Source organism: Rattus norvegicus, chromosome 8, assembly GCF_021556685.1.
Source record: "Rattus norvegicus strain SHRSP/BbbUtx chromosome 8, alternate assembly SHRSP_T2T, whole genome shotgun sequence".
NCBI lineage: Eukaryota > Metazoa > Chordata > Mammalia > Rodentia > Muridae > Rattus > Rattus norvegicus.
In genome coordinates, this window is record NC_141541.1 from 17404523 (window position 1) to 17454999 (window position 50477).

At 48.2% G+C, this 50477-nt stretch overlaps 1 protein-coding gene across 1 annotated transcript; it reads right to left on the bottom strand.

Moving 5' to 3' along the window:
- Positions 1-15549: 15549 nt before the first annotated feature.
- On the bottom strand, positions 15550-45101 carry Endod1 (endonuclease domain containing 1). Its single transcript, NM_001398869.1, is given in 2 exon segments — positions 15550-19359; positions 44612-45101. Coding segments are annotated over 2 exon segments (1503 nt in total). The 5' UTR covers positions 44912-45101; the 3' UTR covers positions 15550-18156.
- Positions 45102-50477: the final 5376 nt, after the last annotated feature.

Below are 50477 nucleotides of genomic sequence, written 5' to 3' on the forward strand. Positions count from 1 at the left end.
GCTTTGAAGTGAGCCCAATCTTAGAACACAAAACACAAGATCGAGTGACCTGCGTGCGGGCACACAGCCCATCACTGGCCAAGCCAGGCCCTCTGACACCAAGCGAGTACTCTGGACCACTGTGCTGAGCTGCTAACTCCAGGGCCCATTACACTCAAGACTGTCCCATCCATTGCGGGGGGGGGGGGGGGGTGGGGGGGTGGGGTGGGGGTGGGGGTGGGGAGACAGCCAGGATCGTATTTTAGCCACTTCCACAGCTCCTAGCACCTGACTCATGAGTATATGCCAGGTCCTGCCTGCCAGACACTACAGCAGGAGGATTGAAAGAAAACTACTAGCCCAGGAGAACCCTTCTCTCACTACATGCTAGTCCCCTTTCTGCCCATGATTTCTAATCTCTTCACAGCAGGCCTGTCCACCGTGCCTGGTATTGCTCTTTGAAGGTAGGCTTTTAACAGAGCTACTTCTATTGTGTCCGTCTGGTTAAGAATCCCACTGCCAGGTTTATCCTGTACAGCTCTGAGCCCACTGCTACCACAAAGGCTACATTCCTGAGGAATGAGAACGACTTTGCAGAGAAAGAAAGGGGGCAGGATTTAGACAGCACCAGACTTGCAGAGGGACCCTGGCTGGCCATACAGTTCCCAGAGGCAGCTGGGATATCTGGAGGAGGAAGAAGCCTTGAAGAGGGAGATCTTTGAAGGCACAGCTGGCTGCACACCAGTCCTGGAGCTGGCAGTCTGCCTTGACCAGCTCAGACCAGCCAGAATGTCACTGGGAAGGTCAACAAATCAGAGGGTTTTGTTGTTTAAAGCTTTCAGAGTTGGGTTCTAATCAGTACATGAGACATCATTTAAGCCAACACTTAACCTGGTCTAAAAACACTGACTTGGAAGCTGCTTGAAAGGACAGTTGGGTGGGGGACAGCTGTGGCCGGGGAGTGTTGGGATGGAGACATCCCTGGTCTGATACTTTGCCATCTCTCTACGGCTGATGTGCTTGTGAGTTTTCCGATCTCTGGCAAATACACACTAAGCATGTATTGGCAACAACGTTTCAAGTGGCATTTAAAAGTGCACAGGATAGGGTCGGGTCTACATAACTCTGACACTAAGGAGATAAGAGACAGAGGGAGCGGGCATGGCCAAATCCCTTAGGACTGCTCTTCGGCCTGCTGGAGAGACAGAGTCAAGGACCATCGAAGCTGCCCCTAGACAGACAGGGCACTCTGATCCTAAAAAGGGAAAGCGCAGGGAGGGGTATGGATGTCCTGCATGGCAGGGGCTCTAGTGTGGGAGGAAGATGGCTGTGAGGAGTGGACATGGTCAGCTGGTAGAGAAAAGCTAGAGCAGGGTTCATGCTGGACAGTGGTGAGAGGAACAGAGCCAAGAGCCCAGACAAGTTTCCAAGCACAGTCCAAGCAACTTGTCTTAGTCCAGGCTTCCACTGGGAAAGTTGACACTCTGACGTGTGTGTGTGTGTGTGTGTGTGTGTGTGTGTGTGTGTGTGTGTGTGTGTAAGTATGTGGGGGTGGCAGTGTGTGTATGTATTTGCCTTAACTGAGATTCATTATATAGTCTTAAAATCTACATGTGAATGTCTGGGATAGGGAAATGTTTGTTCTGCGTCTATCATACCTTCAAACACACACCATTTCCCTCTCACCACATGCCTTTCGTTAACCACCTACATGATTCTGAGTTCCTGGCTCCAGCTACAGAGGCAATGCGGAACCACTGGAAGGATTCAGAATGAGAGAAATGGAGTTTTAGAACAGTCGTTCCCATAGGAGGTTCCCAGGTAGAATTACAGGAAGCCCAAGGACAGTTGAATTCCTTACGAGTGATTTTTTAAAAAATATAAGTAAGTATGGGTCATACAATACCCCCCTCAGAGTCTTAATTTAAAGGAGCATCTATTTTCTCCCTTTGCCAAATCTGGCAATCTTGCCCACATAGGATACGGCGAACAGGAATAAATGAAGGAAGAAGTCCAATGGAGAGGCGTTGAGAGAGCTGCAGAGCCATGAGGTGACTCTGTCCTCTGTGAAGCAGGTAGGCAGGATGCTGTGAGCAGTTCTGCAAGATGAACAGTTAGAGCAAGCAGATGACTAGGGTTCCATGGCACGGGCCAAGCAGTAGCCCTAGACACAGAGATGCAACTCTCGAATTAGACGGGGGACTTCTCTTCCCCCATGACTACCATTGTCAGGAAGAGTACAGAGCTTGTGCACACATCTTTCGCCTACTGTATGTGAGCATTTGACCACGAGCCCTGGCCACACTACCTGCCGTGTCTATGCTGGGAAGGTCATGTCTCTTCCTTCCTGCCTGCCTGGTTATTTTGAGCAAAGGATGATAGAATACCAACCCGCCCCTTGGCCTACATGGCTTGGACTTGTATAATCCCGGTTTCTCTACGTGCTAATGGCTGTGGGGCAGACTACCCAGCCTTTCTCCCCAGACAGAAGGCAGTTTATGATTTGCCCTTCTCTTTGCATTAATGTTTCTCTCCGTGTCAGTTTTAGGAGTAACACTTATGTTATATCTAAACAGCTCTGTACCACAAATAACGGGCGTGGAAACCAACTCCCTAGGACAGTGGTTCTCACCCTGCCTAATGCTGGACCCTTTAATACAGTTCCTCATGTTGTGGTGACCCCCCACCATGAAATTACTTCTTGCTACTTGTAATTTTGCTACTGTTATGAACTGTAATGTTCTGACAGGCAGGAGATCCAGTGCAACTCCCAAAGGGGTTGAGAGTCACAGACTGAGAACCACAGCGCTGGAGCTTGGGTTTCCTCAAGTTCCCCATCAATCACTGTGGTCTTAAAAGCCCTTCCAGCCCCACAGCTGTATCCCGACAAACTCTGCTTCCAGCCAGGCCCTCTGCAGACAGAGAATGGCTTTATCAAGTGTTTAGTGCTTTCCATAAATCTCCCAAATTAAACCCCTTTACTCTCTCTTTCAGAGTTTTTGAATCTTGGTCAGGGCCATTCCATCCTTCTCAAAATCATCCTCAATACACCTGTACGTCATGGGACAGGAGATCTTTTCTACCTAGCTTTGTTCTCATGGTTCAACACACATTCTCTGTCTCTGTCTCTCTGTCTCTGTCTCTCTGTCTCTCTGTCTCTCTGTCTCTGTCTCTCTGTCTCTCCGTCTCTCCGTGTCTCTGTCTCTGTCTCTGTCTCTCTCTCTCTCTCTCTCTCTCTCTCTCTCTCTCTCTCTCCTCTCTCTCTCTCCACTACTCTGGCCTTCATCTTTGGATACTGAAAATCAATTTCCATCTGCTCCTCAAATATCCAAGAAAGGCTCTCTGCTGCTCACACATTAAACCTACGGTCTACCGTGCCTGTGGAGCCCTATTCAACTGCTCCTTTCCGGGAGAGTTTGACAATGAGTGTCTGACAACAGGCCCGACAGGGCCTCCTTAACTGGAACATAGTAGGTATTCCGAAAGCGTGTGTTGAATGATGATATGATCATATAAACCTTTAATTGCCAAGGACCATTCTAAGAGGAGACTCAGAAGGACAGCCAGAGGCCAAGCTCCTACCTACAGCCCCTGCTCTTACCACAGCATGGAACAAAGGCACACAGGAAGTCACTCTCACATGCAACGCACACATGCACACACACGCATATGCATGCACACACAAATGCACACACTACATACAGCCTCTCTCTGTTCCTCTTGCCTTATGTTGGAGACTTTTCAGCTATTTAAAAAAATAAGTTCTTAAAGGTAAGAAGGGATTGAAGAATAGTTCCTTCCACACAGGCAGTTTACACCAGCTCTGCTAGTGACAACAAGGACAGAAACTTTCTTTTGGAGAGCATGACCTGTTAGGACCACTGAAGGATACCCCATGCTGCCCTGAGAAGGAGAGGAAAGAGAATCCACTCGGAAATGGCAGAGATGGAGATTAACCTGGAAGATGCTTACAGGTCCCACCTCACCAGTGGGTAAGGTGAGGCGAGATGCCCAGGTGCACACTTAGAAACCTGGGGCAAGCCTGCCCTCTGCAGGTTGCGATGGGAAATGCACTTACTGTGCAAGAGCTGAGCGCATAGCCCTGTGGTCTAGGGGGTTGGGATTGCTGAGACAATCCACAGTAAAGAGGACACTGTGGCATCCCAAGTGTTGTCTGGTCATCTTAAATTAGCAAGCTGTCAAACTGCTTGTTTGCTCCTCCTTTGCTGCAAAGATTGTAACTGCATATTTCTTACACCTAACTCCCGGACAGCTTCTCTTCTACCACTTGCCCCCAGGCAGACCCGCGGACCCCTCATGGCACTTTTCCGGTTGCAAACTGGCAAGAGGCCTTTGGCTTGGCTCCCACCACCAGCCTTCTCATCTCAATTAGGCTACAGAGGTGAGGACCCTCAAGGTGGGCAGACATACAGTGGGCTGAGCAGGAGGGCACCCTGGAACCCAGACTAGGGGCTCTCCCCAGGCTGGAATCTGAAAGCCCAGAGAATCCTGAAGAACTAGGGTTGCATTTTGTTTGTTTGTTTGTTTGTTTGTTTGTTTGTTTTCCTGGGAGATCTGGAAGTGCCCTCTACAAGGCTCTGACTCAAACAAAAGTAAAATCAATCCCACCTGCCTTGCTTGGCTTTTCAATCCCACACTCTTGCAGTGTGTTTCCAGAGCTGGAAAGGGGAGGGGAGGGCAGAAGAGGAGAAGGGACACTGGAATTCACATAGCTTTGCCCTCCCAGGACTTACGGAGCCAGGCCTGGCCGCTCCATCACAGCTGGGCACAAACACTTTGCCCTACATCCGAAATGCCCTGTGGGTATCCAGGGGACCCCAGCAGCAGGGAACAACCCAGAAAGTCTCCTGTCTAGTGTGCAGCTCCCAGCAGGGATGCTCTCTCCACCAAGGCCTTCTGGGAACCGAGATGTGTTATTCAAGTGTCTCCTGTGTGACTGCACATGCAGTCTGCATGTACATTCTGCAGCTGCAGACTTTGAGAACCAAACTCTGCTCACTCTCAGCTCCTGCTCGGGGTGCAGCGACACTCCCAGAAGTGTGCCCGTGTTTGCCAGCCTGTCGGAGGATTTCAATCCTTCTCATCTCTGGCCTCTGAATTTGCAGGAGTTCACATCTCCACTGTGTATAAAGGTCACCAAACAATTCGTCTCCTTCTCCCAGGAAAATAACTGTTGCTGGCATTTCTTTTTTTTAACTGCAGGCTCTAATTTGCCAAAGATATTGTTTGGGGGCAGCCATGAGTCAGGCATCCAGGCCCTGCAATCTGTCTTCAAGGAAAACAATGTCTCTTTGTGGCCACAGTCAGTTGGCTGATCCGGATCCTCCACACCCTGGGCTCCGACCTCTTCCAGGATGTCACAGAGTGCAAGCCCCTCTCTTTGGGGGAGGTTTTTGCCTGGAGGGAAAAGAGAGCTCCTTCTTTGTCAGTCCAGGGGAAGGTGGGTGGGGCAACACCATCACTGAGAGTAGAAGCCAGCCCTTGACTCTTTGCTGCCCCCAGGCAGGCTCTGAACTCTGCAAAATCTGCTGCCAGTAACATCAGAGGAGTCTCAGACACAGCACTGTCTGGCTTGGAGAAATTAACTAGGAACAACAACAAAAACAAAACCCCAAAGCATAGATAAATGCAGCGAATAGTGAGATAGATATGCAACCGTGTGGATGTAGGTGAGAGACATAGATATGTAGATAATCTACCCCTCTCCCTCCCGGCCCTCAGAGAGCCCTGGCAGGAGTCCCCTGACTGCAGCTCTATGTGCCCCAGTGAATGGCGTTGTCCCCCTCCCCATCGCTCCTACCGTACGTCTCGGTGTGTTTCATAATCATCTTGCTTTCCTAGCCAATCTGTGTGGTGACTTATCTTCCAACTCTTTGCATGAGAGACCAGGAACTGCATTACCAGGAACAGTGTGTCAGCCTTGGTATCTCAGGCTGTCAGAGAGGACAGGAAGGTAGAGTGGGGACCAGTGACAGAGGATTCAAGGGAGTTGGGTGCAGACCGAGGGATAGGTGTTCTGGGAACATTTTAGAACGTGTTGCCACCTTTCCTGATAAATGCACCCCCTCCTCTCCTCCCTTCCTTCTCTTTCCTGTTTCTTCTCACCCGTAAACTCACTCCCAGTTTCCTCCACTGAAACATTTGGGCATGGAGACTCACCAGGTCCCAGCCAGGACTAAGTGACCACCATGTGTTCTTCAAGTTAAGGCCATTTCTACAGGTTTGGTTTTCTTTTCGCCTCTTCTGCTTCCCCACTGACTCCGGAGTCTGTGTGCTCTGCAGCTTCTCTTCCCCGCAGTTTAAGAAGCTGAGGCTGGACCAGGAGGACTCGAGGATGGGGTCTGGGAAAGGCCTGCGTCCTCTGTTTTATTTCATCCACTTTACATGGCTACCCTTTGAAGATGACTCCATTGTGACTTGCTTGTCTGTCCACAGCCTCTCACCAACAGCCTCTGTTAGGCGCTTGTCCCTGAATTATTTACAGGGTAGAGCGCTGACTCACACCCTTCCTACTGCTGCGACCCTTTGACACAGTTCCTCATGTTGTAGGGATCCCCAACCATAAATTCAATACTGTAAGCAAATTCAGTTCAAGGTCATTAAAACGCCCCAGCCTGCCCTGGGAATCCATGAGCAGGTTGTAAGAGCCATTCACCCTGGTGGTCTGTTTGAGCCAGGAGACCCTGTGAATGCAGTCTAGAGTCAGGGGGTCCAAGGCTGTGACTGGCTGCCCAGACACATCAGCTACATCCCACCTGGACGGTGTGGCACCTTGACTCACTGCGTGGTTTATTCAGCAGCCATTTCCCTTGTACTCTGTACTGGAAAGAGGGTTGGGGTTAACAGTGCAGGCCCCTGATCCTGCTTAGACAAGTCAGGGCTGATCCAGCATCAGAGCCCCAGAGTCCGCTCAATTCTCTAAGGTCGTGGCACAGCCCGCCTTCACTTCTGCCCGTGACCTTTTCTTTCCAAGGCTTTGGCCCTGAGAACTATTTTGTTTTTCCAGTGTGGGGGTTGGCTGGTTCTGTTCCCTGGCCCTGAGCCCTCTGTAAACTCCTTCCCAGTATCTTCTGCTAATTCTTTTCCCACTTCTAAGTGACTCTCAGGAGTCCTACCTGCAAAGCCAGAAATGCTTACAGTCAACCCTGGCTTTGTGATTTAGGGCTTGTGGGATTCAGAACAAGTTTTTAACCTTTTCCAAACTTCATTTGCTACCAGGAGACAAAGGCCTCTGTGCAGATATGCCTCTGTGTCAAGCATCCACAGTACTGAGGGAGTGAAGTTCTCAGTGCCGCCCTCTGTGATGTGAACATACCACAAATTCCACTCCAGTTCTTACCTCTGCTTTTATTTATTTATTCATTTTTATTTCTTTGCATTATATTCATTGGTGTTCTGCCTTCCTATATGTGTGTGAGAGAGTGTCAGATCCCTTCGAAGTAAAATTACAGACAATTGTGTATAGTCAGTCTTTTTGCTGCTTTGTGGGTTTTTCTTTCTCCCACCCTTCTCTACCCATTTTCTTCCATTTCACTCCCTGAAAACAGAAAGGAGAGGAAAAGAATAAGGGAAAGGGGGTGATGTGGCTGTCAGACTGCTTCCAGCTAATTAGGGAAGTTAAATTCCTTGGGGCAAGTATGATCTCCACTGTCGTTATATCAATCTCTTCTTGTTTCTTCTTTGCACATGACTACTTGACAAACCACGACCAACAGCAGCCAAGCAACACTCCAATCCTCTCAGGCCCTAGCAGGTATAAACCTTCTCAAAAGTTCCTGAATCCCAAATATCACACAATCACAGAACCGACAGCTGGCAAGATCATGAGTCTGCTGTGGACAATCTGAAGCACCCTCATATCCCTCACCTAGGATTAAAACAAAATCATATTCTTCTTATATTCTGCGTTTTTAAAAAAAATTCCAAAATCGTCATCAAGTTGTAAACTGTCACGTGGGTGCTGGGAACGGAACCTGGGTCCTTTGGAAGAGCAGTCAGTATCTTAACCACTGAGCCATCTCTCCAGCCCATAACTCTACTTTATAAAGGTTTTTTATATATATTTTTTCCTGTGTTCATGAGCATACCGCATCCCTGAAGAGAATGGCTTCTAAGGTTTGAGAGCTCCCTCTTGCATAAAGTTGCAACAGTCAGAAGACCACAGGGAGTATAGATTTAGTTGACTTCAGACAAACAAGTCATCGAACCTGGATAACGCATCGTGAAGTTTCGTTACCTGCTAATGATGAATTCCTGTAGCCAGCTCACTTCTCCAGGACTCTGCTCCATATTGGCTCGTCAGAAAGGATGGTGCCATCCATCCATCCACTGATAGAGACTGCTGACAAGCTCAGAATGACTGCTACACTGAGCATAGTATTCTGGGATCTCAAATGAGGTAAGCCATGCTAGCTGGAGCTCTCTGGTAACCTAGATGTGAACCTGAGAAACTCATGCTCTGGGAGATGCTGTGTGGGGGTGAAAACAGTGCCAGTGGGCAGCTGGTGGCAGCTGCCAGCCAAGCGAGTGACCCCTACCACTCTGGCCTTAGATGAGTACAGCCCCGGCCATCATCTGATTGCAATTTCAAAAGACCCACCCACCCAACAGAATAGCCCGTTGACCCCAAAAACTGACAAAGCAAGACCTGAGAAATGTTATACTAAGGCATAAAGAGTTTGTTACACAATGCTGCCTCCTGGGGTGTTATAAAAATTAAATGAGAAACTTCATGCAAGTGGAATAACATCTTACAATGTTCTCTGTCAGGGAAAACTGACCTTTTGAAAAGCAATCTAGTTACCAGGCACAAGTCCCTCGACACTTATCGGGCACCTCCTAGTCCATATTTAGTGGGCACCTGTCCCAAACATGCTTTTTGTGTAGATATAGATTTTTCTAGACAGAAAAGAGTTTTGGAGAATCTTCCTGAAGTTGGTGATCTAATGCTGCCTTGAATATTTTCATAATATTAATATATATATACATACATACATACATACATACATACATACATACATATATTTATACCTCAGGAAGAGTGGCCAGTGGCAAGGTCAGGAATTAGAGTGCAAAAATGACCAAGATAAACCAGAGGCAAACCCGTGGGCAGTTTCCACACGGCTTCACATGTGCAGCAAGAAAGGAAGCGGAAGGGCACAGACAGTAGGCTCAGTGAGTCATTTCACTTTAAGATGGCGCCCACTGCACAGCTCACCTGCGCTCTGAAGCCTGCTGCTGGGCCGCCTGTGTACCAGATTGTGTTCTGAGTGCCTGCTTGACTTCTTGATGCAGTTCCCATGGATGGCTTCCTGCACACCCACATCGCTGTCCTCCTGATCTTGTCAAGGAAGGAAGGGAGGAAGAGGAAGAAAGAGAGGGGGCGAGAGAGGGAGGAGGGGCCTCCCTAACCCTGGAACACCAGCTAGAGCAGAGGTCTTTCAGGACATCGCTTGTGTCTTGTAAACTCCACATTGAGACCCAGATCCCAGAACAACCAAAACAAGAAAAAAGAAAATAATGCACACACACACACACACACACACACACACACACACACACACACACACACACCCTATTGTGTGGAGTTCAGAAAAAATGCCAGCAATTCCTTGGGAACAAGTCTGTTTCAAAACAACACCAGGGAAATCAACAGCAGCCTCCTTGGGTTTCCAGCCGGCACATGTTTTTAACAGGCTAGGGATCTCAGAAGCAGGTGAAACCAGTTATTACAAAACCCTCACAAGTTCATGCTGGGGTCACAGAAGCCATGTCCGCAACAGCTACTGAAGTTGCTGGGCTATCCGGGAGTTTTATAGCTTCTTAAAATTATCTTTAAAAACATCTCATAGATGGTATCAAACAAACACAAGGCCTAAAAACTTTTTGTATTGTTTTATGTGTGTGAGAGATTATTTTGTGGGCATGGATATGAGCACTACATGTGTGCAGTTCTTGTGAAGACCAAAAGAGGGCGCCATATCCCCAAAACTTATGTCACAAACAGGCTGAGCTGCCATTCGAGCTAACCCAGGTCTTCAGGAACAGTAACATAAAACGACTGAGACATCTCTATAGCCTAAAATCGAATTTTTAATTTTAAATGACAACCATAAATTTCTGTGCCATATTTGGGATGTGTTGCTTTGGTTTGCGTTGATTTTTATTTTGAGAAGCAGAGCTCACACCACATGAGTCTGGGCCCTTCACCCACTCCACTCCCAGAGTCACCTAGAACCATCCTCAGGGCTCTTGCTTCGTAGTGTCTCTCTGATCACAAAGCAGAGCCCTTCTCCTCTGCCTTCTCTGTTTGAAAGTGTTTTATTGCAGTTTTTAACTAACATTTCTAGGAAAGACTACAATTACAGTTTGCACAAAACAGAGCCTCTCTTTTAACGAGCTTGCTAAAATTTACACAATTAACAATGTGTGTGTATTATGAGGGGGACTCAGTCTGTGTAGTCACCTTCAAAGAGCACATTGCCCTATATATCACCAAACCTTTTACAGGCAGGAAGACAGGAAAGTAAGAGTTATAAAGAAGGTCTTATAGGGAAAGAGTAAAACACTTCTGGAATGTAGGGGAGAGTTCTAGGGATTTAGAGGTGAGTGGGTGCTTTAGAGAGGCCTGGAACTCTCTCTCGGAGAGATTGTAATCACTACGTGCTTGGGGGTGGATAGGATGGGACAAAGATGATTCCAGAAGCTGTAGGACAAGTCCTAGATGCTAGGGGCGTCCATGGCCTGGGGTGGGTGAATAGAGAGCCAGGCGTGAATACGAATGAAAGCTTACAGGAGATGCCTCAGAGGCTGGAAGCAGATCCCAGTCAGAGGTGGATTCTAGGAGCCAGGACATGAAGGACCTGTAGGAGCAACGGAGTTGACCAAGAGGCCCAGGAGGTAAGGGTTACCTGCCAAGGTGGTGGAAGGTTCGTGAAGGCCCTGGTGGAAGGGGAAAGCCGTGGAGCAGCGAAAGTGATATTTGGTGACTACAAGTGGTTCCTCCTTTTAAAGCAGAAGTGGGAGAACCCTTATGCTATGTGTAAAGCTCACCTTCCCAGTCTCTGCTCAGCCCCTTGAAGGCAGTGTTTGTGGGTTCCCTGGTCATCTGTGGCACTGACACAGCTGGCCAGGGGTTCGGTCCTCCCACCCTCCACACAGAAATAGCTTCCTATGGTAACCTCATCCACTTCTAATGGAACACTTAGGAGAGACAGGGGCTCCCCAGTGCGTCTCTACATTTCTATAGTTCATTGTTTTCTAGCCCGAGGGTTAGATTTTCAGTCTGTCCTTCTCCATCCCAGACCCAGGAACATCCTTGGAATGGTTTGGTTTGGGTTGTTTTTCCTCCTCACTTTTTATGAACTTGCGTGTGCTGTGAACCCAAGCTGTTATTTATCAAATGAATGTGGAATCTCTTCAGTGATGTAGCGGCTTTTGAGTCACTCCTGCTCCTGTGAGCAGTCTCCCCACGCCCCATCCACCTCCCTGGGAGTAACTCCAATGAAGCCATTGCTTCATTCAGGTGAACTTGGGTCCACCATGCTTCCTTATCTCAACTCCCACAGTGGTCTTAGAATCTCAAGAACGTTTGTTTGCAAACCCCATCATGATCTACTCTTCGAGTAAATCAGAAGAGAGACAGAGAGACAGAGACAGGCAGAGACAGAGACAGAGAGACAGAGAGACAGAGACAGAGAGACAGAGACAGGCAGAGACAGGCAGAGATAGGCAGAGACAGAGAGACAGAGTCAGAGATGGAGACAGACAGAGAGAGACAGAGAGAAGGGAGACAAAGAGACAGAGACAGAGAGACAGAGACAGAGACAGGCAGAAAGAGACAGAGAGACAGAGACAGAGACAGGCAGAGACAGAGAGACAGAGAGACAGAGACAGTGAGAGACAGAGACAGTGAGAGACAGAGACAGTGAGAGACAGAGACAGTGAGAGACAGAGACAGTGAGAGACAGAGACAGTGAGAGACAGAGACAGTGAGAGACAGAGACACAGAGACACAGAGAGAGGGCTGAGATCTGAGTCTCTGGATTCTTAGCAGCAGGGATTCTTAGGATCCCTGACTTTGGGACTGAGTACAAATATCTGCAGTTGGCATTGAATAATTTATTAAAATAATGAATGGGGAGACGTTCCCTGGTAAGAGAATGCTTGGGTGGCATTCAGTGTGAGTTCTGGTGGGGACTGGTGTGTCATCCGTCTCCTTCCTGTGTGGCCTTGGAGGAGGCATGAGACCTCACTAAAGACAGAAGCCCAGTGTCCTCCTTTGTAGAGGCCACGTACAGCGGGCACACACGTTACTGACATGGAGTGCTTTGTGCCTGTTGGCTGTTCTTCTCATCTTTAGCCTAATGGAGTCGCCTAAGTGTGGAGATAACCGCTCTCCAGAGACTGCATTTAGCTTTCTTCAGCAATCACAGCATAGTTTCACCCAACACGGAATCTCGTCCTAGACATTATTCACAACTGAGCCCTAACCCAGAGGAAGGTGTCTCAGAGAGAGAGAGAGAGAGAGAGGGGGGGGGGAGCATTGCTGTTTGCTGTGCAGGATTCTCCATGTTGATTTTGACAGTTTTCTCAAGATCTGAGAAACCAGATTTGGCTCTACTGAACTTCTGGAAGAAAAGCAGAGCTGACCACAGACTAGTACAGCCAGTAGCACCTAAGCACATTGTACCCTCTCACTGCTCACGAAGCTGAGGCACCACCCACACCCACGCCCTTCCACCATGCCACCGTAGTAAAGCATCCACAAGGAGGTGTGGCATCAGCTCAGTGTATTCGCTTCAGGGAGGTGGAGCAGCAAAGGAAGTCAGGTAGGGACAGGGAGATGAAACAGACTAGGAAAGAAGTGTTAGATAATTGGGTTTTGGTGGCACTGGGGGAAGGTAGCCGGCTGCAGATTTGTAAATATCCAAAGCAAACTGCAGACTTCCGCTGTCCCCGGTCCCGCAGCATCCACACTTGTACATCTCAGTGACTGTCTTGCCTCATAGCTTTTCAACTCCTTCTGCTGGGCTGTGTCTCTACAGCTCGGTGTGTACGTCTTATGCTCACACTTGGAATACAGCACAGCAATGTGGGGAGCCAGCTCCCAGAGCCCCATCAGGAGAAGCTGGGGGTGAGGGGGTACAGGGACACACCCTTGCCCGAGGCTGCTTTCGGAGAATCACACTAGCAGCAAAAAGCCTCTGCAGTCAGCAGACATCTCAAGTCAAGGGGCACCCTGTCCCCTCAGAAGGCCAGCTATGTGGCGTGCACCCACACAGCACTGGGTGTGGGTGCAGCAGATCTGCCAACCTGTGTCTGTCCGGTGCTCCCACCATGGAATGTTCTCATCTCATTTCCTCATATTTAAAGAGCAATGTCCTGCTTTTAGAAGGCCTCTCACTTCAGTCCCAGCACTCATAATCCAGGGTTTTCCTTGAGTCAGAAAGGTTCTGGGTTCGTGGGGTGGTGGCCTAAGGTAGTTATCTCCCGACTCTCAGGAAAGAATCCCAGAGCACCTCTTACCTACTGAGTATCTCCTGTCTGGGAAACAGTATCCCCTGTTTCCAGGTCAGGGGAAGATTTCATAAGACCATTCATGGTCTGGACATACTGTTTTAGCTCTCCTCAGACTGCTTGCTTTTGTAATCTACAAGAAGAGCCAAGTGGTGTGATTTCCTGTAATGCTACAGGCAGCTGGGGTATTATCTGGGAGCAAGGAGCAGGAGCAGTTTCTTAAACGCCTTCAGGTTAACTACACCAGTAACTCAGATTGCACAAGTCTGTGAAGAGAGAAATGATAAGTGTGGCTGAAGAGGCCTCCTGCTTAGACGTCTCTTCTTGTTCACAAATGCAGCGGTAGCTCTCTGGACATGACACAGTTACTCGAAAGAAGGAAAGTCTGGTGTCCCAGGAGCATCCGAGAACTTCCAGGATGCTCCCCATCCCACTTCACTCCTGATGCAGGGAACAGGAGACACCTGGGGATCCACAACCTGCAAATAAGTTGTGGGGACGCCAGCAGAGTCACCAGGAGCTCTTGCCTGGTGCTGGGAACTGGCCAGGCTGGTCCGGGGTTTGCCAGCTTGCCGACATTTGGTACTGTGGTGGTTTGAATATTCTTGGCCCAGTGAGTAGCACTATTAGGAGGTGTGGCCTTGTTGCAACCTACCAAGAGATTTATGAACACGGCCTGTTAATTTACAGTGAGGACCACCACTTTTTGGCAGCTAAGATGTTACATCTGCATGGTTCACCTAAGTGAAAGTCCAGAGAAGCCAAATCTGTCATAAAATTCTGGATTCCGTGAGACAAGAAGCCTGAAAGGAAACCTCCTGTCAAAGTCAGTGATCAGAAAGCCTTGTGTCTCCCTAAGCACTGCAGCGAACGGGGATCTCTGTTCTCTTATCTGTCTGTACAGACCCCAGCCTATTCTTTCACAGATGCCAAAGAGGCGTCTGGCCTCTTGCTTTTGATTTCATAATGACTCCTACTTCAACTTGGGCCCTTTCAGTTTTGATCTAGAAACATCGTGATCTTTACAGAAACTCAAAGTCGAAGTCAGACGTCTTTCTGCCTTTCAGATAAGGAAGCTGTGCATAAGCTGGTGAGCCAGGCCTGGCTGCCATCTGGACTACCAATAACGTTGGCCTCCAGGAGCGACCTCCTTCCTCACCTGCAGGGGAGCGTCTCACACTGAAACCCTGAACTGACACAGTTGTCACGAGCGTGTTGCTGGTTTGCACTGTACCCTTTAGAGATGAAATGATGGTCTTGGGGAGCCAGGTAGGCCACTGAGGATCACCACGCCCTCCACAGGCTGCCTTTTCTGAACCGTGTGAGTTTCCTGATGATGAAGAAACAGATGCAGTTCTATAATCTTCTATGTGATTCAGATTCTGGGAGGCGAACAAGCCTTTGTTCATATTTATGAAGAGTATGAGTGGTAGTTCTAAGCTCTGCTCACTGATCAGAGCTTCTGATTTCTCACACACAACTCGAGAAAGTTTAATAAACAATGGCAAATTGGAAATTGCATTGAATCAAGAGGAAAATAAATGAGCTGGGGAGATGGTGTAGTGGGTAAGGGCTTGCTGCATAAGCTTGAGGACCTGAGTTCAAATCCCCAGCAACCCCCCAGCACACTCGAGTGTACGCAAACACACACACACACACACACACACACACACACACACACACACACACACACCTGTAATGTCAGAACTAGGGAAGACAAGCAGATCCCCACAGCCCATTGGCAACACTAATCAGCTGGTGGACTCCAGGTTCAGTGACAGACCCTGTCTCAGAAAAACAGGGTGGAGTTCAACAGAGGACGACAGCTGGCTCAACCTCTGGCCTCCACGCATACACACCCACAAGCATAGAGAGAAGAAATGAGCACAGTACGTAACTCAGTAGGAGGGGCCTCTCCTAACATTAGCTAGGTTTACTCTCCAGTCTCACAAAGGAAAAGGAAGGAAACGGGAAAGTTGCAGACAGCCCCAAACCTCAGTCCAAGCACTCAGGCGCCTCTCCACACATCTCTCAGAAGCAGTGAGCTGTCAGCAGGGCTTTATTGAGCATCTGCAAGGTACACAGCACTGTACACAGTTATGGTCAACATGGTTTGCCTCGCCCTCTGTAAAGGTGTCCTTCGTCTTCCTGATCGTATATCCTCAGTGTGCTGCTTGCCATGATACACCACAGCAGGGATGGTATCGTACGTTTTCCCCGTCATACTGGAGACTCCTTATAGATGGAGGATTTTCCACCTCTGCAAGCTTGACACACGTCTGCCGGACAGATGGATGTATGAAGAACAGAGGATGCTTCCTTTGGGTTCCTTTCGTTCCCTAGTTTGCATTAGGAGGGAAAGGCACTAAGGGAGGGGCATGTGCCTGAGAAAATGGCTGACACAGGCTAGGAAAACAGCTCCATGAATGACAAAGTTGGCCAACTTCCCCAAGGGCCTGAGAACAGAATGAAGCCACAGCAAAATCTCCAAGCTAAAGACAGGGTTCAGCTTCCTAAACCCCCACGTCAGAGGTCTAAGTAGCCTTCTGAGAATAGGCCATCAGTACAGAGATCTGGTAGGACTTTAAAAATAAATACGGCTAGTTCCAGTAAACCAGAAACCTGCCAACAAGAAACTCCAGAATGAAGGGTCTTGGCCTCCAACCTGAAGGATATATTTTTGTTTTATTATTATTTCCCATATTCTAAAAAAAGCCACAGAAAAATAAATAACCAGACATTGGAATATGGCAGCAGGGGTGGTGGGTATTTCCAAGTGATTCCTTATAAGGGGATTGGGCACTATGGGTGCCCTCCTAGGGCCTCTCAGAATGCAAATATTCACTGAAAGGGAAAGAGGGCTTCATTGAGACGCAGTCAGCACAATGTCTTCTGTGAATACCTGGCCTTTTGTTAACCAGTTGATGGACAGAGCCTGGAGTCTTTGATAGGTGATCAAATCCTACTTACAGCAGGGAGGCCCACCCCTGTGTGATAGGGTGTTGTGGCCCACCATGACCTCCTTCCAGCCAGCCCTGCAAACAAGGTCAAATACAAACAAGGCCTTGTGACTCTGGGTCCTAAACAAATGAGGGTTTGGCCTCTGGAAACAGGCCTTCTGAGGGTGCCTGTTTGGACTCGCCAGTGCCAAGGTAAGCCTTCACCCTCCCATTGACATCGAAAACTCATGGCAAATACTGCTGTGCATCTTGATAAACCGTGTGTATCTACCTGAGCATGGGCCAGTCTGCTGTCCAGATTCCTAGTCACGGCTGCATGGAAGTTTACAGGCTGCTGGTCCCCTCTGGTGCTATTCAGAGCTTCTTCTGCAAAGTTTAATTCTGGCTACATTCACATTCTCCTGTGCCAGCTCCCTGGGAACAGCTGAGGTAAGGCCCCCTCTGTGTTTTCTTTCTAGACTCCAAATCTTTACAACTAATTTCCAGACAACCATGGGCCATGCCCCCCAAGTTAAGTGCACACTTGGCCCTTTTCTCCTTGAAACGCTAAGAGAAAAAAAAAAAAACTAGACAATTCATTCTCACTGTGGGAATGTTTGGTTCCCACAAAGCAAGTTTGGCTCCTTTTGTTACAATTTCTAGTGCAAAATTTAAAGTAGCAAGGGATTGATCAAAACTGGAAATAAGCTCTCAAATTTAACTTGCATTAATGAAGCACTGATTTTTTTTAGCCTCAAACACACTATAAAAATAATGTTCTAAAAGATAATAATTCTTAAATATGTACATACATATACGTCTACCCAAGAGGACCAATATATGTTTCGCTTTTTCTATTACCTAGAAAGTTATAACAAATAATTGTTTTCAGGAGAAAAGTCAGACCGATTTATGGTGTTGAATACTCGCTTGATGGATCAGGTGCTGTGAAATAGGAAGTTCTAGTAGATTAACATGCAGATCGTTGTTTTAATGTCGTCAGCCAGTGATGTAATAGAACCGGTGGACACGTAACACCTGCTTCATGCTGCCTCCTCTACACTGGAGGGACCAGGTCTGCTCCACCTGGGGCTGGATCCAAATTTTATTCCGTTTGGCATAAAATGCTTATCGGGACCCAGCAAAATTCGACTTTGGGAGAAAATGAAAGTCAAACAAGCCCTGGAGGCCTAGGTGAAGGTCTGAGCTACAGCAGATGCTACCCCCAGAAGGGGTGAGGGGATTTCAACAGAGCAGTCGCTGGCTCATTCCCGGGTGGGAGTGGAAGAGATAGAGGTGCAGAGACTAGACAACACTATTCAGATCTAGTTTGCCTTAAATCTCCAAGAGCAATGGGAGGCATAAAATACCATTTCTCACAGCATTTAATGTCATCCTCCTTATTATTAATCTACATAATAAGCCTGGGTCATGCCAGGTGAGTTGGAGCGCAGTGCTAAAGTCACCAGACTCGTGGACGTGGACCTGTGTCGTTGCAGGGTGTACACCGGAGCAGGACATCAAACCCATCCTGAACATTTCTCTTAGATCAAATCTAAAGTATGCCATACTCTTTTTGCAGAAAAACACCCGCCCACCAGGCAAACATAATACAGTAGCTGACAAGGAACAGAAACCTGCTGTTTAAAAAAAAATAAATCAAAATTCACCACAATGGATGTTACTAGGTTTTTGAGCTCTATAACTCCCCGGAACTGTCTAAAGTAACCCTGCAGCCAATCCGCTTGAAGACACTAAAAACAATCTGAAACAGGCCACCCATGGTGCCAAAAGCAGTGTCAAAGAGGAGCGAGAGGGTGCCACCCAGGCCCACAGCAATGTCCTTGCACACGATGGGAATGGCCCCCATGGTATACACAGGGAAAGTGGCTACATCCACAAGGACTCGGAGAGGGATGCTCAGAGCTCGACAGACAGCCTTCAGCACACAGCAGAGGATCCGGAGAAAGGCCCTGATGACCTTGGCCACGACCTTGAGCACTTTCCAGGGGATGCTCACCAACTCTTGTCCAATGGCCACGAGGTATGAGACGACAGCTTCCCCCAGTCCGTATAGGCTACTCGCAACACCGTTTATCACCTGCTTGGCAACAAACCAAAGAAGATGGACTACGTTCCTTAAGACTGCTGTAATGAGGTAATAAATTAACTGGAAAAGCTTAATGAATGGGGTAGTGAGGAATCCCAGGACTTTCCCCAGAAAACTGCCCCCTCCCTCCGGTGGTGCTTCTGGGGACAGCAGGGCAGACCTCTGGCTTCGGGTGCTGGCCAGGGGACTCATGTTCTCTTGAGACTGCAGAGACCGCTCCTCATCTTGGACTTGGTTGACCACTTCTAGAATCTTCTTCATCTTCTCTGTGTCTTGCTCTGTCTCGCCACAGTTGTCCTGGAACAGCTGAGGCTTATGCAGAAGTAGCTTCTCAAGGTCCCTCACCATCACATCTTCTATGACATCACTGTCCTGGGTGTGCTTGATGAAGCCCATGGCCCAGCCTCCTCCAGGGACAGCACAGCAGGCTGCCAGCCAGACGAATTCGGGGACAGTCACTTTGCCCTTAACTTTGTGGTCGGAGGGAACGGCGCCCGTGAGGAGGTACAGGTCTTTGCCGTCGCTGCACTGTGGGATCAAGGCTCGGTCCATAAGGCTGTTGAGATTCATGTGCCATCGTTCCCGGAAAGACCGGGTCATCGGAACTGAATTTGTGAGTGGGAATGCGGACATCTGGAGGTCACTGTTAAGGGGAAATGGGTACAGCTGTCCGATTTCATAGTCCGAGTCAAGGTAGTCTGCACTCAAGGCTTGCTTGCTTCCCAGGTTGTTCACGGAGACAGCGTCAGCCTCATCAATTACTTCCTCAAGGTTGCTGTCCGGGTCATCGATCTGAAAGACAAAAGCAGAGTTGAGAGCCATCCCAGCTCACGGCAATGGGAGGAGCACAGGAACCACCAGCCAAAGCTCCAGGGACATCCTACCCTTCCATCATGCCTCACCCTTCGGTTCTCACACACACACACACACACACACACACACACACACACGCACGCACGCACGCACGCACGCACGCACACGCACACACACACACACACGTCATTCTAGTATCATCAATGCTAGTATTTGAAGGTATCCTCAAATAGGATACATCCTGCTTCATGTTCTATGCCTGCCCCACCTCATACAGGCATGCTGACTCCTCTTAGTCTGTGTATGTATATACATGTAGGTACATGTGGAGGTATGTGCATACAGGCACATGCATACATGTGACATCCGAGGATAACCTGAGAGCCACTCACCTTTAAAAAAAAACCTATTAACTTACAAAGAATTAAGTTTCATTATGGCATTTTTCTCAAACAAAATTTGGTTTTGTCGTTCCTCTTTCAGGCCTTGGTTTTGTTTGTTTGTTTTAAATTTATTTTTTTTTTAAAGTAGACAAGGGTATGAGGGATTGAAGACACTGCAGGACTTTATTAGGGGAACAAATAGGCAGTCAGGACCTTTGTAAGAATCAGAGCCCGAGCTACCTCACTTTTTTTTTTCCCTCCGGAGCTGGGGACCGTTGTTTTAAATTTAAACAGAAATTTAATTACATGCTACGTATTTGTGAGGAGTTTTGTGCACTGTGTGTGAGGAATTTTGTGCACTGTGTGTGAGGAATTTTGTGCACTGTGCACAGATGTACACAAATGCCAACAGAGGGCACCAGCTCTCCTGGAGCTGTACTCACAGGAGGCCATGTGCCGGTTATGGGACTGGAAACAGAACTTGGCTCCTCTGGAAGAGCCATCCTCCAGCGTGCCAACCGTGTTTATTGAGATGGAGTTTCTCGCTTACCTGGGGTTCACTAACTAGGCTGACTGGCCATTGAACCTCGGGTACCTCCTTGCACTGGCATTACAAGACCAAGCCACCGCATCTGGCCTCTTTAATGTAGTTTTGGGGGATGGCAATTGTGACCTCAGGCTCACTCTAAGAATACTTCACTGGCTGACACATCCTCCAGGCCTAAGCTTTCTTCTTCTCAGTTGCTAAGACTGAGCCCAAAGGACCAAGCATGGGCCCTTCCAACTCTGATTCTGTGACAATCTTTTAAAATTTCTCTTTTAGATTAACTGATGTTTGAATTAATCTCTCCATGGTGCTTACTATAATTAACAAGCCACATGTAAATTATCATATATAGATGTATCTTTTTCTTCTTTCTATAAAGGTACTTTTGTAGTTCAACAGTATAATATATACATACATAGATGTGCACAACATATAGATATAGATAGATGATAGGTAGAGGTAGACAGACAAACAGACAGACAGATGTTAGTCACTTTGCTAATCCAAAGGCATAAGAACTCTGAGTTAAAGACTATGTTTTCCTTTCCCAAACTAGACAGTAAATTCCTTGGTCCCAGTGACTGTAGTTTTGCTGGAGGATCCAGCTTAAGGCCTGCGGGCTTTCTGTTCACTTTTAGGCCCAGAGAAGATCTAGTGACAGTGTTTGTAACAAGGGCTTGAACAAAAATCTAAACTGTGAAGTAAAAGATAAAGCCACTTGCAATTCTGCGGAGGGTATGATTTAGAAAAGCAAAGGCAAGATACAGAATTAAATGGTTGGGGCTAGAAAGATGGTTGAGTGGTTAGCGCCAGCTTCTTTTGCACAGACTCGGTTCCCAGCACCCACTTATTAGCTTGTGTCCATCTGTGACTCCATTTCCAGGGGGATCTGATGCCTTTTTCTGCTGTCTGATTGCAGCAGGCTCACACATGGTGCAAACAGAAGCATGCAGGCAAACACTAAGATGCACAAAATAAAATAAACAAAAAGTTTGAATGATCATAATTTGCTTAAAAGCCCCAAACTATCCCCTCTTTAAAACACCCAAAACATTTTAGAAGGATGCCTGTGCGATCAACACTGGTTGATTGATTCCTGGATTGCTGATATTTCCTTTTATTTTTGGTCCCTGTACTCACAAATCAATTCAAATCTCTTCTTGCTAACTGACTCCCTGATACTGGAGCTAACTCCCTATACCACCCTTCAAACCTCCAGTAAAGCCAAGGTCATAGGGCTTTGACCAGCCTAGGGCAGGCTGACTATGAGTTTGCCTGGTTCTGCTGCAGCCTTTCCTAGGGTAAATACAGAGCAAGTAAGGGTGGGGACCCAGCAGGCTGGCATGAAGCAGATGTCTGCTGGAGCCTCCCACAGTTCTCTCTGTAGGCTGACCCCGCCATGTCATTCCATCCTCCCTAGCCTAAGAAACAATGTGTCTAGCCATGTCACTCCATCCTCCCTAGCCTAAGAAACAATGTGTCTAGCCATGTCACTCCATCCTCCCTAGCCTAAGAAACAATGTGTCTAGCCATGTCACTCCATCCTCCCTAGCCTAAGAAACAATGTGGCTAGATGCTCCCCCCAACCCCATCGTAGGAAAAAGATAAGAAGCTCATTCATTTTGCAAGTCTTTTGTCTCCACTTTCTTACAACTGAAAGATATACCCCAGGAAACAGTAGCTTCGCTGCTGGAGGGGGAGATGAGGATACAGCAGAGTCAGGATCTCTGGGTCATCAATAACGCTTTAAGATGCTGCCTTTGTATTCATTCACTAGAGTAGTTCGTCTGCACTGAGGCAGCTTAGCTCTTCCAGGGGAAGACTGCAGATGACTTCTGGTCGCTCTGTTGGCAGAGCTCAGACACCATACTGAAGTGTCGTCAACGCCAAGGGCCACGGAGGGATAGACTGCAGGCCTAAGACATGACCAGAGAAACGGGGTTCTTAGATGATGAAGGAGATAAAGGGTAAGAGTGAGAGTCCGAGGACATAAACATCCTAGTACTGGGGAGCAACTAGGGCTGGACTGACACCCGGCAAACTGCAGGCTAGCCTTGCTGCCGCCAGCCACAGGGCTCCACGCAGGACACTGAATGGGGTGCCTCTGTATGTGTTCTGACCACATGGGACTCGCTGGGCCTCACAATTCTGGGATCTTTGCTGAGCCTGACAGTTTTGCTTTTCTTGGGGTTCCGTGTGTTTGATCCTTCCAAGGACTAAAACTTTATTTCAGGAAGAAGCATGAGGCTTTGCCAATGAAGGATACTAGAGCCTCAGAAAGGAATCCTGGTTGCACAGCTTATCTAAGGCTCCCTGGTTACGTGGGGGTCCCTTCCTGCTTCTTGCTTCTTCCCACTGAGTTCAGGACTAGGAGGGGACTGACTTGGTGGTTTTGAACTGAAGGTTTGCTATCTGTACTTCCTGGGTAGGTGGGGAGCAGACCATGTGGGATAGCCATGAGGGCTGCTGTGTCAGCACTTCATCTAGCTGTTTCTTTTTGTTCTGTACACCAGCGGAGGTGACACAGAACACCGAGCAGCCATGCGAAGCAAACTTACTGAACGAAAATCACAAAATCAGTGCCAACAAGCCTCCTCCACCCCCGCACTGCATGGTGGAGTTAAACAGGAAAGGGTCCTAAGTTACCAAGGTAACCTTGGTCACAGGATCTCACCTTCCGAGACCTGTTTCCAATGGACAGAGCTTCACGTCTCCTCCAGGATTGACAGATTTGATGGAATGATAAAGGAATGGACACTCAAGGCAAGTTGAAATTGCAGAATCCACAGAGGTCTAGGAACTGTGGCAAACCCTGGAGCTGCTGGGATAGAAATGGTTCCAAAGAGACAGAGGTATCTCTGTGCTCTGTGTTTCAGAGTCACTAGACCCTAGGTGTATGTGATTTCGTGGGCCACATCTGACCTGTCCCACCAAGGTACGGTACATAACTCATGTGGCGGCTTCTTCCAGTTCCCGGGGCTTGTCCTTCATGACCAGAACTTGCACAGAGGTCATACATGGCCTCCCTAGCCACCTGCCACCTCACTAACATTCAGCAGCGTTTCAACAGTCATCCCATATGGTTTGAATGTGATCTGTCCCCACAGGTCATGTGACTGAACACTCAGTCCAAACAGCCGGTGTCGCTGTTTGGGAAGGTTATGGAACCTTTAGGAAGTAAAGCCTCAGTGGAAGAAGTGGGTCACTAGGGGTGGACCATGCGATTTTATAGCCCTCCTCCACTCCTGTCCCACCTCTGCACCCTGATTGGCTCAGATGTTGTGAGGAAATTGCCACACCACAGCTGTGCCTCACTTTCCCCAACATGATGAACTGTACCTTCAAGCCACAACTAAAATAGATCTGCCTGTCGTTTGCATTCAGTAATGAGAAAAGCAGCTAAGACTCATACTTTCCTACTTAAAAACTGAAGTGACAAGTCTGCCCCGGTGATCTTTTTGTGCTCTGGGACAGAGTGTCACTGTATTATATAATTTGTATTATGCTAACTTCTGTGCATGCACAGAGTTGAGTGCAGACTGCATCATGCACGCCCTCTCTCACTTTCTGATTGGCTCAATAAAAAGTGGGTAGCCTATAGAAGAGGAGAAGAGAAAAGGCTGGATTTCAGCAGAGACAGAAACTCTGGGAAAGAGTCCCATGTGGAAGATTTCACTAGCCAGATGTGGAAGAGGAAGCTGGCTGGGGTGAAAGCGAGAGGTAAGTAATAACCCATGAAGTAGAACATAGATTAATATGTGTGTGCTGATTTAAGTTATAAGAGCTAGTTCGGAACGAGAGTAAGCTAGTCCTGAAGCTATAATAAATTAATAAATACAAGCCTCAGAGTCTTTATTCAGGGCTGGGGCAGGCATAGAAAGTCCATAACAGTTACACAAATCCAGTCTACTCCCTTTTCATACCAATCCCCATTACGACAGGCTATACATAATTACGGCTGTAGAAGGGCTGCCCGTGAGGCCAGTGCCCACCTCTGTCCTACCAGCAGTAGGCGATGGAAGACAGCTGAACACTGCTTTTCCCTCCTGCAGGGGCCAGGTAAGTGCTCACCATTGTGGACCTGATTTGTCTGACCATGACCTCAGAACAATACACTAGTACATTCAAATTAATGGGGATGCTACAAGTCACAATTAGATCAGAAAAGAACTAGAGAAATCTCCCGAGATCTATCTAATCCAGTATTAAACTGCCAGCAAAAGGACAGGGGGCAAAAACCATCACAAAACGGCAAAGAGCCTGTTCTTTCAAAGCCTTGGAGGTCTTCATGGCTGTCCAGATCCCTTCCTTCCTGGCCTGGTCTCTTTTCCGCATTTTACACCTTACTCTCTCCATCTGACACAGACAGAACTAGATGTTTCATTACAGTGAGACAGTCTTCCTAGAATTTATTTCGCCCCTACCTTCTAATGCCTTTTTACCTCATGGAAGTTTGAACACACTTATTTAAAAGTTCCCCTTCTTCCGATTGCTTTGGTTCATTTATCTCTTTATTAATCGTACGTGTGTGGGGGTGGAATGCGGGTCCTCATCTTACAGGCTGAGCATTTACACTGTGCCCTCTCTGCAGCCGGCTTCTGCTAATTGGCTTTCGGATGGTGGGTATGTATGCCTAAGCCCTGCAGGGTCTGCTGGGGAATGGGGTCCTTCTAAGGGCCCAGTGGGTTGTGTGGCGAGCAGTGGAACCAACACTAGTTGCCTTAGCCAGGACCCTACACACGTCCGTGACTCTGGACTAGCTTCACAATGTTTCCTCAGTTCAGGGCTTCTCATGGAGAAGGGAGGGCAGAGCTGAGAAGGACGAGGGCTAGCTCTAAGCATCTCCACAGGGGCCTAGGCAATTCCTCACAGCCTGGCCTGCAAGCCGAGGCGTCTTGCTGGACTTCCCGGCTGCTCCCAGTGAGCCCTGTTGTGCTTTCATGCCACAGGCAGGAAGGTGGCCTTTATGTCCTGTCCCTGGGCTTGTCAATGTCCAGTCCCTTTGGTCCCACAGGCCCCCTATAGACCACTTTCACTGTTTCTTAAAGTAGTTTCCATACCTAAGAATTTCATTCCCTTTTTGTTTAAATATGAATTTAACATTTTTAAATTACACATATATAGTGGCAGTCGGAGAACTCCCATGCTATGGCCCTTGACAAGTGCTCGGCTCTAAACAGCATCTCTGCCACAGACCTTTGACCCTTTCCGATTTGCTGGACTCGCATCATCCCCAAATGTATGTGAGCCAGGTGTCTGGGTGCATGCCTTCAGTTCTAGCACAGGGAGGCAGATGCCCATAGGTCTCTGAGTTCAAGGGTAGCGTGGTCTACACAATGAGTTCCTGGATGGCAAGAGTTGCATAGAGAGACCCTGTCATTAAAGGATGAAAAGAACTTACTTGCTTTGCTTAAATCTCCCAGGAGTTTTAGTTCCTTAGGAGGCTGGAATGAGTATGTTTCAGCACCTGCAGTGAAGGTGCTGAGAGGTTTACAGGAACCCCACCTGTTCTAATTTGCTTTCTGTGGCCGTCACAAACACCATGGTCTAAAGTAATTAGGGGAAGAAAAGGCTTATTTTCACCTAACACTGTCAAATCACAGACTGTCATGGATGAAAGCCAGGGCATAAATTTAAGGCAGGAACCTGAGGCAGAAGCAAGGGAGGACGGCCGTTTACTAGTTTGAGCTCTGGTTGGCTCAGCTGGTTTCCATAGATAGCCTAGGAATGGGGCTGCCCACAGTGGGCTTGGCCCTCCTATATCAATCAATACAACCCCCCAAAGCCAACCTGTGTAGGCAGTTCCTCAAGTAAGGCTTCTTTTAGCTGACTGTAGGCCAGGTCAAGTGATAACCAAGGCCAAAAAGGTCACCATCCCCAACACAGGGGTTTGGGGACTCTAAGACTGTTACCAAGTCACATGGGGCAGCTTTTGGAACACAGGGTTCTTATTGAAAATGAAAAATGGTTAAGAGCAGGTGACTCAAACATTAATATACTCTCTGGCCTGCTGTCACCTGAAGGGCAGATGTATTTTCCACGCCCTAGAGACACATTTAATGATCTGCTTACTGCAACTGCAGTAAATTAATGACAACGTAGGTCCCTGAAGACAACATGATACCTATGACAGAAGAAGCAATTTCAGATTAGTATAGTCTCCAGGTTACACCCAGCCCCTGGCAGCCCTAGATTTGCTGGTTCCCAGGGGCATCTCTGTAGAGAGAACACAGAGAACCTCGATGGCCAATCTGCCTCCCAGCTGACCCCGTCCCTCTGGACCGCTGATGTAATTTGATGCAGTGCCTGTATTTAATGGAATGTTTTTCCCTAAGATCAACATGTTAAATAGGCTTTAGAAGAAGTTGTCTCCATTTTACTAGTCTCCAGCCTCACAAATAACCTTATAATAAATTCCTTTTCAAACTTAGTACCAAGAGAAAAGAGTGTTTCTCAAGAAGCTTATGTGTTTTCTTAACAGATACTTAAACCCATGGTTTTTCAACCCGTGGCATATCTTTTGTGTTTGTTTCAGAATTAAATAGTATGCCAAATTTGTGATTATATTCATGTTAGAAAAGTGAAGGATTGCTACTTTAAAAAGATTATGATCGTGACAATATTTGCCCATTAAACAACACTGATTGGCACTGTGTCACGTTTGACCTACTGTAGAAGGAATACTGGGATGGAATAATAGTGACAGCCACGACTGACTGACCTATAAGACTATTATTCTAATAATAATAAGACTATTGGGGTTGGGGATTTAGCTATTGAGGTTGGACAGAGGGCTGGAAGGAGAAAGGTGACAGCTTTTAGCATAGTTAAGACCTGCCTCAGAAAGCATGGACACTACCTACTCATGTATACATACATAGTGCACAGACACATATGTATGTGCTCATTCCTATGCCCCATACACAGGGTCATGCACATACATGTACACCAGCATATTTGAAAGCCAAGAAGAAAGTCAGAGAGGGAAGCTGAGAGTTGGCCCTGGGTTGTTTCTCCAGACTGGAGGTTTGGTCTACTCTCTTAACCTTTGACTGCCTACACCATAATGAAGACGCTGCCTGTATAGTATGCTCAGGGTAGCAGGAAATCATATGGGACTGAGGCAAAGTGGGTGTCAGAAGCATTTGGGAAGTGTTAGCCAGTGTGATGGAAGGCTCTCCTGAGAGAAGGGAGGATGAGGCTGCTGTGGATGGTTCCTGGGGCTTGTGGTAGTTAGCACTGACATCATAACATTCAGGGCAGAGCTCAGGGAGAACTCAGGTCAGCTTCTTGGGTCAATGCACTGGAGAACCAGCAAAGGGGAAAGAAAGGCTATGCAAGTCCCAGGTGGAAGGGTCAAGCCAAGCATGCTGGTGGGCCGCTGGCAGACATGGAGGCGGAGCCTGGGCCGCTGGAGGATGTGTAGGCGGAGCCTGGGGAAGCTGAGCAGACAGGGAGGCGGAGCCTGGGGAAGCTGAGCAGACAGGGAGGCAGAGCCTGGGGAAGCTGAGCAGACAGGGTGGCAGAGCCTGGGGAGACTGCGCAGACGGGGAGGGGGAGCCTGGGGAGACTGATTAGTTTTAGCAAGATGACTACTGTGAATTGAGAAGAAGCTACAATTGACAGACAAACTGGAATTTGAGTACTGTAGAAAGATTGGAATTGTGTGGGTTCAGAGGCCAATTACTTTTATCTTGGGTTAGTTTTAGCCTTCTGGAACAGCCATTCTTTCCCAATTCTGTATCTGAACTAACATCTCATAATAACAAATAAAAACCTCTTAGAAGCTATAAACTTAATTCCACCAATCAAAGAGCTAAATGTGTCATCAGATACATCTTGAATCCGTAGAAAATCTTCCTCCATCTCCATGTATCTCCCTCTCTGGCACACCCAGCTATGTATTTTAACTATAAAACCTTGTGAGACTGCTTCCATATTGGAATATGAAAATTTGAGTAACCTAAATGTGTTTCCAGGCCATGGTCACTCAAAATGGCTCCAGAATAAACTATACTGGACTCTGTCTAAGATAAGGGCTGTAAGCCAGGCAGAGTGGCACATGCCTTTTATTTCCAGCATTAGGGGGGCAGAGACAGACAGATCTCTGAGTTCAAAGCCAGCCTGGTCTACAGAGAAAGCTCAAGGACAACCAAAGCTACATAGAAAAACCTTGTCCCAAAAAACAAACAGGAGGAGGAAGAGGAGGAGGAGGAGGAGAAGGAGGAGGTGAAGGTAGAGGAAGGTAGAGGAGGAGGAGGAAGAGGAGAAGGAGGAAGAGGAGAAGGAAGAGGAAGAGAGAGAGGGAGGGAGGGATGGAGGGAGGGGAGAGAGAGAGAGAGAGAGAGAGAGAGAGAGAGAGAGAGAGAGAGAATGAGAGCTGTGGATTTTACGGTTCGTCAGTCCCTGCACTGAAAGGGCATTTACCCATCTGTCTGACCTGCTGACCTGAAGGGTCAGGCTAGAGTTCAGCTGTGTCTGCTCCACACCTGGCACGACAGCCTACCCACAGGATGCACGTGGGATTCATCACAACTTACACAAGAGACTGAAAAGAGAAGGGGTTGCCCTTTCTCTTGCTGCCTCCCAGATTTCCACTAGGAAAAGGTAGTGCTGATGAAGAGTCATCAAAGTGACTTTAAACTTGGGTGGGTGGAGTTTCCTTCCCCTGGAGAATTTTAAGACACAACCAGATAAGCACTCACTCACCGGGGAGCCGGCCCAGTGAGCGCCAGTTTAACTGGGGACAGAGCCTTCCTATGGCTTTGTTTTATTTTTTTAACAAGTCTTAAATAATAGAACAGGCTGAATGGTGTGTGTTCTACTGAGCTACGATGATGAGAAGCAAGTGAACTTAGTAAGCAGTGAGCTTGAATGCACACGCACACACACACAGAGACACACACAACACACACAGACACACACACATGATACACACACACGATACACACAACACATACAGACACACACACAACACACACAGACATACACACATTACACAGACACACACAACACACACACTTACATGTACACAACACACACACACACACACACACACACACACACACACACACACACACACTGTTGGTAGAGGAAGTTCCTCCTTACCAGGAAGGGCAAGAACCTTGAACTAGACCATCAATCAGATAGATGATCTTACCAGAGCTGTCTAGAGCAGAAAAGCTCCCTGTGAGCACACTCTGGATTTAACTGTCTGTGGGGCCAGAAGGCTTTCATCCAAACATCTCACCAAGGACAATAAGGAACTGCCTTACAACAATAACAATAACAACAACAACAACAACAACAGAGAGCTAGGGAGCCTCAAACAGCAGCCTTGCAACCCTGGTTGGAGGAGGGACAGACAGGAAAAAAAATATTGACCCGCCCATACAGCAAGAAGCCCGCCTAACTCCCTACTAGGCTCCCGTAATTCCAAATCCCTTGAGAACAGAAGCAGCTGCAGAGGATTTAGATAGACGCTAATGTTCCTTCTGCTTTTTTTTAGACCCAGAAATCAAGAGGTTTCCATTTCCTGTGCTGAGTGTCTGGTAAGGCAGAGGGCCTGTTGGCCTTCTTCCTGGTGAATCACCTTCCTCTGGGCTCCCCGGCCACACACACACCTTCCTGTTCTGGCTTCTAGCAGCCAGCCAGGCTGGGCACACCCATGAGTTAAGTGCTACATAGCCTGCAAGGATGCTCAGACCAGCTTCTCATCAAGTGACTCAGAACGCTGGGAAAAAGAGAAGCCCCTTCCACTTCAGACTTTTTTCTTGAAAAAGAAATTAAAATAGAACACACCAATTCCAAGCTGGCAGTCAGTGTTGGAAAGCAAGCCCCAAGGGGAGGCCTGCACCAGGGCAAGCCAGCTCTCTGGGGACTGCTCTGGCTGCCCCTGCTCTCGCTGAGGTCCCCGTTCAATCCCCTGGGAACTTAGAGCCTGGTTCTTCTCAGGCCTTTCCAGCTTGCAGAACCCTCTCAGGTTACAAACCCAGTTGTCTTGGGTTCCTTCCCAAGACACAGAGTCTCTTCTGCACTGGAAATGGCTTGCTTTTGACAGTTACATATGGCACTGAATTCAGAGCGTCAGCTAAAGTTAAGATCCCCATTCCTGACATCTTGAATCACTAGTTCTCCCAATTCGGTTCATATATAAACATATTAGTCCTTGTCAGAATGGAGATTCCTGTGTTCAATCCATGGTACCCATGAAGAAGAAGAGAACTGTTGCCCCCAAAGCTCCTCTGAGTACCACAGGCATGCTGTTTCTGTCCTGCACACCATAACATGTGCACACCTGTACCCACCAGATATTAACACAAACATAAATATTTTTAATATGGGTGCAGGGGTGGAGGCTTTAAGGATTGCAGTCATCTGGTTTCCTGAAATTTCCCAGTCTGGTTCCTTTGAGACCTGAGTAGTTTATCTCCTCTCCTATGTCTAGTGTGTTCTCGTGTCATACCTACCCCTCACCCCCCTCCCCCCCCCCCGTGTACCGGTGCATCTGATTAAAAGTAGATGAGTCTACAACTCTTGTGTTAGTGAGGCCAAATATCGGGATCCTGTTATTAGAGAATCCAGTGAGCCTGGTATGGTTAAAGGCAGGGGCCTTGTGGACAATGCAAACTTCCTGATGCCCGGATTAAAACTGGGAAAACAAGTGCAGACACAAGTGGCCTTGGTCCTTGCAGCTGGGAGATGAGAAGAGCATCTCAGGAAAAGCACAAAAAGCCGGATCAGCAAGTCACATGGGCGTAGGACTCCCCCTGAGGGACCAATGTCAGGCATCTCCACACCAGATCATTGCTGTAACGGAGAGCCAACGCCAGCACGACCTCGCCTAACATGCACTGAGTTCTCACTTCCATGCTAACCCTGAGGTAAAGGAAAAGGAGATGAGATAGAATGAGGAAGAAATACGGACATCTACCTTACAGACTACAGGTCTCTGAGCAATGACTCCTGACTGTCTCCCGTTCTATGCGATGAAAAGACATAGTTCTCTTTGCAGAGAGAGCAAAGGGGAGGAGGGCAGCACTGTCTGTAGCCATCTGTGAGTCATATACTTTTCTAAAGAAAGGCAGGATAGAGTAGACTGCGTTTGAAGCCCCTCAGCTCTTCTATGTCTAGGTTAGGATGTGTAGTGAATTGTTTCTGCTTATCTACAGTTCACGCACTGAAAGGGCCCATATATCCTCTTCCTGGGGGTGCAATGATTGCTTGAGAGACATCTCCGTTGAGGCATCATAGAGCCTCACTAAGGTGAGGAGTATGGAATGGTGCACACATCTCTAAGTGTAATGGAAATTTCTGGACTGTTGCATACACACATCGTACTGGCTAGTTTTGTGTGTCAACTTGACACAAGCTGGAGTTACCACAGAAAAGGAGCCTCAGTTGAGGAAATGCCTTCATGAGACCCAGCTGTAAGGCATTTTCTCAACTACTGGTCAAGGTGGGAGGACCCAGCCCATTGTGGGTGGTGCCGTCCCTGGGCTGGTGGTCTTGGGTTCTATGAGAGAGCAAGCTGAGCAGGCCAGGGGAAGCAAGCCAGTAAGTAACATCCCTCCATAGCCTCTGCATCAGCTCCTGATTCCTGACCTGCTTGGGTTCCAGTCCTGACTTCCTTTGGTAATGAACAGCAATGTGGAAGTGTAAGCTGAATAAACCCTTTCCTCCTCAACTTGCTTCTTGGTCATGATGTTTGTGCAGGGATAGAAACCCTGACTAAGACACATACACAATCTATGAAGACCAGAGATCTGTGTTTTATATGCCTTGAAAATCTCAAAATTTGATCATGAGCATATGTTACTTTCGTATACATTGAAAGATCTAAATAGTATAAATAATAATTACAGAGGCCACCATCAGCAAAAGGCTTAGCTGAAAATTTCTCAGACCTGCCTTTGGCTGCTGGGCCACGCAGGAGTTAGGGCAGCTCGGCTTTCAAACAGCACTGACGCTACTCGAACCGCAGGCACCAAGTGCTCAGCACTGGCTGACACTTGCTGACGTCAGTCATCCACAAGAATACTGAGTGTTGGTACTGAACTCGATCATGGCCTGGAAACTCACATCCCGTGAGTCAATCTAATTACACGTTTTCCTAAATAGAGTACTCCTGTGTTGCCTGTGGCTGTTTTGTTAAAATAATAATAGTTGAATAATTGCAACAGAGACATCTGACCTATCCCGCCTAACCCATTTCTCACTTGGCCCACCACAGGAAAAGGCTGCTACCCCCAGAGTTAGGCAGTGATGTCCCAGGAGGAGCTACCACAGCCCTGGCCTGTCTCAGTAGGACCAAGAGTCAAGTCATGTGGTACTCAGTCACAGAAATAGCTGTGTGGTCGTAGCGTGCTGGTAAAGACAAGTGTAAGGGTGACCTTAGAGAGTATCTTGATGTGGTGGTTTGAATAAGGATGGCCCCTATAGGTACATATGTTTGAATGCTTGGTCCCCAGTTGGTGGGACTGTTTAGGAAGGATTAGGAGATATGATCTCGTTGGAGGAAGTGTGACAGTTGGGTTTCTGAAGTTTCAAAATTCTCATGCCATTCCCAATGCGCCCTCTCTCTGTCTCCTCTTGTGGATCAAGACGTGAGCTCTCAGCTGCTGCTCCAGCCCTCTGTCACTGCGCCTTCACTCTGTCATCATGGACTCTAGCTCTCCAGAATCATAAGCCCAATTAAACTCTTCTTTTATGAGTTGCTTCCCTTGGTCATGATGTCCTAACGCAGCGATAGAAACCTTAACTAAGACATACGCACACTTGACTTAACTGGGAATATTATAGAGAGCCAAAAGCAATACAGAGATCGAAGAGTTTACCAAAGCCATGTGATGGGACACAGGAAGGACATGGAAGGAACAACCAGAATGAAGCCCTGGCCTCCAGCGCTGAAAGCATGGCAGGGCATGTGAGCCCAGATAAGGTGGGAGGAGGGCAGTGGCAGGCAGGACAGCTCTGTGGGCTGTGATAAGGAACTGTGTCCCTGAAGGAATGAGGAGAATGTTCTCCAAGATAGGACAGAGAAGGACCAGTGGGGCCAGGAGAGATGGACTGACTTTAACCTTCAGGAAGCTGAGTTGCAGCTTTAAAAGCTCGGTGGACCAATCTCAGAACTGAGATGGCAAAGATCACAGGAGTAAAGTTAGTGCAACTCAGGTGCGGAAAGAAAGGCCACTGGCCTCATCGTTTAAATAGGTATGTCTGGTGCTGTTTCCATAACAGCAGATTCAACAGAGAGACCCAAGAATGAGAACAAGGCATGAGTACAACAGTGGATGTTCAGTCTTTCAGGAACACACATGGTGGCTGCATTGGTTAGTTTTAAAGAGTCACCTTGGAAGAGAGTCTCAATCGGGAATTGTCTACACTGGGTTAAACTGTGGACATCTGTGGAAGAGTGTCCTAAGTTAATGTGGAAAGACGAAGCCCACTATAGGTGGCACTGTTCCCTAGGCAGGGGGTTCAGAACTGTATAAAAAGTGGAGAAATAGAGCTCAACCAAGTGAGCAAGCATGAATGTATCCGTGTCTCTCTGCTCTTGACTATGGATATGCTTTGACTAGCTGAAGTTTCTGCCTTGATTTCCACACGATGATAGACTGTGACCTGGAATTATGAACACAAACTAAACTCTTCCCTAAACTGCTTCTTTTCAGGGCAACAAAAATGAAACAGATGGGGGCCACTTCCTTAGAGGATCCTGTTCAGTCATGCATGCTGGTCCACTCAATCGACAATTGGATTTGGCTCTATTCCTTTCCTTTATTAAGAATGTTAAAGTAATGAACCACAGGGTTCCTGGAGCCCCCACTGCTCTCTCAGTATCCCACAGGACAGCATATTGGCCAAGCTGAAGTGTGAACTGAGGATCAAGATGGGCTCTTGAAAAGGTGAAAGCTGTCGGTATGCTTCCTACAGTCCTGAAGGGATTTCTGCACTTTGGCAGAGGTGGGAACGGCCTGAGTTGAAGCCAACTCAACTCTGATATAGGAGGAGACCACTACAAGGGGACAAGACACAAACAGACCCCTGACCCTTAATCTGCCACCTGTTAAAAGCATGCATTCAACATCTCCATCTTAAACTCTAGACTAGGCCACAAAGTAGAGGCTTTACTGACCAGAAGAAGCCCCTTCTGAGGAAACTAGCTAAAACTCAGGCTCCCCAAAATAAGAAAGACAAGGGGAAATAATTTTTTTAAAAAAAGCTCAAATAACTCCTGTTTCCTTGCTTGGTCTTAGCTAAAAGAACAAAAAGACTAATCACTAGCCTTGGTTTGGTTTGCACTGGAAGTGTCCCCACAGGCTCATGTTCTGAGTGCTTTCCCCCAGGGGACAGCAATATGTTTGAATTCTCCTTCGAAAAGAGGCGGGCCTTTATGGTAGAAGAAGCTCGCTAGGGGCTAGGGTCCGAAGTTCCATCTCTGCACCTAGCCACTCTGGGCTTCTTGGTCCCTCACTACATGGTCACATGTCCTTAGCCTGATGCCCCAGACACAAATAACAGAACCTCTTCCTTATGTCTTTCCCATGACACTGCACTGAAATCTCTTGAAGTTATGAGGCAAAGCAAACCCCTCCTGCCCTAAGCTGTTCCTGCCCAGTATGTGTTCACAGTGACACAGCATAAGAAATAGAGTCGGGGTTGGGGATTTAGCTCAGTGGTAGAGCGCTTGCCTAGGAAGCTCAAGGCCCTGGGTTCGATCCCCAGCTCCGAAAAAAAGAACCAAAAAAAAAAAAAAAAAGAAAGAAATAGAGTCGTCTGGGTTACTTCACATGGGCCTGACGCCTGCTTTGCTAAAGCAGCCATTAAAGGCATCTGATGGACAATTAAAACCATACTGAAGGCTGACACTGTAGGCACGGTTAACTTGGCCTGTTAAACATGAGTGCCTCCTCTCCCCTTCCTTGTGCTCTCTTGCTTGCTAAAGCACCCACCTTATCATAAAGCCCAGACCAAACCACAGGACCAGAGCCCTACAGAAAACAGATCCTCAGTTCCTAGACAAAGGCATGAGTCAGGAGCCCACCACACACAAAGCCACAATGTTTGTACAGAAGAAGGAAACATTGAAAGCCATGCTCTTGGCTGAGGGACAGTCACCAAGCTTCAGGTTTCCCCACCTTATCACATAGAAGCCACCTTGTCAAGCAGCCCAGTGAAACTTTTGGCCACAACCTATTCCCTTCATCTCTCAAGCTGAACTGCCCATTAGTACTGTCTTGTAAGTGGCTTGACCTCCTTTCTTTCTTCCATGCTGTACGGTAGTTCTGTCTGTATCACCTCTTCTGGTCCTTGAGGTGAGCTCATCCCATTGCTGACTTAGTAAGTTTCAGAATGCGCTAGGCTGACGTGGCTTTACTTCCCCGAAAAGCTAGACATCCCTTAGCATAGGGATGAAGAGATGGTACAGAAATGTTCACTGAAACCTTGAAAGTGTCTCACATTTGGAATGTTCAAAACCAAGCCCAAACACACACACACACACACACACACAGAGAGAGAGAGAGAGAGAGAGAGAGAGAGAGAGAGAGAGATTGAGAGAGAGAGAGGGAGTTAATTACTGAGGTATGGCTGGCTGATACATCAAGAAGCAAACATAATATGCCCAATTTTGAGGAGTTTTGGTGCACGTGAACACCTTGGTGTCACCATGCCGAGATGGTGAGCATGGAGAACACCTTTCAAGGTTTCTTTGTGTCTGTGTTTTTGCTGCAGTGAAGGACATGAGATCTATCCTCTTTAGATGACTAGTTACAGTGACAACTTTGAAGTTTTAGTTTCTTTGAAAAACAGAAATATAAGATACGTTTTCATTTAATCCCGGGTGTGGGATGTGGAACTGCCTCTGACTGTCCACAGCAGCTGACTGTGATTTGCCCCACGTTTTAGCAGAGGTGTGATTTTGCCAGCTGTGGATAGTTCTGAGACTGTGTGATGTTTGGAATTCTGGGGAGTTTTCAGAGGATTTATAAATGCTAGAGCCCCAAGAGGTGAGGGGTCGTTGACTGCTGTTGACTGTGATTAAGTAGTAGTGTACAAAGAAGAAACAACAAGAAGCAATTATATATCCTGCCAGCAAAGACCAAGCTTGTCCCAAGGAACTCAATGTCCCTAATCAGCAGGAAGTAGTCTAACAATAATGTCACCCTTCTTTTGACCCATGACTTTATTTAAGGATCTCTTCTCTTTCCTCTCTATCCTTTTTCTCTCTTATCTAGTGTTAGGGGGGTTAAAAGGGTAGAGAAGGATGGGAAAAGGAAGAACCCACAGAGTAGCAAAGACAAGCTACAGTTCGTGTTAATTATAAACTTGACAAAATTAGAATTACTTGGGACATGGGCCTCTGAGAATTGTCTGTGGGGGATTATCTCAATTATGTTAAGATAGGAAGACACACCCTCTGTGGGTGGTACCATTCCCTAGGCAGTGGATCTCAGTATGTATAAGAGTAGAGAAAGCTAGCTGGGCACTTGCAGGGGTGCATTAACTCACTGCTCTCTGCTCTTTACTGTGGGTGACTTCCCTGTAATGATAGATTGTAGCCCAGAACTAGAAACCAAAAAAAGCTTTTTACCCCTTATAGCTTTCAGCAAAGCCCTCTACCACAGCAGCAGCCATGAAACAAAAGACTATTAACCACTCTTTCTGTGTGATGAACAGCATCACCAATTGTAGACTCACACTGCAGACTTCAAGGAAAAACCCATCCAGTGTCACTAAAGTGTACTCATCGAATGGCAGCCTACACATGTCTCCCACCTCTAGCAGCCACTGAAGTGTTCTTGCCCTTTCAGGCAAAAGCAGCTCTTGATACCCTCTGGAATTGGCTCTTCCAGGACTGTCCTCTTAGTCACAGGAATCCCACTGCATCATTCACAACTCCACCCATCCTCTCATCCAAAGATCCCTAGTCCTTTCTTCAAAATGCAATGCGAACCACACTGCCATATCACAGCACTCCACACTCAGACCTAGCGAGCCATCACTGTCTCTTGCTGAAAGACAGACACTCCTAACTTGTCCCCATTTCTACTCTGGATCCTACAAGGCTGTTATGGCTACACCAAAATCATTCTAGTAAATATGAGTTGGATCACAGTGTCAGCCTCTGTCCACAGCCCTGCATAAGGGTTTTCCATTTCACATGGTGGAAAAGGCCACTCCTTGCCACAGTCCACGGGACCTGATTGATCCAGCATCCCTCCCCACCTCCAGAGCTCATCTGCTAAGCTTCCCATAGCCAAGCTGGCCTCTTGGTTCTTCCTCATGCAAGGATCACACATACCAGATGGCCTTTGCACTCACAAAGCCTTTTGCCTGCAATGTTCTTGCCCTAGATATCTGTTCAAGTGGCCTCCTTCCTCCCTTCCCAAAAGTTGAATTCTCAATGACATCTTTGCAAGAAAACCATTTATGCTTCACCTTTTCCTGATATCTTATATTCATTTATTCTTCTCCTCAACACGTAAAGACTTAAAAACTAGTATGTTAATTGTTTTTAATTTACTCATTTTACTTCCTTCTGTATCTTCTATCAGGTAATGGCCCTCAGCAGCAGGTAATGCTGTCTGTTTGGGTCACTGATCTAATCTCAGCAATGACACATAGTAGAGCTCAATGAATTCTTGAGTAAAGGAGCTTGGTGTTGTGTGACTGTGCTAACAGTAGGGCAATCACACCCATATCGGGACAATCTGAAATCAACGTATAAGTTAACTCAAGCATAATATTTAATTTATATGTTTAAGTAATGCCTTCAGAATGATTCCTTTGAGGTGAGCTATACTTCTGTCCAGTACAGAGCCAATGAAAGCTTAGCAAGAGTGCTGAATGGCCCGTCCATACATGGTTCAGCAGAAGGGTCAGTTTTCTTCTGGCCATCACTCCTTCCTTTTTTTTTTTTTTTTTTTCTTCAGACAGGATCTCTTGTAGCCCAGGCTGGTCACAAGTTCACTATGTAGCTTAGGATAGCCTTGTACAAGGTTGATGTTCCTGCCTAGGCCTCCTGACAGCTAGGATTACAGACAAGCACCAGATGCCCACATTTCACTTCCCTTTCCATGAACAAACAGACATGGCAGCAAGAGAATCGCTGCTCTGACCCATGCCAAGTTTTGTGGAATGAAATGAAGAAGCTGGCACAGTGGATAGGAAGTGCATCTCGCATAGGGAAAATTCCAGTTTCCCTTGACTGTGGTGCTTCTTACAGAGAGGAAAACTCCCCACCGGCAAGAGCTGTCCTGCCTCAGTTTACTCTTGGCACTGGCGGTTTAGAAGGGAGGAGTTAGAGCCTGGATATTAAACTGTTTGCGTCTCACACAAAGCTTCATCCAATCACTGCGAGTCAGAAGCTAAGCAGTCAGCAATCTGAAGCGGTGATTCTGAGAGCCAGAGGCTAACAAACAATTAAACAAAACCCCAAACAAACAAAGCAAAACTGGTTCGATTCAATAAAACAGCAGATTTAATCAGACAGCTTGAACTCTGAAGAAAATTTTAAAATATTTTAATTGAAAAACATTTTCATGATGTATATGCTAATTACACCTCTCCCAGATCCTTCCCCACCCACTCAACTCCATACCCATTCTTTCTCTCTTTTTAGAAATCAAATATTGGGGGGTGGGGCACATGTGTAAAGGTCAGAGGACAAGTCATGGAATCAGTTCTCTCCTTCCACCCTGTGGGTTCCAAGGATTGAACTTAAGTCCTCAGGCTTGGCAGCAAGTGCCCTTAGCTGTTGAGCCATCTTGCCAGCCCAACCGGCAGCTTATGTAGAAAGTGGCATAATAGAGAAGAAATGGAGCTAAAAGGTTTGGTCGTTCAGCACCAGAGCAGGATGGCTTAGGCTCTACTAGCTGTCAGCTGAGTGACCCCCAGATAGCTTAATTAGCCACGTTGAACATGAGTTTCCTAAGCTATAAAACATGGGTCACTTTGGCCAAGAGTTATTGCATGATTTAAAAAAAAAATAGAGGTTGATGGTAAAGACCTTTTCAAGAAGGAAAGGATCAGGCATGGAGAGTTAGCACGGTCTTACAGAGGGTAAGCAAGCCTCTAGTCTGATCCTAAGAATGGCCTGTACACTAATTCCCATGAGAGATCCAATGCAGGGGAGAACTCTGCTCTCTGAGGAAGCCGCAGGTGATTGGTCCAGGAGCCCAAGTCTACATGTCCAGCCTCACCCAGGCTCTCAAATGCTCTTGCTCACTATTTGTGACAAGACACTTCTTGGTTGCTTAGCGCCAGAGAGGATGGAGGTATCCCTGATGTCTGTGTTGCTGGTTTCACCCACGCATGCACCCATGCATCCATGCACACATCCATCCAAGCACACATCCATCCATGCACCCATGCATCCATGCACCCATCCAAGCACACATCCATCCATCCAAGCACACATCCATCCAAGCATACATCCACCCATGCACCCATGCGTCCATGCACACATCCATCCAAGCACACATCCATCCATGCACACACCCATCCGTGCACACATCCATCCAAGCATACATCCATCCATGCACCCATGCATCCATCCAAGCACACATCCATCCATGCACCCATGCATCCATGCACCCATCCAAGCACACATCCATCCATGCACACACCCATCCAAACACACATCCATCCATGTACACATCCATCCAATTTCTCACTCCTTCAGGCTCTCCCCATACACGCACTGAGCACTGACATGATGTGGGATGTAGAGTATTTGAGATTCTTCACAGGTCTATGTGGGAGTGCAAAAGGCACCCACCTAGCCACCTAGTGTGTGTGCATTTGTGATTACCTAGCACCCTTGAGGCCTTGCAAAGTGCATACATTACTACTTACTCTAAGTTTCTATAGTCCCGGTGCTACACTGCATGCTTACTACATGGGCTTGTGTATTGTCACAGTTCCACTCCACAGGGGATGCCACCATTGCCTCTAACAAACAAACAGGAAATATCCGGGTGGCACACAGCTTGTACACGACAGGCCAGGATTCTGAACCAAGCCTTTTATCAAGAAGTAAGACCCATGTCTGCTGTAACCTCTACACAGAGACTTAAATGTGCTTCTACAATCTGATCTCTGATGTAATAAGAGGGGGCTGAGACTACAATACATTAGATGTTGTAGCCAAGTGTTTCCGGGTGTGTAGGCAGGAAGCAACTGTCAGAAACTAAAGACCGAGGACTCCAGGTTCTTAGTGAGACAACTTCATGTGCAGTTGCTAAGATATGGAATGCAACCTTCCAGGGCCCTCCAGAAACATCCCCATCACTGCAAAGCCAGAGGAGATTTCCACATCTGCATACATGTTCTCCTTCGTCCGTGACAGGGGAAAGAGGAAGAGTAGACGTTAGGATTCTCTATGAAAGATCCAGGAGAATCCCTGTGTACATAAGAACACCAGACGACAAGGAATGGGTCCTGTGCTCAGATATAAGCTCTGTGGCCTCAGACTCCAATTCCGTCATGTTAACAATGAGGAGACAGTGACAAATCTTTTTGTGTGTGTGTGTATCTTTTTAAGATCAATAATGTGCACTGTCATCACTGGTAGTAAGGCCAGTCCCCTTCAGTGTTTGTGTTTATAAGAGAGGGGCTTTCATATTGAATTTGGGCACAAATACACTTTTGAAAACACTAGTATCATATACGAAAAAAATTCCTCCGTGTGTCATCAAGGTGCTGACCTTGTTCCTAAAACTTAACACTGCTCTCAGATTCTGGAGCCTTGGGTGTCCGCAAACACGAGGAGGTTTTCCCCATCTGCTGCTCTCCAGCTGACAGCAGGGGTTTCTCTGCTTCCCTCTCCATTTTTCTTTCCACCCCTCAAAGCTTTCCATCAGTAGACTGTAGAGCTGGGGACCCTGGGGCCTGTGAGCACAGATGGGAACCAAGTCATCGCAGTGTTTCAAGGCCCAGAGCTGGCGCTGGATGGGAGGCTACAGAGAAAGGTTCTCCCCATATTAACGTGTTCATAGCAGGGTTCCACCCATATTCAGGTGTTGACAGCAGAGCTCCTTGCCAGCAGTAAGGACACATTCCTGACCCAGGGAAATGCATCACCAAAAACATCCCAGCAGAGCCACTGGCCACTGCGCTTGAGTGAGCCACCAAGCTCATAGTTATTTGATCCATCGCCAATTATGTGCTCAGTAAGCTCTGTGCATGCAAGAATGAGTAATTTAATGTCCTACATCCTCAGCTGGAATTCTAGGGCTCAAGCAGGGGACACAGACAGACAGACATACAGACGGAGAAAATAAGACATTGCAGTAAATATAAAAAGGAAGAAATCAATGCTGGGCCTGGTGGCACACACCTTTGATCCCATCATTCAAGAAACAGAGACAGGAGGATCCCTGAGTTTGAGGCCAGCCTAGTCTACACAGAGTTCCAGGACAGCCAGGCCACGCACAGAAACCCTGTTTCAGAAGGGAAGGGAAGAAGAGGAGAAGAAATCAACCATGGTGGCTCACCATCCCCATACTAGAGAGGCGGAGGCAGGAAGATGGTGAACTTGAGGATAGCCTGGGCTACATAGCAAGACCCTGTGGAGGTTGAGGAGACAGAGATTAGCAGAGGAGAGTGTGGTCCTGGCTTACAGGGAGGATCTGTCCCATTGGACAGTACTTTGGGGAGAAGTTATTCCAGCAAAGATGTCAGGATGGACTGGGAGAAGGTGAAAGGTCAGGGTTCACGGGAACTATGTAAGAAAGGCATTCCTGGGAACCATAGGTAACACAGGCCTTGCAACATTCCCAGGGGTGTGGTGACAGGCCGAGTCTGGCCAGGAATGAGGCTCCCCAACACCCAAAGGCTCTTGCAAATCAAAGTGCTAGGCCTGCTGCTTGAACTTTGCCCCCAAGGTGTTGCTACTCAACACCTCATGACCACATTTCTACATCCTCCATTCAGAATCCTTCTTCAGGGAAAACTGCAGGCTGCTGAGAGCTGCCCAGCTGGGCTCCGTGCCATCCTGCCTGACTCATTGTCCAGCGCTGAACTCCCTGTCTTCCTCCTGGACCTCTTGATCACACTGACTTCATAAGATGATTTGGGCACCGACGACTTGCCAATAGAAACTCCTTGGAAGCATCTAGAAGCACACGGAGCCCCGAGCAGGACTTACAGTTCAGGCACTGGCTGAGAGGCTGAGAGGCTGGTGTTGAAACAGAAGCAGGGGCAGCCTGCTGCAATGGCTCCAGAGGTCACCTGCATTTCTGCCTCCTCCCCTCCCCTCCCTTCTCCGTCCATCTCCTCCCCCTCCTTTCCCTTCAGTGTTCTTTGGATCCCCTTGCTGAATTCAAGGTAGGGTACTGTGGAGCCCACCATCTTGTAGGGAAAAGCAGCCTCAGTTCTCAGCCTTGGCAACTCTCCAGGGGTGTGGGGCGCTGAACTTGTTTATTCTAAGACAGTCTCATATAGCCCAGGCTGGGCTAGAACTCACTATACGGCCTGAGGATGACCTTGACATTCTGACCTCAGTGCTGGGACTATATGGGTGACCCTCATTTTATGCAGTATTGGGGATAAAATAAGTATGGCTAGGTGCATGCCAGGCAAACACTCTGCCCTCTGAGCCACAGAGCACTTTCCAGAAGTCAGACCGTCTTCAGCTCCAGCTGCCCTTCAGAACTACCCAGCATTCCACGATGACCTCTCAGGCGCGCCCATTTCTCCACCCAGGGTCTCCACAGCCTCTCTGTCAAAGCCTGTTCCTTATGACTCTCTTAATAACAGGTCCAAGGCTCTGCCTAAGTCTCCTCGGATGACTCCTTCACCTGCTCCTCCCTCCCACAATTCCCCTTTATTCTGATTCCTTGGGACTCATAATCCAGTATTAGTCTACCTGCCCCACTCATTCCCAAGCAGTGATCCAAGCATCTGCCACGCCCATTTCATACAAAACCAGTCTGAAATTCCGTCTTCTTCTCCCTTCTGAACCCTGCTAATCCTTCCACACTTGGCACAAATGCCAACCAGACCCTAAGTTTTTCCCTATCACCTTACAAACAGACTCTAACAGGAATCTGTTTACCTAGGTTAAATTATGTGTTTTGTGAGCAACACAACGGCAGCTAGTACTTATGGGTCTCTGGAGAACTTCACATATAGGAACTCATTTAACCCCACTATGTACTCCTGGAGCCCTCACCCGTCAACAGGGTCAACAGCTAGTCTAGAGGAAGCAGGATTTGAATGCACGAAGGGAGGTGCAGGTGAATTCTCAGGACTTCACCCTGTGAGCGTTTGTCTGCTGCTTTCTTCCCAGACTGGGGAAACATAAAGCACTTCTAAGGGTACACTGGGGGAAAGTAAGTTTAGATTAACATGTGCCTTCCCTATACGCACAAGCTAATACCTCTTTCTCCTGGCCTGAGCTCAAAGGTCCCTACAGCAGGCCGCTGGACATGGAAGGATGTAAGAAGGTAATATTGGTGCAGATCGCCTGAAACCTGCCTGGCCAGTGGCAGCTGGAAGTGTGGTGCAGGTACAACCCACACTTTCAGGCGGAGACACCTGAAAGCCAGAAGGTTTGTATTGGTGATCCGCACGAACCAAAAGCTATGGGACACACAGGGCCAGAAGGCTGGGGAGAGGTCAAAGAGGGGCAGGTCAGGGTGTCTTACGGAGGAGACCTGCAGGGGAATCAGTCAGCAGGTTCTGCATGGCCTTTCTCCTTGTTTGACCCCTGCCACCAGACAGACCCAACACTGTCTGTCAAAGGTGACTTGATTGCAATGGTTTGATAATCTGTAGATAACGAAGAGTCAGGAAAAACTGGTTTGTCCTTTCTGCGTGAACAAAGTCCCACTGAACTTCTCAAAGTCCATGCACTAACAGAAGCTTTCCCCTTAGCAGAAAGGGCAGTGATTTTCTAGCCTCAAGACCGGCTCGCTCATCTCACCAGCTGGGTGGTCTTCTGCAAGCTCCTCCACCCTCCTTGCCTGGAGCTGCTCCCAGTAAAATGGGGTGAACTTGCCCACCGCCCCGAATGTTGCTAGGGGGACAGGAGGCGGGCTTGAGAAGCTGTGCTTCCCGCGGATATGCCTGGTTTCAGGCCACCAAGGGCTGTCTCCCAGTCCGTGTTCTCTACTACCCAGGAAACCAACCAGACACTGCAGATGTCTGCGCCCAAGAGGAGGGAGGGCCATCTCTCCAGGGAACCTCCCGCCCCTGCGGCTTAAGTGGAGACAAGGCAGGCTGCAATTGGGGGGTGGGGAGTCGCCGGGGTGGGTCTGAACCTCAGATTCCCCTCCGACCGAGCCCTGCTTACCTGCGGCTCCAGCAGCCCGCGCTGCTCGGCGCTGCGGGACGCGGGACGCGCAGCGCGAAACGCGGAGAACACGGGGATGCGGTGGCCCGGGCTGTACAGAGTGGCGAAGCGCTCGGAGCCCGCGAAGCGTTGACAGATCCTCACGTGCGCCTCGGTCGCCAGCCCGGCGGGCGGGGTCCCCGCGTAGAAAAAGCGGTCGCACTCGCCGAAGCCCGCTTGCTGCGGGAGCAGCAGCCGGGCCTGCAGCAGCCCCAGCAGGGCCAGGAGGCCGCCCAGCGCCAGCCAGCGCGCACAGCCCATGGCGGCCTCTGCGCGGCCGGGCGCCGCGGGAGCATGGAAGTCCGCGGTGCGCCGCTTCGGCAGGGCGGCTCCGGGCCAAGGCCGCGCCCCTTCTCCGCCTCCACCCCGAAGATGGCTGCAGTGCTGGGCCCCAGCTTTCTGCGGCTGCACCGCCCCTTGAGACCGGACACCTGCCGCGGCGCTGCTGTGTGCCAGACCTCCGGCTCTGCGCTGGTCTGGCTTAGCCCAAGGGACCGTCCCCAGGGCTGGCGCGGAGAAGCCGGACCTTGCGTGCACCAGGTTCCTCCGGGATGCATGGAGGCGGGGGATGCCCGCAGAGTAGACAGTGCCTGCCCTTCCGCATCAGACCCCAGTTAAGAAACCCGGTTAAAGCCAGTCATGTTGGTAGAGGCAGAGGGCTCTGTAATTCATAGCTAAACAGGGCTCTGTAAGACCCTGCTTCAAATATAAACAAACAAACAAACAAACAAACACTTGCTAAAGGAAGTTCTTAGGCAGACGGCACAGGCCCGCTGTGGTTTTCTTGGTATGAGGGTTAGACATCAAACCGAAACTCAGAAGGGAACCAAACAGCCAACACCCTTTATTCATCCCACTGCTCACATGCCTCCGTACACCCCCGCCTCGAGTTAGTATAGTGATAACCAACAAGAGCAGGATCTCTGTTTGGTGAGCTTATTATTAATTTTTAAAAATGCAGTTTACGGAGTCATTGAAAACCCACTGTTAATCCATTGCGTGACTCCTGCGGGACTTTAGGATACAGTGTAAGGAAGTTGGCCCGAAAAGATGGTCTCTGAACTGACACCGGAGGAAGGCAGCCCCAAGCTAGACTTTCCCAGAAAGGAAAAGAATGAGGGAGGAACTTGAGGCAGGCTGGTGGGATAAAGAGCAGAAGAATCTGCCTGGAGTGAGCAGAGCGCCTGTCTAGTTTGTAGGAAGTCCCGGGCCCCGCCCCCTGGACAGTATATAACTAGCCGCGGTGTGTGTGCATGTTATTCCTGTAATAGGGAGGTAGAGGCAGAGGGACCAGGAGCTCAAAGGCAGGATGGGCTTCTTGGACCTTGTCTCAAAATGAATGAATGAATTAATTTAAAAACAAAAAAGATAGTGGGTGACTTAAATGTTTTCTCTAAGCCACTAACAGATTATAAACTGAAGTTTGGAAACAATAATATGCACTAGGTTAAGGAACCAAGAAGGGTGATTCGGGCTTGTAATTCCAGAGTAGGGGCCAGGAAAACAGAGTTTAAGGCCAGCCTGGACTACACATCAAGACCCTGTCTCAAAAAACAAACACGCGAACAAACCAATAAAATATATCACTGAGAGTTTAGGTCTTTCTATCATATTCCTGAGTTAATAAGACTGCTGTACTGGAGTGGCCCAGAAGGAATGAAAAGCAAAACCAGTCCGGGAGATGGCTTAGTGGTCACGGTGACTGCCATGCAAACTTGGCCGTGGGGGTTCAGATATGAGCAAGAGAATCTGTTAGAGTTTGATGCACAGAACCTGAGTTTAAAAAAAAAGTCAGGGCAAGGTGGCAGAGACTATAATCCCATGTTGGGGAAGCAGAGACAGGTAAGCTGTGTACATATCTCTGCCTCACTACTTCAGTTTTACCTCAGTCTCCTGTGAGTTACTGCCAGATATAAACAGCATCTAATGTTGATCGTTTTGTCAGCTTGACTTCCTTGTGCTCATGGCAAAAGGCAGTGTTTTTGTTTCTGCCTTTGCTCATGTGCTTACCTCCAAGGATAAAATTATAATTTTGAATTTGCTTTTTGAAAAATTAAAAATGTCCTCATCCCAAGATTCTGGAGGGAAAAGTTACAGGATGGGGAGGCTTGTATGCTCATTCCAGGGGAAGGCTGTCTTTAGCAGCGTACAAGAATGTCCAGGAATGCTCCTCGGTCTGTCGCTGCTGTCTTTGCCTGGTCACCCTGAGTCTCTTCCCTTTTCCACGGACTCTGCTCACAGGGAAGACAGCTTTGGCCCTGGCTCTCCTATGCCTCTCTGCTCACAGCGAGACAGCCCTTACACCTGCCCAGAGCTTCTGGCGGAGGCCTGAGGAAGAGACAGTACCTGATGTCAAAGACAATGACATTAATGTGCACTCCTGTGGTTTGAGTTTCTAGCCCAACTTATTTGAAAAGATGAGCCTTCCTTGTCCCCATACCCTGACTTGGGACCCACCTCCACACTGAATGAGCCAGGCCCTTATCTCTCAAACATGCGATTTATTTCCTCTTCCCTCCTACTCTACATTGCAGATGGGAGGCTTCTAACTCTCCAGCCCGCTCTCCAACCCCTCTGGGTGTGCCTTCAGATAAAGCCAGCCCCAAGCTGATCACAAAACCACTGAAGCCCCGCCCCACAGCCCAGGTCTCCTCTCTGACCACTCCCACCTTGCCCCATGACCTGAGTGAGAACTGTTCAGTTTCTTACAGCCCTACAAACGTGACACAGTGCACTGGACCTTGAGCCTCTGCATCAGGAAGTTCTTTCTCTCTCCCCTTGGCTAGCTCTTTCCTGTGGTCTGTCCCACACCCTCACACCCTCAAGCCCTCGGCCTTCCTAACAAGCTCAAACTTACTCTGCACCCAACTAGAGGTTGAAATCCCCTTCCACTTGTACCTACTCAGCACAGCATTTCCTCCTCCACTTATGCCGTAATTACCTTCACGGTAGACATTGTGGTAGTTTAAACAGGCGCCATATGGCCCCTGTAGACTCATGCATTTGAATGCTTGGCCCACAGAGAGTGGCACTATTTGGAGGTGTGGCCTTGATGGAGGAAGTGTGTCACTGTGGAGGTGGGCTTCGAGGTCATGTATGCTCAAACTACACCCATTTCGGAGCACAGTCTTCTTCTGCTGTCTGCTGATCAAGATGGAGGACTCTCACCTCCTCCAATATCATCTGCCTGTCTGGATGCTGCCAGGCTTCCTGCCGTGATGATAATGGACTGAACCTCTGAAGCTGTAAGCCAGCCCCAATTAGAAGGTTTCCTTTATAAGAGTTGCCTTGGTCATGGTGCCTCTTCACAGCGATGAAACCCTAACTAAGACAGAGGTGAACTATGTGCTTCTTGTAAAGTCAGATTCCGTGTAGTGAGAACGGGGAGAGGGAGGAAGAAGGAGGAAAGAAGGGAGGGAGGGGATAAGGAAGGTGGGGGAAAGAAGACTCTTTTTCCTACAACACCTCACTTAGGCTTTATTGCCCCAGTCCGTTTGTTCTCAGAATGACTCTTTTCCTATTTATGTCTATGAGCGTTTGCCTGTATGGGATAAGCGAACCATTGGTGAGCTTGGTGCCAGAGGAGACCACTGGAGGCTGTGGAACCCCCTAGAACTGGAGTTACAGACAATTGAGAGCCTTCATGGTGGTGTGCCTGGGCCTCATTCTTAGAACTTTTCTTTCTTCTTTATTTTTCTTGTATGGAAACTCTTATGTGGACCCAGCTGGAGCCCGGGTCCTCTGAACAGAGACTGTGGTGTGGATTTTCACAAGATGGTCAGTGAATTCCTGGTAAAGAGACTTGGCAAACACAGCCTCTTTCCAGAGGTCGGGGGTCAAATAGCTGCAGGTCTTGAAGATGACATCGAAGGTGGCCTTGGCAAAGTTGTCAGGGTGGCAGTGCAGCCCCTCGTTGGTGAGCAGCAGTCATCTATACTGGCTTCTTGGGCACAGGAGCAGAGACAATGCCAGTGCCTCCGGGGGCAGGGATGAGCGCACCAACACAGAGCCACAGCGGCCTGTCGCCTTGCATGGAACAGTGTGAGGCTTGCCAATCTTGTTCCCTCAGTAGCCTCTCCACACAGGGATGATGGAGAACTTGGCCAAGATGATGTCCCCTCAGATGACAATGGCTAACTTTCTAGAGCATTCAACACCAAGACCAGCATTGCCATTGAAGTCCCCAATAGCATCAAAAGCCTTGAACCTGGCCCCCTGGCCAGTCAGAGTCTGCTTCTGCACCAGCAGGATTCAGAACCTCGTCCTTTTGGGATGTGCCCAAAACCTCAGCCATGACCGAAGGCCCGTAAGACCACTGCCAAATCCTCCATAGAAGCCACTGTGGCCGCCTAATGCTGGGCCACTGCATACTCAGGGCTCTGCCTCCTGCTGTATTCTGTCATCTGCCATTTGGTTGGTTGCTTGTTTTCCCAGAGAAGAAGCCAGAAAGTTTCTTACATGCCCACTGTGAGCCAGCGATTGCTCTAACTGCTGATCAGTCAGAGAAAGCTGAGCTTTATTTGGTCCCCACGCTCCCCCGAAGATAAGCATAAGTCAGGGAAGCTCCAGAAGCTTCTTTCTGAGACCAGGAAGAGCAAGGCATGGGGATTTCACAAAGCCATCAGGTTCTGAACATACGCAAGGTCAGGCAACACAAACCTCCACTTCGTAGGAGTTGAGCTGTGTCAGGAAACAAAGCCGAGCAAAGCTATTTCCGTGCAGTGGTGCGGAGGACAGTTTAGGTAGATAATAGGAGTGGCAGAAACTAGTGCAGTCTCAATGCGTTAGAATCCAGCTCTAACTACAGTAGGCAGTCATTCCTGAGCGCCTCAGGGCGTGTCTTCAGCTCGCCTCTCTATAGTCTCTAGCATTAAAGAACACACAATGAGGTTTGTTACGGTAAAAAATAAAAAAGGGCAGAACGGTTCCTGCGCATACTCTGGCGGGCACTCTCTCTCTAGTTCCGGTTCCGGCAGGCCTCTGGAACTAGCACTAATTTATGTCAGCGGCGCTACACTGCCCCCCCACGTATTCTCTGACCCAGGCGGTCTGAGCTGTTCCAGCGGGCACCCTCCTCTCACTCTCAGCTCCGCCCCATCTCACTCAGCTACGGTCTGAGCCTGGCAGCAATCTCTCTACGCAGGGTAGGTTTCCATCACATCAGGCATACACATCCCAACTTCATGGCGGGTCCGGTGCATCCCGCCACCATACACGCTCTTGAACTCAAATTAAGTCACCACATGAAAGGACACACCACATAATAACCTCTGATCCAATTGGTTATATGTAATTTTCCCATCTAGACAGCATAAAATCCTGTACACACCCATCCCTTAAAAATAGTCATAGTAACCTGTGTCTATGTGCAGAGAAGAATGTGAACATCTGCCGCCATGTTCTCCCACCTCCCTCTCTTCGCTCCCGCTCCTCTCTCCTCTCCTAAAACTTTGTTCCCGCCCACCCTTCCTTCTCGTCCAATGACAGGCCTCGTTTTATCTTGTCTGCCTTCACCTGTATAATGACATCTTTGACAATCCTCTTTGGAGTGGACTTCACTCTTTCTCTGCCTGATACCGGCAGGTAGATGAGGTAATGGGAGACCGGGAGGCATTGGTAGGATCACCCCATAAGTGAAAGACAAGACCGAACAACGTAGACGAGGACATAGGGCCTTGGTCACCTGTGGGTAGACGCGACATTTTCTATAAAGTTGAACTTTGAATAATGTTCACAAGTAACACTGGGCAGTTGAGTACAAAGACTCAGGCTTGCAAGAAGAAAGTGCCATTGATATCTGTTTTATGACAATGTACTCTTCACACTT